This window comes from Ptychodera flava, unplaced genomic scaffold (genome assembly GCF_041260155.1).
Source record: "Ptychodera flava strain L36383 unplaced genomic scaffold, AS_Pfla_20210202 Scaffold_62__1_contigs__length_770838_pilon, whole genome shotgun sequence".
Taxonomy (NCBI): Eukaryota; Metazoa; Hemichordata; class Enteropneusta; family Ptychoderidae; genus Ptychodera; species Ptychodera flava.
Window position 1 is genome coordinate 710,115 of NW_027248384.1, and position 61,034 is coordinate 771,148.

Consider the following 61,034-nt stretch of genomic DNA (forward strand, 5'->3'; position numbering starts at 1 on the left):
AAAAGAGACTGGGAAGCCCCGGTATCTCTTAAAATTTTGACAGGGGTAGCGGAAGAGAAATCACTAGAAAGTGATATAAAACCATTATGAATAAATGGCTCGAAAATACCCATAATGCTATCTTGAGAAGAATTGACCTTGACCTCATTAATTGGGGATAAGAGGGGTTTAACCTCAGAAATGTGTTGCACACATTATTAGACTCTAATTGAGTTGATGAAGAAATAAAGCCGGTTGGCTTAGATCCACTTTGACCACTTTGACCTTCACGTTTTCTTTTCAATTTGAAACACTCTGACATTAAATGGCCGTCTTTCTTGCAATAATTACAAGAAAGTGTACCGAACTGTTTGTCAGAAGGAGATTGAGACTTGGGATCTGATGATGTGGGAGTGTTACTTGAACTCTGTGAACTGTTGTCATTTGATTTTCTACTGTCCTTTGAAAAATTCTTGGATGAAAAGGAGGAGTTAAATTTACCTGCATTGTTTCTGTAGGAAAAGGACTGGGATGGTTTGCTGAGAAATGAAGATTTGTGGGTCAATGAATAATCATCGGCCAAACGTGCAGCAACCTCTAATGTATCTGCCTTTTGTTCATTGATAAACGTCTTGATGTCACTCCGGATGCACCTTTTAAATTCCTCAATCAAAACGAGCTGTCGTAATTTGTCATAATTCTGACTGACCTTTTCAGAAGAACACCAACGATCAAACAGTTGTTCTTTTGTTCGAGCAAATTCAACATAAGTTTGATCTTTCACCTTCTCACAATCCCTAAATTTCTGACGGTAAGCTTCAGGCACCAATTCATAGCCCTTGAGAATTAATTCCTTTACAGAATCATAATTTGAAGCCTGCTCTACTGACAACTGAATGTAAATTTCTCTGGCTTTACCCACCAAAGCACTCTGCAAAAGCATAGACCAGGACTCCTTAGGCCAATTCAGACTCTGAGCAATTTTCTCAAAATGAAGGAAATATTATCAACATCCTTTTCTTGGAAAGGGGGAACTAGCCTGAAATGCTTAGTGATGTCAAACTTGTCTGAAGGGAAGAATTTTCCTGACTGTCCAAGCTCTAACGTTTCATTTCTAATCTTTCCTGCCTGTCTTTCTCTCTCTGTCTTTCTTCCATTTCTAATTGCATTTGTATTTTTTCTTTTTCTAATGCCTGTCTCTCTTTTTCCATTTGTAATTCTAGTTTCTTGATCTCCAAATTTGTCTGCAATTCTAATTCTAATTTTCTGAGTTCAGAGGTAGACTCGGGCTCATAATCTTTCAAGGTGGATTCCTCAAATTGGCCTAAATTAACTAAATGTTTTGCAATGCGGTACTGTATTTCCCTCTTGCGCATAGATCTTTTGACTTCTACTTTAAGGAAATTGGCCAGTGTTATGAGGTCATCTTTTCTGAGGGAATCAAATGTGTCCTGATCAAGGTCATCCATTTCTCTGGTTTAAATTCCGCCATGATTAATTTCGCTGAGTTCACAGAATACTGTAGTTTTTAAAAAAGGCAGGCAAAATGTTGTCAAACGGCTCAAAATATTCGTATCCCGGACAAGCCCCAATTTGTTACGTGCAGAGAAAAACGAACAAAAGGGTGAACTCAGCAGTTTCCGTTTAAACAAAATTTATTACGAAAACAAAACTAATTGCTAAGTTAGGGACAGAGTACAAGCTTTAAAAGTGTACAGACTACTTATCTCAGCTGGGACGGCAAAGCTCCAGTCTCAGAGTTGTAACAGTCAGTTGGATGAATGAACAGTCCTTGCAGGCTTGAAGATGCATAAAGTCCACAGTATAAATCCAGCGTTGGCAGTGAAGGTCTTGAAAAGTCTTGAGAATGACTACTGCTGGAGTTTAGTAACACACAAGAGACACGATCCCAAAAGTCTCACTGGAAGCTGTGCACGTCCCTTTTATAAAGGCATATAAGAACAATCTAGAACTTTTATTGACATGCTAATTACTGTTCTAAAATTATCTCCCTTACACAACTAATCAACTTTCCAGAACATTCCAAACATGACTAATTGAATTCAAGGTTGTGAGGTCATCAAGGGCAGTGACCTTGAGAATGTTCTAGACTAATTGAACTCAGGTCATGATGAGTGTGGGGGAAATGACCTACATAACAATATATATATATATATATATATATATATATATATATATATATATATATATATATATAAACTATTAAAATATAATGATTATAAAAAACCTTCGATTCTTTTAGTTTGCGTTTGGCATGAATCGTCACCATCGCATTTCTGGCGATTTCCAACAGGTTAGTATGTAAACAAGCTGATTCCATTACTAGGTATGTTGATATACACAACATCTATGATAAAAGAAGTATTGGTTCTTAAATTACAAATCACAAGTTGTTATTATGACTTTTTCAATGAGAACCCCATCCCAAATTAGGAAGCTTACATTTAAATACGATGTGATTTGATCAGGCAAGGTTTAAGTTGTATTAAACGGCCTCCAGCGTCCCCCGCATTCAACGAGCCTGGCCATATTTGGCTGGAGGCCAATGCGCATGTCGTTGTAATGTTGTATTATCACTTGTTGAGAAACATACCGAACGTTCACCATATTCACTGAGCAAATGACAACGAATGAATAAGAAATAATTAAATTTGGGCGAAGAGGGGAGACTGTACACCCCCAGGTATGAGGTATACCCTTGAGCTGTGTCATCAATCACGCCTAGCTGAGCGACCAAGTTGAACTAACCATGTCAATACACAAGAAGAAGACCCTCTATAAATAACAGAACGGCTTTGAGAGGCCCACCATGAGAGTATCTTTCACTGAAAGAATGCTTGTGTCTTTTTAAACTGGCTTGTTTATATTACGAACAGAGAAGTTTTTTGTTGTCCGATTGGGCGAGGTGAAATATTAGTATGGGCGACAGTGGAAATAAAAACCAGCCAAGGGCTATGGGACAGACACAATAAATACACATGCCATTGGATTTCAGTAGAGCAAGTCATACAGTTGTTGTCAAGTCCTATATTCAAGAGACAGCGTTTCGGGATCTAAATGAAGATTAACCAGAAATTTGACACTTCGGACAGGGAAAAGGGAAACGGTCCTGTGATTGCAAAATCGTAATCACTACTGGTCATAATTAAATACTAGGGTATAGGTCCACACGACACACTTTAGTCTCCTAAGATTTTTCCCTCCTTTTAGTTCCATAACCCAGCTTGAAGCCGACAAGAAGGCTGATTTAACCGTGTTATCTATCTTACGGGATATTTAGGTGGCGCTGTGAAGTTATAAAATTGACACGGTGGGATGAGTCCTACATTCGGGATTGTCGAACTTAAAAAGTCTGACACAGGACAAGGAAGTCGCACAATGGTTCGTTCCAGTCATCGCTTCCGATTTTCCTTAGTTTCGATAACCAAGCAATTCAAAGTAAACTGTGATTTGCTGAAAAGCCTCCTTTTTGAACTTTGACTGTTGATATCTTGGCTGGGTGACAGGGTGCCATGCGTTGTGGGTACGAATCCCATCGAGAATTCACTGAATGGACATTGAGGCAGTGCGCTTACTCCAATTAGAGCCTTCGTCTTTTTTAAAGTGCCAAATATCTAGAAGAATTACCACGCCTTGGAAATATGGGGAGGGGACCCTACCAATACGATAAAGACCAGCTAAAGGCCAGCTAGAACGGATATGACTTTGCACTGACAGTATTATGTCCTAATGCAATGTCTGCATTAATGGTATGCATACGCAACACATTAATAAGTCATTGGCTCAATTTGAAAACAATGAACTCTAATAATTCAACACACTGTCCAATAGGAATGATTATCTAATCTAAACAGCATATGCACACACTCGCTAACTTTATCAAGCACAAACATATACACACATTCAGTCACGACACCGTATAATTACTTTTCCCACTTTTAATTCTAAGTAAAAATTCATAAAAGCATATAAAATATATAAATATCAAAAAACGTGTATTTGGCAAGTAATATAAATTATCTGTACTTTTCCCCGGACGACTAACGTAAGAAAAACATAAGATTTTATCAAAAGAGTACAAAAGGCGATAAAAATCTCCATTTTTTTTCAAAAAAGCGTACAGCCTCGTTCTCGCTATTCGTAAAGTTAGAATAGCCATTTTTTTCTGTATTGGGTTTCGCCCAAATCGTTACAAATGTCCGATTGTATGATTTGAAAATATACTAAAAAATGGGAGAAAAATTTTCTGGAAATGTTCAAAGTAGTGTACTATCTTAAATCTTTTTTGTGAAACAAAAGATTGCACTTGTGTCGACGGACATAACTGAGTTGTTCTAAAGCTCGAGTATTACTAGTTGTGCACAACAATGAACCCTGACTCGGAATGCTTCTATACTGAAATAAGGAACTTGTCGCTTTCAGAAACGACCATAAAACATCTGAATTTTCTAAGAGGAGAAAAACAAATTTAACAAAATATACCTAATATTTATAAAGACACATGAGGTAAACAACTAAAACGATGTGAGGTTCACGGGATACCTGTGGTCATCATGATTGCAACGGTCAACGCCAGCATTGTAGAAAAATAGAAACTTTGGTCAAAGGTGTGGAATATCCGCAAGTACTCTGCAAAGTACATGAAAATCTCCCTTGGAGTTCCTTGTCTTTTATTTTCTAAACTGAAGGTGGCGTCAGGGGGCTCCAGCCATTAGCCTTTGACGCCGTCGCTGTGTGATGTGCTGCAAAGGCGTCGGCCACTGAGATATCCGAACTGGCGTTCTCGTAGACTGGAGAGTGTCCGGTATGATGCAGGCTGCCCGTGGATGCCGGGATGGTAGCGTACGGAGCACGGATTATTCCCGTGGGTATGGGGTTGCTGGCTGTGGTGACTGGCGTTAGGGCGTTGCTGACGGGCCACATGGCTGGGTACTGGGGCGCCGTGTGGGTCGTGTGTGACGTCACAGGTAGACCTGACCAGTTTTCGTGCGCCGACAGCATAGAGTCCGACGGATACCCGTTTGCTGAAATTGAAATAAAATACTTAATTTACAATTTACAGTAGGAAAATTGATCAAAGAACCTACCAACCTGAAAGAAGTGCTACTCATAGCTTTCCGATGTAAGCTTCACATGCGGGATAAAATCGATAGCGTTAATTGACATACAATGCCAAACGATAAAATCGGGTAACACTTTCTAAACCAGGGTAGTAATTACGAATTCCGATTGATCAAAGTTATACTTAGAAGTTAAACCTTTCTAAGATTATCGATTTCACAGTTAACTCGGAGTGAAGAGGAAATGCAGGGATTATTTTGCCGAAAGCATGGTTCTCATAAACTCTGTGACTTACTTCCGACTTTGCAAAGGAAATAACTTCAACAATTAAAATTCAGTGATAAGTTAAAAAAAGAACAAGAAAAGGCGCATGAAGAATGAAGAAACAAAGATGAAAACAATAGAGTTATTGGAGCTAAGTCTCGTAAAGCCTGCCAGCTTTTACTGCATACAACTGTCCGCTGTTTATTAGAAGACTCCAAGCCTATTACTTTTGAAAAGCTAGGGGTCGATATGTTTGAAACAACTTTTTAGACTCCCGAATCAGGGTTGGCAGTGATACATTCGTTATGGAATATCATGAGATCTCAAAATATAGACTTGTTTTGAGGGAGACGTGACGTACACGACGCCCTCTTGGCAAGAAAGAGCTGTCATAAACGGAGAGGAAATGTGCGATCCAGAATTCTTGACAATAATGGCGTCAAAAATGAATGCCATGGGTAAAAATATTTCATCAAACATTGTAAAGTGAACTTCAGAAAATACGAAGAGGATCCCTAGGTTTCAACACTTTGTTGCATTTTTAAGTGATTACCAAACTTCATGCAGTAATGAACATGAAATTCGTAGAAGGATTAATCATTAATGGGTGACCAATCTGGCAAAGTCGTAAAATGTTTCCCTTTGAAGGCGACATAAACCGTCATTGATATACATCAATGCGTCATCTAACACACAGAGGGTCATAAAAAGTTGCTCATAATCTTGCACTTGAACGTCACTAAAGAGCGTGGAACGGGAAAAGGGAAGTGTATCGGATTCCATAATCATGAATACAAGGGGTGGAGTTGAACGGCTGTGGAGTTGTGAAGGGAAAGGGGTCACCGGTGAGTGGGTGGATAGGGCCGACTGCTGGAAGTGACAACAACAACAACGGAAATGGCCGCAGGTTGGTCTTTTATAGCTTTCCCTTTTTTCTGGTTCTTAAAGTACTAAATTCACAAAATTACTGTATGCAATGGGAAAATGGTCTTCCTGCATATTTAAATCGGACATTCATGTAAGAACTCGCTTAAAATAAATATTAGCAAGTACAATGGGAGTAAAAGTACCCCTAGCGATTCTTTCGAATTTACGAGCAAAATACGAGCCAACATTATTCGAGGTCGAGGTGAAAATTTAGTAAAACACGTTTGGGGACAAAAATGTGACAAAAAAACTTACCGGATTGTGAGTGTTTCTGGTAAGGTGATGGATAAGGAGCGCTCCTGTGACTTCGCAAGCCGCTGTATCTCTCGCAACCTGGTGCGCTGTGCAGCCCAAGAGCGCTGAACTGTCTTGGGTCGGGTGCAGGGCAGAGAGGGCTGGCCCCTTGCAAAAACCATCCACCCACTGAGAGAAAGGTATCCAAATTAGAATTGCGAAACATTAGAAATATTTCATAGTAAGAGTTATAAATGCTACAATAGTCGTATGATACTTCTAATAGATGCTGTTTTAAAAGAGTATTCACAGTTTGCGATATGAATTGGGCCAGAGAGTCCATTGACTTGGCGACAAGCTATCACACTAAGTCACACACACCTGTAGTTGACTGTTCAAATTGATATAGGCAACTAGCGCATAGGCGACATAATACAACCGAAAGGTGACAAGCACCAACTGTTTTCCAGCAAAGAATTAACGGTTCCCAAATTTCCCACGGACCTCAAAAAGCTTGCAATGTTTTAACAAGATGATAACATGTTCATTTCTTATGTTAGTCAGCAATTGGCAGATATTTACATGAGATAAAAAGGTGCTCATTTAAACTTACATTGAGAACACTGTTGTTGTACATCGTGAGCATGGGCTTCAGATATGTAGTCACGGCCATCATACCTGCAAGATAATATATTATAAATTGTTAATAACAGTTAGAAATTGACATGAAACACACACGGGGTTTTAATGAGGTTTGGATATTTATTGGTTTACCTTTGAGCGGTGTTTGCCTGTGAGGGAATGTGTGGCTTTCTCTTCGGCAAAGGTACCGACCAGGCTGAAGGGGATTTCATTTTGAGCGGCATAATCGAGTGAAGGGGTCAATTACTTAATTCACTGTTTGGATAAGTAATTTGGCAGCCAATTTAGCGAGGTAGGTGAACACAAAAACCCGGCAATGCCCAGTGAAAGTGTAGCAAAGACGATCTCCAAACACAGCTGCGGCGATGAGTTTTTTGTGCCCTCCCTGACAACTGAGACACAAAAGACGAGTGATCGTCGGTCAAAGCGGGAATTTGGTCACTGCGTTGACTTGTTCAAAGACAACAATAATAGAGATTTTGATAGACACGGGCGACAATAACAAGAAAACAACAAAAACAGATTGACACTTTGAAGCCAAACTGATGTCACCTCGGCCATCTTCTCGATTACAATCGGGAAACTTCTGAGCAGTGCACTATCACTTAAGCCGAGAATGGACAAAGATCTGCCAAGTGGCCAGTTCACACTTACCGTTCTTTAGCATCCAAGAAAGCTTTGGCAAAAGGGTTATGTTTGATCTTCAGTGCAGTGATCTGAACGACAACGAAATAAAGGGAAAAGATTTTTCAATTACCAAAATGCATGAAAATTAGCCGCGTGGCCATAGCAACTGTAAGTAGGAGAAATCTTACTGGTCAAGGGTCGGCAACTTCAATGGATACTTGGCCATATTTCTGAAAACAGTCGCTTTGTTGGGACAATCCACTGTCCACAAATAGCAAATGGTTTTATGACAAGATACGCGATAGAGACCCCAGATAAGATCTAAAACTCGCGAAGACAAACTAATTGTGATGTGTACACTGTACTCAAACAGAGCGGCGCTAAACACACTCACCAAATGGCTTTAGGTCACAGTTACAACACTCACCTCTTCGTTCTGGTAGGCCGTGACGGCAATAAATCGTGTTTCTTTGAAAGTGTGCGTGCTGATCATGCGCTGTTTTTCGTTGCCGCCGACTTTGATAATGTGGACCCGTGGCTCGTATTTGTGCAGAGAGTGTAGCATGATCTGTTTATGACACAAAAAAGACAATATTGCGAAAATTAATCTGAGTATCGACCGCTATTCTAAGCAGATCGATGACAAGTCACCTACTGTCGTATACGCCTGAAGTACATGTCGGCTGCGGCAACGTACAGACGCGGCCTGCTGCGAACGTCGTCTGATCAAAGACACCCTCTCAAGAAGACTTGTGGTCGTGATAAGAGATCTCTTGAGTTGAGTGGATGTTCTTGATGAAAAAACAATTAACATTTCGAGGAGATTTACAAGTCATTGAACTCTATGGAGTAGATACTCTTTGTAGGAACACGGATTAACGCTTACTTGAGGGCAAATTTCCGTGAATGACCATTTTCCTTCTTGATTTAAAACAAGCGACGTTTAGGAGTTCCGTATTTAGTTAGAACATGCGATGATTACTTCAGTAAATCGGTTTAGAGCATACTACATTCTTAGAACCTTTAACATAAAGGCAAACTACTACTGCTATGGTACTAGCGTTGGCTATTAGGATAGGCCATAAGACCCTCAAAAAACTGTTTTTAGAGGGTCTATGAATAGGCATAAAATTTCTGTCGTAATTAGTGCTGGATACGCGAGTTACTTCATTTTAGGAAAAGGCGTCTAAAGGAAAGAATTTTCACTTTGAAGTTTTAAATGCAAAACAACGTTTTTGAAACTTACATGTCCACCACCGTTTAGCTTGTTCGTAAGCTTAACTTTCCCGAATGAGATGCCTGCTTCATCCAGTGGGCTCCAAAGTTCGGTGAGTCTGGGTGGATATAGACAGAGCTCGGCGCAGCGGCCTCTGGTTTGCCGCCGGGGACCCACTCTCCGTTGACGTACTTCCAACGGTGGTTGTCCGAAGCGACGAAGTCCAAGAGAACCGAGTACATTGCGTTGGGATCAAGTCCAGAGATCGATACACGCAGAACGGGAAACATACGCCTGTGTACGGAGAAAAAGGAGATACTTAGGCGGTGCAGGCGAGTTTAGTACCGTGTAATGAGGTACAACACACCAGTGTCACATCGCCGTGGGGCTGGCTGTAGCGGCAACGAACGGCACACATGGGAGATTATCTCGTAAAATTTGATGCCCTGCAAATTGGTGTCTTTTCATGATATACTTTCTTTCACACTCCTTTAACTTACATTTTCAGAAACCGTGTCACTTGGGCACGAGAAAGAAAGTTTTCTTATAATATTATACATTGTACAGAGTGTGACTAAAAGTAGTTACTGTAACCAGGGTCCCTCTATCATTACCGAGGGACCGGGCAGTTACAGACAATGTCTTTGAAACTTTTTCAGCTTCACACATGTACAGGCTACTGCAGAAAGTCTGCAGACATGATTTTGAATCTTAACACGTGGTTTAAAACGGGATAAGAACAACTGTCTGGGTCGAAATAATATAAGAATAATACACATTATCTGAGAGCTTGGTATCGGGAGTAAACTGAGTTAAAAAAGATTTCAGCGTGCATTTTGTTTTTTTAGCGTGTCGTGTATCTCCGACTACCCAAAGAATAAATGGACTATTACAGTAACAATATAAAAGAACTCTGAAGATGTACTTGAGGACTGTTTTGTAAAGTTGGCAGTTATCAGAGGGTTTTGGTGCGAGTATGACGTAAACATGTCTGCTCACAAAAATAACGGACAACACAGACCGTGTAATCATGGCCTGTAACCCGGAGGGATAGGTGTTTTCCTCGGGTATTCGTTATTGTACGGTAAATGGTTGACTGCCATCGGGGTATAAGTCAAATAAACTTTACCTTCCGTTCTTGGTGACTATCATTTCGTTGGTCAGTTCTCGAAGCGTTTCCACAGCTCGGCGTCCTCCAGGGAAATTTTCACGTTGCGCTCGTTGGGATCCCCTTTCTTGGAGCAGTCGTTCATCTCGGTCTGAACGGCGTTGAGCAAGTGATTGACGTTGAAAGTTGGCTGTTTCATGGCTATAGTACTCATGCTAGGTCTGGAGACAGAGAAGGAACAAGTCACGGTGTGTTGTTGAACTTGGCAATCACGCGATATATAGAGACGTAGGTGCTGACACGCTTGGTAGGTACAGTTCACAAGTCAGGGCTCTATGTGGATATGATGTACTGTGTTGAATGACCCAACCTTTTATGTATACCAACATATGAATAAATGTTTGTGTTGATACCCACTCGCATCAGGAACATAAAGTGAGCCGCCTAATGAATATGCAAATAACATAAAAGTACTCTCTGAGTTTCGCCGCTGATCCGATGATGTCAATATTCATGAGCGAATGCGGCGCTCCTATTGGCTGCACAGAACATTTATCGGTTTCAATTCCCAATTTAATTGCCCTAACGCCAGAGTCTTATCCGATCGGTTTTCACACCTTTTTTTCTTGACGTGGGAATTCCTTAGCAATATTTGTCATGTACATAGGATTGCACATGGGCCAAATGAACGGTAGGGCTGGGTAGTTTGACTAACTCGTGCAGAATATAGCTAGACAAGTTGTAAGAATTTGACAAGTTCTTCATGCATTGTATGCAGCAAGAAAGTTTTCAATTGTATTGCTTTGCAGTAGCGATTAACGGTTAGTGAATTTTTTGCTTTTGCAACAGCTGAAACATGCTCTTGTATCCATAGTTATCTCTCATAATTTGGCGCCTATAGTAAAACATGTAACTCGGGCTGGAACTGAATGATCCGCTCGATTGAACCAACCACGTATTCCTTAATTCAATATTTACGCAACCGCTCATTTGGGGCAAGGACATGGTGCCCATTGCCGATCCCTGTCACCTCAGTTAAAAATTGCCTGTTTTTTGTAGTTCATCAATTGCTTCTTTTTTATAATTTACCCAGTCGCTTTGGGTGGGCAAGTTTGTTGGGGGTTTGTGTGTACGTTCGAAAAAGGCACTGACGCGCAGTGAGAGACGGCGAATTCCACCCCTTTCATACCTCGCTCCCACCTATGTCTTTGAGAGCTGCCGAAATTACCACCATCTCTATGCGGTGGGGCGTGGCGATCTCCGATTGTCGCTTTTACGATGGCCCGTTCATAGCTTGCCTTTCTGGCCGCCGAATTCTGTTCATCGTAATTTGTTCGGGCTTTGGTTGGTCTTATACCTCTCATTCAGTTGAATGTCTTGGTTTGTTTTCACCAATGTTCTATGGACTGGTCTTATTGTGCTCCGCGACTTCTCCGGTGTTTGTTATGTTCACCTGTAGTCGTGACATCTGACCCAATCGACACTCAGAGGGTCTTGGCAATTGTACATCCCTCTACTCTAAAACCAGCAAGCGATTTACGGTGATTTTGAACGTGATTGCCTGAAGGTTGTCTTTTCTTACATTTTTACTCATATCACACATTAAACTTCGCCCAGTTGCTACAGGATTAAATTTGTTTTGGTGACAACATGTGTTACTTTAAAACCTCTGCGTCATGTTTTTCATCTTTTCGGTGTGTTTGATAAAATCTTCGCCATGGTGTTCCAACAAAACGAATTAAACAGAACCTAAAACATTTCTTATGCCATATCGCTACAATAAGTAAACAGAATGTTGATCTGCCGTTCCCTATAACGTTTAAAATATTGAAAAAACATTTGCAGTAGTCGGATACAAAACAACAAAAAAGCTGAGGTAATATTCACATATCGAAAAGGAAATCAGGAAAAAGTCAACGACGACAAAGTTGCGTGTCTTTAGTCAAATGTTACGGTCTTGATAAAGTTTTCTGTGACATGCAATGGGCGAATGAGTATCATATCGCGTTCAAAACAAACAAACAAACAAACACACAAAATAAAGGGGAAAAACGAAATACGCGATCTCTAGGTATCAGAAAATGTTCGTATAGTCATCTAGCTATCCCCTTTGGACGAAACTTACTGAACATAATCCTATGTATTGAGAAACATTCAAAAAAAGTGACACCATTTAAGGTTTACTAAGCTTTGCTTGGAGTTGGTGTTGCTTACAACAGCACAGCCTTCTCAGCGCAATGAGTGTTGTTCATGATAAGTACAGACTTTTAGTCAGTTTACTACATTTTCAAAATGCTACGTATACACTGTTTCCAGGAGTAATATTCCTTAAACATTTTATAATATCAAGGATAATTGCTAGAGTTATATGCGTCTGTATTTGTGAATAGCCAAACTTTTCGATGCTGAGTTTGATCTGAGCCGTGGTTGGAGTTCACCGAGCCTCAGGTTTCACACTGTAAGTCGCATGTGGTCGCAATCGGGTTTCCACACATACTGTCAAACACGTTTGTTTGTATTTCACATGTTATTGCTTACCTTAAATCGTTGACAAATTTTTACTTCGCTCGTTCATTTTTAGTTCCTTATTTATTCAAAAATATGAGTAAAAACAAACCGTAGCGGCGAATGAAACAGCAACCGTTTATTTGGAACTCGAGAAGTAATGACCATTAGCGAGTTATCTAAGGTGTGGATCGATTGACAGAATAGTTACGTTCTACAGAAAGAATAAGAGTGAATTTTCTTCAGAAATCCCTTTAAAAATTGCACAAGGAGACACTCAATTTATTCTGAAATCCTCATCATTTTGGAAAGTACGCTAATTGTGAGATAAAATAGCATTTAGGTTGTCTCTTCTTCCTCCGAGTTTTCTGAAAATTGAATGTCATCGACTACTATACCAACTTGTTTTGATACATAACGTCACTTTCAGCGTCAACATCAGAAAAGACGCGATTTCGTGAAAATTATACTATAGTTTGCCGTTCGCTTGATTTTCCTTGTACAAGATAGAGTTAGACCCATTGGCTTCTTAGGATATATCCGATGGAATTTGCAAAGGGAAATATCGTAGTTATGTTTCAGAAACAAGGTGGTAAAAAAATGTGCGAATTCATGGACCATTATAGAGAGACCCTAGAGTGTCAGATTTCGAAATTGTTGATTGAAAAATAGCGACCAACAAAAGGAGCAATTTTCACGTTTTTTAGTTCGTAAAGCCGATCATGAAAAAATCAATTGAGTTGGAATGTAGTCACTCTCTTTTCGGCTTGCACAGTCACAGTGCTATGGCCACTCCATACACTACGCGAAGGAGTTGTTACATTTTTCACCTTTGTAGAGCAGTTAGCGGGTATGTCGAAGCGGCACGACAGATTCGGGTATCTCCTTTTCTTTAAAGCCGTTAGCGGATACTTTTGACTTGTTCCCCGTATAAAAGAAATCAGTTCACTGCTTCTCGTGTTTTTTTGTCTCAACTTTGATCATAATCTTGATTTTTCGTGGGAAACCGTCAACGGCAACTATGAATGGGTAAAGCATCAAAAGTATGAATCGGTTCTAATCAAACCTCGCTGGCGCAAAATCCTGACAAAATAAAGTCCGTTATCTTAGATTTCAAATAGTAATACCTTGTTCACGTGTTGATTTTTTTACTTGCTTCCCTTTTTAACCTCCACTGATCGACAAAATACAGAACAAAAATAGTATCTTCATTTTTTTTTACTTTTGAACGTTTGGCAGTGTTTATGCCCCGTTCAAGTTCTTCCAATTTCTACAAACCGTGTCACATATTAACTTCCATCTGTAAATTTCTCTGATCGTCAGTTCTATTATTTAAAATTTCTTCCAATCCTAAATATTACTTTTGAATCGAGAAAATACTTAATTTTGATCATTTCTCAATGTGTGACCACCTTATGAATGAGGGTCAACATTGGAAAGTGTACCGGGTCAGGCGATCGCATAACACAACACCGTGACAATAAAAAAGGTCATCGCTCCAGTGAAGACGTACAAGCAAGGGTCAGCTTGAAAACACAACATTTGTTTGTGATGTCTACTCTAAATGCCAGCGGAATTGCTTTTTTCGAAAAATAGTCTTCGGTTAATCAATTCGAACACCGTTTGCCAGAAACAAGCTCAACACCATCAAAACACCAGAAGATTTCATTCGAACTCGTATGTATATGGAGTTGCGGGCAACAATTGCCGTCTGATCCTGAAAACGATAGCCTCACTCAAGCAAAGTGCTGACACTATGGTTGCGTTTGACACCATAATAGCAGTAAATAGCACCGTGGACGTTTGTTGCCACACGTACATGTACGTCGCCCAGCTTGTAACCGGCGTCAAAGAATCCAACAATCCCGGACAATCTCTGACCATAGATCGAAAACACGTCTTTAATTGCCTTGGGCGTTCAGGCAGGGGTGAGAATGCCTGAACGAGGCAATTTTCAGCTGTTTCAATTCAACCCGGAGTGTTAATTGAATTTATTCGTCATGTTGGAAACCATCGATGTCAAAACTTCACATTTTCACAAACGAATTCACTATAGGCTCTACTAAAGAAACTATTAGTCTCTTGTTTACTGAATAAAATATCTCTGACTGACAAACAAAAAGGTCAAAAAATCCAAGAAGTTCAATCTTTTGGTCCGCTGACAAACTTTGTTCAAAATTTACACGTAAAAAACGTACTCGAAAAAAGACCAAAAAATAATCTGTATTTGTAATAAAAGTAAATGCGATGGATATCTTATCTTGCGTGATCGTTGGTCGCCGTCTATTGCTGTACTGATTTAACACTGACTACTGTTGATGATAACTCAACATTGAACTGACTATTGCTTAGGGTGACCCTTTTATTTTTTTTTTTTGTGTCTCATCTCCAGAGGAATACTCGGGCAGGGCGGGCGGTCGCAATAAAAAAACAAGTACCAAAAAAAAACCTGTATTTGTTTCAGTTCAATGTTCTGTCCATTCAGTCTCTACAATTTTTAAGTACAAAAAACGTGTATTTGTTTCAGTTCAATGTTCTGTCCATTCAGTCACTTCAATTTCTTGTCTTTCAGTTCAGTGTTCTGTGCTCTCTGTCCTTCAGTCTGAGTCGCTGCAATCTCACAATTTGATGATGGTGGTGCTGTTGCTAGGATGATCGCCTCAGAGGCGGCGCAAATAAAAAGTTTTTTTTCATGTCGGAGCTGAAATTTACGGTCGGTCGGGAGATGAGAAACACAAAAATAAAAAATGTCGCCCTTAGAGCGCCATCAATTTTCAAGAGAAAGATAATTTGTAGCTACAATCTGTCTTTAATACCGTAACGTCTCAAAAATATATGATAGGCAATTCAAACAAACACGAGGTGAAATTCAAGTGCACAGAATGACATGTTACGTTCGGGAAGAACTATAATAACTTTTTCCAGTTGTGGAACTGCCCAGCGCGTTGCGCTGTTGAACGGCAAACGAAGAGAAAGAGAACAACTCAAATACCTCTTTGGATTTTCTTGTATTCTAGGGAATGTGTACTACTGCGCAAACTTGACCTAGATACGGCAGTATATTTGGACTACATATGGGTAATTCTTCTAGAATGCCAACTGTATAGTACAGTGAAGCCAAAAAACTTCAAAATGCTAAGTGTCTGATGAATAAGGTTCAGCGCTAATTAAAATATCGAAGTATTTTCAAAGTGGAAATCACATATCACTGTGGTCAGTTTGTGTATATTTTTTTACACGATAACAAAATAAAGTTATCGGTGTTATCTTTCTGGCATCTATCTCTCTTCAAGACAAGTTATCTTGATTTGATTGATTGATTGAATGACAAAGCTGTCAGTATCACAAACCCAACAGGCTTGGGAAAATTTGTAACAGAAAATGGCACAGTCAAAACACTTTTGGAGAGCTTTAAAATTATTTTTAGAGAAGGTCGTTTGTCTTGTATGGAAAGCACTTTGGGAAAGAGACATGATTTCAACTACAACTACAAAAGCGGGTAGCGTGACTGAAATTGACGGAACGTTCAAGTTTCACCAGTTACTTAAAAGCGCTAAGTTCACCTGCTGCCTTATAGTGCACTTTAAATTCCCCCTCCCCATTTCAGGCGAATATCCTTGAAAGCAAATCTTTGAAGAAGGGTTACTCCTAAATATCCACTTTTCTGGTGAACATAGGGAGTATTATATATTTTTCAAAGAGCAATCGAGGTAATAACTTGTGAGTTGTTCAGTGGCCTACTTTTTGGAGTGACTTACGTACAGATATACGGCGCCAACGGCAGACTGACATTTCAAATCGGATCACTGTATGATCCGACTTTTGACAATTATAGGATCGAAATTTAGTTGCACAAGTGAAACAACTATTGATATATATTGGTGTGAAACTCCTCAAAAATGGGGAAATTAGAACACAAAAAGTCGCCTTACTTTGTGGCCATTGTTCGGCGGCGGTGTTTCTCTGTCGCTTGCTGTAAAGAATAACTGGACGAATCCTTCCTCGATCTTTGTTTTCGACCAATTAACGCCGAGTCTTGAAAACTCATGATCAAATCCACAACTGGGTCTTGCGTCGCCGATTAAAGCCACGCATGTTGTTGTCCATACCGACGAGATCCCCAGAGGGCGGACTTCAGAATAAATGAGAGGCTTGGTTTTCTGTTCACTGTTAAATGTCAACAAGCGGAAATTTCCTATCATTATAATCAATCAGTTTACAAATTTCGCTGTAGGCAGATGGTTTTATGATTAATATAGGAAAAAACTCTTTATTTATCGGTAATTGTTCCGATTACTTCGAAGACAAAATTTGATACAAAACCTATGATGAGAACGGTGTGTAAAGAAGGTGAAAACAAGAAGTATGCGCGTGCGATTTGTTGGTGGCGCTCTTTCCTTTCTTCCACACATTTGATCAACAGGTGGTTCCCGTTGCTATAACAAAGACAGCAATCACGTAAAGCGGTCATCAACACTTTCTTCCAAAAAAAAAAATGAATGACTGCTATATTGTACATACTTCTTAAAATCATTTGCGGCGTTTGAAATAGGTTACACGGAAGGCATCTCAATAACGCAGAGGCTCATCGTTTCGTTGAAACTAAAACAAACACGACAGATACGCCTTAAAAACCTGACTGCCTTTGCGAGTTACAAAAAAATTATGACTGCCTAGTGTGTTATAAGCTTTGGGTCGTCAATTGTTTAGCATTACCAATCACGACATGAAATTATCTTTCATTTCATTATTTCGACTATTCACGACACTTCAGCAAGAAAGCGACAGTCAGTGGAAAATATCGACGGGGAAAGGCAGAGGGCCAGGTAAATCTTGTTTGAGTAGCAAGAACAGTATGGATTTCAACTGCGTTGTAGATACATCCAAAGATAAGATATCCTCAGCTAGGTTGTGTAATGATAGTAGTGTACAGGAGATTAAAGCTATGATGAATCAGTTCAATCTGACTGATGTTTGGAGAAGATTACACCCACATCTTCTCCAATACACGTGGCACAGACTTTGCAAAGACAAAAAGAACTATCAGACAAAAGTCAGACTGGACCGGTGGCTTTCACGAGTGACTACGCAGTGGTACTTTTGGCCATAGCCTATCGATCGATCTCACTCGGGTCAAGGGTCATCAAAACACATCTGTAGCGATAACCCTTGACCTGAGCGCGATCGATACGCCTTGCATAGTACTGCTGCGTAATCACTGCTAACACATGTCTTTTAGTAGACACAATCGCATGTAAAACATCAGTTGAACATCGTAGAGTATACAATGTATTGTTTCAGCATATGGGAGTTTGGCTTTTTTATTTTAATCAGTTGATGACAAGAAGCAGTCACGAGTGACTTGTTTACTGAGGTTAAAAAGTGTGAAATTTTATCTTGTGTTATTTCAGATCATCAACCAGTTGTAGTTGATATGGAATCTTTAGAAGGTGTAAAACGTGGGAAAGGGACATGAAATTTCAATAACAGTCACCAGTCATGTACTCATTTCAAAAACCAAGTAGAAAACCTCTGGAAATTTTGGCAAAGTCAAAAGCCTCTTTTTGATGACATTTCAGTTTGGTGGGACAAAGGCAAGGATAAACTTCGGGAATTGGCATTAAGTATAGTTTACAGAAAAACAGAAGTAATAAGAAAAATCGTAATCTGTTGGAAAAAAGACTGCACAATATGATGACATCAGATCAATCTGCAAGTGATATTGAAGAGGTTAAAAACCAGTTAAAATCATACGAATTAAATCAAATACAAGGACAGCAAATTCGATCAAGGGCCCAATGGGTTGAACAAGGAGAGAAGTCTTCAAAATATTTCCTCAATCTAGAAAAACAGAGAGGTAAAGAAAAACTATTCAAGGAGGTTAGAGACAAGAGTGGCAAAATAGTCACTGATATTGATTCTATATTAGACATACAAGCAGAATTTTATGAAGATCTTTACAAACAAGAAAATGTTGACACCCAACTACAGAGGGAATTAATAGATAAAACCAACATTGTTTTAAGTAATCAAGATAAACAGAGTTGTGAAGGTCAAATTACACAGGAAGAAGCTCTTAACGCTTTAAAGTCAATGGCCAACAATAAGTCACCAGGTTCTGATGGCCTTTCAGTGGAATTCTATAAATGCTTCTGGCATATTTTAGGGTCTGACCTAATTGAAACATTTAACGCTTGCTTTAATTCAGGGGAATTAACGAACAGCCAGAAACTTGGTTTAGTTTCTTTGCTCTATAAAAAGGGAGATAAGGCAGACTTAAACAATTTGAGACCAATAAGTCTCCTCAATGTAGACTATAAGATTCTTGCAAAAGTAATTGCTAATAGGGTGCGGAAGGTAATTGGCAAAATATGCAGCCCAGATCAATGTGGATACATCCCCGGGCGGGAGATAGGTGATAATATTGTCTTTACTAGAGATATTATTGAATACGCTAATTTTACTGATAAACCTCTTATTGTCATAAGTCTTGACCAAACAAAAGCTTTTGACAGGTTAAACAGAGACTTCCTTTTTCAAGTCCTTGACAAATTCAACTTTGGCACTGACTTTATCAAGTGGATAAAAATTCTTTATAATAATACTACATGCAAAATTAAGTGTAATGGCTTTCTTTCTCGCAGTATTCAACTTCAGAAGGGTGTGAGACAAGGGTGCCCCTTATCACCGTTACTGTATATCATGGCAGCAGAAGTGCTAGCCGAAAATATTCGTAAAGATGACAGCATATCAGGATTCATACTACCAGACAAACAAGAGGAAAAAATTAAGAGTTTTGCAGATGATACGACTCTTTACTTGAGAAATTTGAAAAGCATTACTCAGTCATTGAAAATGTTCAACAAATATGAAAAAGCAACAGGTGCAAAGCTGAAAAAAAGAAATCCAAAGGTTTATGGGCTGGGAGTTTTAAAAACCGCACTGATTCAGTGGAAGGGATCGATTTTTCAAACAAGGTTTTACAGATCTTGGGAGTTGGGTTTGGAAACAGTAACACATCTAGAGAAAACTGGAAAACAGTGATGGAAAAATTTACGAATTGCCTTAAGATCTGGAATACTAGAAATCTGTCATTTAAAGGCAGAGCAATAGTAGCTAATATGCTGGCTGCATCAAAATTATGGTACCTGGCATCATTTGATCACGTACCTAAGGAAATTATTAATGAAGCAAATAGTTAATTATGGAAATTTATTTGGAGAGGTAAACGAGAAGTTATAAAAAGGGGTATTTTCATTCAAAGATATGATGACTGTGGCAAAAAAGTTGTCGACATTGAAGAAAAAATTAATACACTCCAATTAAAGTGGCTTATGAAACTATTTGAGAAAAATCCAGATAAGGGGACCCCTAAATGGGCCAGCTTATCAAAATATTTCTAGCGAGTTATGACAATAAACTTAATAGTGATTATCACTACCTCCATCTCAATTTCAAAGTCAACAACAAACGAACCCCAATGGTGTATGGGGATATGTTAAATACCTGGAAGTCACTTAGACTTACAAGAGTGAATCTGCCAACATCAAAACAGAATCTTCTTAGAGAAGTTCTGTGGTATAACGACAATATTAAGAATGAAGGAAGTGTCCTCTTTTATGACAAATGGTCAAAGAGTGGAATTTAAGGCTTAGGGACATCTGGAATGATGACAGAAATGACTGGCTTCAACAATGGGAAATAATTGCAAAAATTAGAGGAGGTACAAATAGACATGTGCAAGAGGAAATCAAACAGAGTATGAAACACTCCTCAATGCTATTCCAGATTCCTGGAAACAAATCATTTTTTCAAACATCCAAAATGAAGAAAACTATGATATCTTAGACTTAGAGAATTATGGTCTGACAAAAAGTGAGGTCAAAACCAAGTCACTTTATTGGAAATTAGTTGATAAGAAATGGCATGCAGTCAGAGGTCAGATTGGTCAAAAATGGGCCGAGAATCTAAGTCTTGCTGACAGTTACAAAGCTACTCTATTCAGCCGTCTTAATTCAACAGAAATTGTCAGCAATTCAGTAAATGATTTAAATTGGAAGATTTTCCATCGAGGCCTAGTCACAGGAAGCTTGGCCAAAATTTCAATTTAAGTAATGGGAAATGCCATATTTGTGGCCAAGAAGAAACACTGGAACACATCTTATTTGAGTGTAAATATGTTAAAGAAATCTGGCAGAAATGTATTTCTTTCTTTGTCAGAAACCACAACTTTGATAATAATATCAATATCAAAAGATTAGCAATTGCAGGAATCGAAAATGATAATAATGCAACATCTGACATTATTTACTGTATTACTTCCTTTGTAAAATATACAGTTTGGAATATTCGAAATTCGGTTACTCTTGATGGGATTAAAGTTTCCCTTCAATCCTATGTCATGCAATTGAAATGTCATCTCTCCTCATGGATGAATACATTGTATTTCATTTATAAGATGATGAACAAAACTGAGGATTTTATCACAAAGTTTTCAAGCCTTGTAGACTGGAAGGAGAAGAATGCATCCTGAATGCATTCATATGATGATCTTTGTAATCAAACAGCTAATTATTTGTTTTTTCACAAAAGACGCATTGTAATTTTAACGCATTCACAGTTATGTAGATTTGTTTTATTTGTGACTATGTTGAAATAAATTTATCTTTTTCAAAAAAAAAAACAAAAACAAAAAAAACAGTATGGAATCACCGATCGCGACGTTTTCAGATTTAAATCGTTTTTCTTTTTCAGTTTGCTTTATCAATAACGGCTGCAACGTGACGATCTTATCTTTTACGATACTTGTCTAATCGACCTTTGACAATGAACTCGTCGAATGTGACACAAAATTTTTTTTCGTCTCATTTTGAACTCTGCACGACGGTGTACAAGTGTGATCAGTTTTCGATCATTGATACAGCGCCATCTAGTGACGAAACCTGCCGCCGTGCAAATCCGCTGTGTTAGTTTGATTCTTCCAACATCCAATATTGACAAAGATGAAGTAAAATTCGATTAATATTTTCATTGGATCTGAAGACACTTATGCTTTTGACGCACACGACGCAAATAATCAATCGACCTGAAACCGCGAAATGTCCATAGATCACACTTAAAAATATTATTAAGGCTAGACAAAAATCACCAAATTTCAAATTGGATTATGACATCAGAACTAGATTAGCTTGCAAAGTTGCCAACCTTGGTACTTAAACACGAGGCAGAAGTGGATACGTACCACCCCCAACAGATTATGCCATTTTTAACACGGCGCTAGTTTCAGAAGTGTACACAAGTACTTTTACGGATTAGAAGCATCAAAGTAACATGATGGACTCAAAAGAAACTGTGAATTGTATAAACTAGCGAGATCCAGAGAGGAAAGAAGCAATATATCTTAAATCGAAAAACTGCTGGAAGGAAGGTTTTTCATTGTTTTTCTGTGTGTTACCTACTCACGAAAGAAATACAATGTTCAATGTTGGAAAGTGAATCGGTTAGTTGGCGCGATCGAATAAAATAATTCTCATTTTGCTAAAAACACAAAATGTTATAATCGATCTTGCTATAAATGCATGTACATTGGAATCGACGAGAGATTGTTCCACATATAAAGATGGATATGAAATATTTACTGGTCGACCTTTCTCAGCATTAAAGGGACCAGTGACTTGGCGGGAGATGTGAAGACAAAGGACCGCATTGTGAACAAACAGTTTGTCATTTGCATTTCTTGTTGATGAGCCCATGGGGTCATGGTGTGAACTATTACAGTGTTCTCGTTAGTCAAAGACCCACGTGACCGTCGAAAGTGACGCGCAACAAAAATAAGGAGAGCTGAAACAAAAGGGACGCCACACTTTGAAGTTATTGTTAATTCGGGGTATTGCTGTATTACTGTAGGTTTACAGTGACCTACCCTAATATAGACCTTTGTTTCAGACCAATTAGCACTAAAACGTCAAAAAATCCGTGAATGGTTTTAAAAATCGCTCTGAAAAGTGATTGCTGGATTTTCCCGTCGAGGTCTCCCGCCATGGTAGATGTTCCAAAATCACATCGACTGGCAGCATACAAATGTATTACAACTGTCATCCTGTTCCAGATTTTAAACTTTTCACACATTTTGAAGGCTTTTTTGTGTCACTGCGACATTATGTGGTTTAGGGTTGGTATATGCCATAAATATGCATTATCGGAAATCACTGGAATTATGTGACTGCGGTCACAACTTGAAGCGTTCCCATATTCGATTTCTTCGGAGCATCGTGGAGTTGTAACAAAGCTCTCTATCACAAGAATGTAAAAATGGTCATTGCAATGGCCATTCACTTTTTAAACAGCCGCCTACTGTTATGAAACTATTTAATGTACAATGGCATTATGTCGAATATTTGTAAGATGGCCACTGTTTCTCGAACTAGCTCTTCATTCATACTTTGTAACGAGAGAGAGGCATTGAAGACAGTGGCTGGCTCAGGTTAAAGTTCACATGTAGAATTCGTAAAAAAATTTAAAAATATAAATGACCTATGCAACAACAGAATACATTTACTTTACATAAATAGTGCAGGGAGACGGTCTCTGGTAATAGCTTGGTCGATCAACGGCGAGGTGGTTCTTTCATCGATTTTCGCGGTAGAACGCGTGACTCGGCGTGACTTTGGATGATCTGCAACAGGTGTTGCCCAATGTTTTAAAATCAAAAAAATACATGGGGGTTGTTATGGTTGTGTAAATATCAAATATTCACTCATCCTTAAAGTTACAGCGAAGAATTAAAATTATTAATTCTTAGAATACAAACCTTTCTACAAAAGTCCTGACATTAATTCTCACAAGCAACGTTTTTAAAGGTTCTCTTGAGCAAAGTATCAGCACAAATTTAAAGCCGTAGTTTCTAAAAAAGTAAGTCTCTAGATCTCCGGCGAAAAGACGGTAAGGTCGCAGCTCTTTAGTTATGTTTCATGTGCGAAAACAAACCAGTTGGACCCTTTAAAAGATACAGAGGTACCTTTTGACAGTAAACTGTTGCTCCTTTCTTCAGGCCCTGAAGATTTAAGGCAATCATATCCTTTTCACATGCGCGCTCACTAACTGTTTCGCTCTTGGAAACTTTTCGCTACAGTAAAACAAAGCTATCAGAAAGATGTAAAACTGTTTTTCAAAAGCTATCCTCCACAAAGTTTGCTTTCGATAACTTTGTTTAGAAATACCAAACGACAAAGGAATAGTTTCCACGTATTTCAGTAATAAGTCAGGTGATATGTGATAAATGATCAGTGGAATGCAGTGTACACCTTTGAGGGCGCACTAAGTGCAGGAATCTCTTCAAAGGAGCTGTTACATTTTTAACAATTGTACAGCACTTAACAGGTATGTCGAATCTTTTACTTTACCAGATATATGTAGTTGGCAGGTACTTCTGAACTATCTGGCCTCACGCGGAGTGCAGCTTCTTTTGTTTTTGTTTAATTACGACCTTGAACTTTCGTGTGAAGCCGAAAACGTCAGCGATGAAAGAGAGAAGTGTGAATGACTCCAGGCCGAAAATCGGACATAGCTTTTGCAGATCTTTTTAAAACCATAGAACCTCGAGACGCGAGGGTCTATGTTAAACAATGTATTTAAATTCTCTGACGATTGAGCGTTTTTCCCATGTGACTAAGCTCAGACTCTATGAAGACCCAGAGGCACGTTTCATTTTCTTGTTTCCGTTTTACATTGAAAGTAAACTAATGGTTAATAGGTGCATTTGCAATAAATCATCAGAGGGAAATGACGCTGCTTGGCCCTTACTTACTCAATACGAAATCGCTGTCATGATTCCCTGTAGTTCTGCTTTTTGATGCGCACGCTCCAACAGCCTTGAAAAATGGAATCCCGAGGGCAGGACGCATACACTCGAGCAAAAAAATGAATGATTAATCACGTTATCATACATACGTACTGTGAGTTCTAAAATGCTTCTTGAACCGACGAAAGTAAAGACACTCTTTGTGGAGATGCGAAACGCATAGCCGATGCAATTTTTTGATCCCTGCAGAGAGCGATAGCATGAACTTAAGCAAGAAAACTTATCGAACATGTAAACTTAGGTCTATCTGTCGTACTGAGTTTTACGATTTCTCACTATCATGGATTTAATCAAACTACCATGACTTTAGTCCTATTGAGTCACGTTTTTGTCAACCCCCTCCCCCACTAAAACCATCGACATTTACGATCGGAAAACCCAACGGAAGGCAGATTCTACCTTTTTGGACAAGGGGTGGGGTTTGGTCTTTCCAAAGACCTTCGACTAACACGCACGGGATGTGAAGGTACACTCAACGCTTTACCCTGGACGCACGGACAACCTTTGGTCTCATACAATCGATATCGAATCCTTGCAGGTCTGACAGCACGATTATTTTGTTGTGGTATTGTTATTGACAGTTTATAAATTTAGCTGTATGCGCCTTGAAAGTGAAAGACAAAACTTTTCCTCAAACTCTCCTAAATGAAACTTTCAACCATTCTCTTACCAAATCGACAATAAAAATAGGGGGTCACCGTGCAAAAATGGAAACTAGCGAAATAAATCGCCAAATATTTTGCAATATTTGAAATTTAAAATGGCTGCCATACCTATGTTGACTCTATGGGGAAATTAAATATTGGGTTTTCGAAAACTAAGACGGTGGACATTTTTCTTTCTCCAAGAGCTTTAATATGAGCTCCACAAGTGGTAGATCAGAAAAGGAATATAAAAATTTGATACATTAGTTCGAATATCTGTCCCAAGGCTCGTTGACCTTAAGATAAATTAGGGCTATTTTATCAATTCATTCATAGGCATACACGAGCGGGATAAGAGGATTCTTCGGCTCCCAGAAGTCATGTTAGGGCAAATCTCTTCTTATTTTCTCGCCACCAGAATTATCATTTCTCTGTCGCAATTTGCTTCTATCTTTCTTAATCTGTTTCAATAGGTTGTGTGAAGGGGACGTTAAAATCATTCATCTGCAGTTTTTTTAATTGTGGTTAAAAATATGTTTTTGAAAAATATTTTAATATAACGCTGCCACCGTACGTACGGAGATGTGACCTGCAAAGTAACGAACAAAGTCACCGTTAAAGCTGCGTTAAGTTTGTGATGAAGTAAATTTCACATCGGACCGTATCAAGGAATATTAAGTGTGTGTTTACCACTTTTCTATGCACCTGAAAACCATAAATGGAGTGTAAAGTGTACACATGAGTGTATATATGAAACAATATATGTTTGCGAAACATACAAACACAAATGCTGTTCAGTGTAATCCTCAACCAGATTCGATCAACAAAACACGCAGAATTTTCATGAATTTCTCAGATTTTAATAATTAAGCGGGGAAAGCCTTCGCACCATCTGTTTCATTGCCTTATCTCTGTGCGAGTGAGTCAAATCAGTCAAAAACGAGGTGTTAAATTTGTGAAGATACGAAGCTATTTTAAAAGATGGCGAAAATGTCCAGTTTCCTTACAAAGTCAAAGCTGTATAAGAATACTTTTGAACTGCCCTCTACGTTGACGCATGAGTGCAACTTCCTTTGTTTTTTTATTTTTGCATTTTGTTTTTTGTTGTTGTTTTACGTTTGATCTTTGATCACGATCTAGAATTACCTTAGGTTGGCAACAATGGCATCTCTGAAATTATGAGGAGAGTGAAAGTCTGTTTATCTGAAATGAAACACCGCTGCAAGAGAGTCCACCAGGACTAAATACAGCCACCGACGACTAAAATAGCCCCTTGAGTGTCTGAAAATGAAATCAGAGTAATGTAAATATTATTTCAGGAATATTATATAATTACATCATTGAAAATACTTTCCATCGTAAAAACAGCTTATTTGAGCAGTTTACTTTATAACAGTAAGTTGCTACTTTATTTATCAGAAAGCATTTTGTATCATAAATTAAGTTAAAATTATGGTTTTTCTTTTAAATAATTTGAGTACAACTAGACTAACTATTACCGAAATATGTCATTTACCTTTACAGTTGAAGTAAAGATGGAGATGACAGTCGAAAGTATTATGAAGCGAAGGAAACTTCATCCATTCATGCGCACAACGGCTACATTCTTAGTGGAACCAATTAGCATATCGTAACCTCTGAACTATGACCACCAGCGTCACTGTGGCGAAAGAGTAAGTGTATCGCAACGCAAGCTGTATTGTACGCGGAAAACATGAAATCTGTGATCTTTCAATAACCGAATCTGTATTTACAAACGACATTTGTTTGACATGATGTATGCTGATTATTTGCTGGTGCCAGTTACACTTCACTGTGTTCTGTTTGGACTACAATATGTTTCAGGAGTTCAATTTCTTGAAGAGCCAGCAGATGTCACGAAGACGTACACATACGGAAGTACCGGGACTGGCGATTCATTTTTCCTAGACTGCCAAGTGGATTCAGTGGAGTCAGATCAGAAGGTATCGTGGTTCAAAAACGGAGAAATCATCAGTGATGGCTATGATTTTAGAGACAATGTCAAAGTTCGTTTGGTCGACGTAACTAATGATAGATACAGAATCATTTCATACAATACTCCTTTACGTTTCACTTTACAAGTGAGGTCAGTGTCGCCAAGTACCGCTGAATTTGACAGTGGTAGCTATCAATGTGCAGTGACATGGTCGCACAATGACGCCGCAGTGCCTGATGGAAGATCAAGGACAGCCGAAGTTAACATTTACGTCATTCCAACATCAAACTACCCAGTTTGCAGAGTGAGTAATCCAAACGGACAAGATGTCATCACAGCCGAAAGAACAACAGCAACAACAACAATTGTCTTGCCTAGTGTAACACACACTTTGACTTGTCTTTCTGGTCAATCTACCCCGGCAGTTGGTTTACTATGGTCTCGTGACGACCAAAGCGGATTCCTACCGAGGGAATACTTCGGTGTCGATGCCAACGGTTTGCCATATATTGCTGTTGATTGGATACCGTCAAGCAATGACGGTTCGACATTGACATTTACTTGCACTCTTCAACATCCGGGTTTGTCATCTGATAGAGCATGTTCAATAAGCTTCAATGTCCAGTACGCACCAAATGTGACAATCGATCCAACTGATGACATGGTAACGGAGGAGAATGACGAGATAGTGCTGCACTGCAACCAAGATGCAAATCCACAAGTTACAGAGCCTGTTTGGTATTATGACGATGACGTAGTGAACAGTGGTGGTAGATTTAGTCTGGAAGGATTATCTCTACGAATTTTGGATTTCAGTCCAAGCGACAATGGTGTTCACACGATAACATGTGAGTTAACTAATGTCATCGGTACAGGTAGTGACAGTGTAACGTTGACAGTAGATATCCAGTACGCACCAATAGTGACAATCGACCCAACTGATGTCATGGTAACAGAGGAGAATGACGAGATAGTGCTGCACTGCAACCAAGATGCAAATCCACAAGTTACAGCGCCTATTTGGTATTATGACGATGACGTAGTGAACAGTGGTGGTAGATTTAAACTGGAAGGAATGTCTTTCCGTATTTCGGAATTCATTCAAAGCGACAATGGTGATCACAAAATAACATGTGAGTTTACTAATGCCATCGGTACAGGGAGTGACTTTGTAATATTGACAGTAAATATTCACTACTCATCAACAAAGCGGCCATATTCTCAGAGGCCGGAAACGGAATTGTTTTCAAAAATGATCCCGACAGAAACCGACAATACTCATGCAACTACTATGTGTCGACAATATTGTGCGAGTGAAAGGGATGCTGTTATTTGTCCGCAGACTGCAACAAACAACATTTGGCTCTCTGTTGCACTCCTCTGTGTTGGTTTGATTTGTGGAGTTTTCAGTACCACTGTCGTATTTTTTTGTATAAACAAGCGTGGTCTTTTAGAACGGACATGCGGCAATAACTCAAATCTCGCAGGCAGCGTGAAATCCCGTGATAACATAGAACTGAATACTGAAGATAATCCCGGTATTGAAAGTGACATGAACAATGACGATGAGCAAAATTATCAAGTTATAAAGGAGTACGACGCCACGACCGTCAAAGCCAGAGAGGAGAGTAAAGTTACAGATACAGGTAACTACACCAACATCCCTTCAAGACAGTTTACAGGTGAAGATGAGCATTATCAAAGCCTTGGCAAACAAAGTGATAATGTGTACACAGGGCTCACCAAAGACAACAAAATTTGAAGTGAGGTATTATGGACTTAGAAAAATGCAGTACAAAAAGATCCTATGCGTAGATACATAGTATAGCTATAAATTACGACATTCAAAACAAAATCACATAAATGAATATTAACTGCTCATTGATATTATTCATATAAACTGATTTTCGAGACACAAATTATTAATCACCTTAATTGATGTTGTTATTGTTTGATAAACAGTTGAGAGAAGGTGACTGTAGACAATAGTATTTTGTTCACCTTTGAAAAATGCTTTGTTGCATCAAGAAATTTTCCAAGCACCTGTCCAGTTATCCAGTAATATTTTACCTATATCTTTCTGATTATACTTTGACTTTGAAAGAAAATCGTTCAGTTCTATGAACTGAAACATTTGTCATTATTTTCCGCACGTAAAATGAAGTTTCGTGATCGACTCCCAAAATGACATCGAAATGCGGTGTATTTAACCAACCAACACAGACTGTGAAAGTGCAATCATCAACGTTAATGTGATGGCAAGGCTGCCATGATTCTATTTCCTTGGAGAACGCGTACGTGATTTCTAGTACTACAATTATATACTCCTTATTTAAAAAGATACTGCTGTAGTTCCTTGTAAAGGTTTGGGGAAAGAAATTTTGAAGCATGGCTACAGTTTTATCTGCACAGTATATGAATAACTGGGATGACCTTTCCATAACAGGGTCAGCTGTTCACGATCATCACCTGCGATTTGTTTGCATTTTGCAGAAATTGTGTTGATTTAAATTCAAGTGAGTCTTTTGAGGCTGGTATATCTTTATTACTTATTTCAGCTAGGTTAGATCTTATGTATTCAGACGAATATAGCGATGATATGATATGATATGATATGAGGCTATCTTGATAATGTTTCATGCTTTTGTAATCTGGCATGTATGCAGAATACAACAATTTGGAATAAGATTAAAAATATGCATAAATGTATGAGCCCGTTTTGTCATAAATATTAAAATAATTGTAGAAACATATGATATATAATGTGAATTATGTTGCTTTGTCATCTGTTCCACAACTGCTTTACTCGTAAACAAATCGACACTATAAATGCTCACTACAGAAATGGCGGCCCTGACCCTTTTGACCTTTTGCCTACCATTCAGTACTGTCCTTTGTGAATTATAACATACATAGCGCTGCCAATGTATTAGACCAGATAGTATCTAGTCCGTGCCTAAGTTCAGTTGGTGCACAGTAAACAATATTTTACGATGAAATTTTGGAATTGCAAAAGTCTGTGATGAAGATAATTATATTACACTTTGTGTAAACTTAAATTTGGCAGTGTAAAATTACTTTGATTGTCGTCTGTTCCACAAAAGTCATACACAAAGAGACGACTGTCTTTGAAACAGAAATGGCATCCTTGACCATTCTTGACCTTTTCCCACAATAACTTTTATCTTTTGTCATTTTAATACAAGCATGATCCATGCTACCCAATACGAAGCTATTGATTTCGCATGTGGATAAAATGCAAAAAATGAAAAGCCGTTCGATAAAACGTAGGCTAGATGGCAATATGGCCGAAATCCGTAGATTTCAAGGCAGTGTAATATAAAATGAGATAAAAACAATTCTTTATAGTCAATTTAGCAATTTTAAAGACTCGACTACGGTGCCTATGGATTAATTAACGAAGACTAGTGCAATCAGCCACTGTTTGGAATCTTACTACTGTTACACGGTCTGTACTATACTGGTGAAAATTCCTCTTCTTTCATAGATTCTATACACTATCTGTTATACCAAAGCTGAACAATTCTCAAGTAAAATACAAATTGTAAATGAACAGGTATCTGTTGCCGTTCTGGCTTATTTGACATCGGCGATGAAGAGAGTACTTGATGTACCGTCACATACTACTTTCCGATGTACGTGTCCGGATAAGACACTTGCAACTTTTCAGGCTTGTGTCGCCAACGGTTCATCAAGATATTATTTTAATATAAACACACGACATAATCGACTTTTACACGATATAAAGGCAAACGTCCTGATCACTTAATACCATTTAAAGAAACAAAAAACGAAGTCAGGTACCCGTAAAGTACCCAATTCTCACAAGACAGAGCTATCAAGTTGGCGTTAAATGTTTCCTACACAGTACTGAGATTTATCTTATCATCCTTTTGTGCGGCTCTTTCATCGATTTTTCAGGGTAGGACGTGACTCGGGGCACGGTCCCTCCACAAGAGGGACTACATCAGTGTCTAGGAAAGTTTAATATGTTTTTGATGATCTACAGCTGGTGTTGCCCAATATTTTACAATCAGAAAATACGTGTTTGCTGTTTTGCTTATGTAAACATCAAATGTGTAACCATCCTTAAAGTTACAGCGAAGAATTAAAATATTAGTTCTTGAATTCAAACTATTGCACAAAGGCCCTGACATTAATTCTCAAAGCAACGCTTTTAAAGGTCCTCTTGAGCCACGTTGACCGTGCTTGAGCAAAGAATAAACACCAATTTAAAAAGTAGTGTTCTAATTAATAGTAAGTCTATGCTATCTCCAGCGAAAAGACGGCAAGGTGGCGGCTCGCTAGCTATGCTTCATGTGCGAAAACAAACCAGTTGGACCCTTTGAAAGATACAGATGATATTATTTGATAGTAAACTGTTGGCACTTTCTTCAGGCCTTGAAGATTCAAGGCAATCATATCCTTCTAACATGCGCGCTCTCTAACTGTTTCGCTCTTAGAAACTACTCGTTACAGAAATACAAAGCTGTCAGAAAGCTGTAAGACTGTTTTTCAAAAGCTTATGTAAGACATCATCGTTATCCTCAACACAGTTTACTTTCGATAACGTTGATTAGAAATACCAAACGACAAAGGAATGTTTTCAACGCATTTCAGTAATAAGTCATGTGATATAGTGTGATAAATGATAAGTGGAATGCAGCGTACACACCTTTGAGGGCGCACAAAGTGCAGGAATCTCTTCAAAGGAGCTGTTACATTTTTGACAATTGTACAGCACTTAACAGGTATGTCGAATCTCTTACTTTACCCGATATATGTAGTTAGCAGGTACCTCTGAAGTATCTGGCCTCAGGTGGAGTGCAGCTTCTTTTGTTTTTGTTTAATTACTACCTTGAACTTTCGTTTGAAGCCGACAACGTCAGCGATGATAGAGAGAAGTGTGAATGGCTCTGGGCCGAAAATCGGACATAGCGTTTGCAGATCGATCTTTTTAAAATCATAGTCGCGAGGGTCTATGTTATACAACGTATTTAAATTATCTGACGATTGAACAGTTTTCCCATGCCACTAAGCTCGAACTCTATGAAGACCGTAAAGCACGTTTCATTTCCTTTTTTTACGTTTTACATTGAAAGTCCTAGTGGTGGCTACAAATAATTTCCTTAAGAGGAGTATTTGTGGTGAATCACAAGAGGAAAACGACGCTGACGCATGCACCCGAGCAAGAAATCCCCATAATGAATGATTAACCATGTTATCATACATATACTGTGAGTTCTAAAATGTTTCTTGAACCGACGAAAGTAAAGATATCTTTGTGGAGATGCGAAACGCATAGTCAATGCAGTCTTGATCCCTGGAGAGAACGAATAAGCAATAAAACTTAATCGAACATGTAAACTAAAGTCCATTTTTTCGTACTAAGTCTTACTGTTTTTCCCTATCATGGATTTAATCAAACTACTATAAATGAAATCCTTTTGAGTCCTTACGTACCCCCACCCCTCAACAAAAATCACGCACAAATCCCACAAAAATCGATATTTACGCTCAGCAGACCCAACGGAAGACAAAGAAAGAGTCTAACATCTTGGACATTGGGCAGAGTTTGGACATTTGACAAAGTAGAGTGAGTTTTGGTCTTTCAAGGGACCTTCGATTACCTTTTCGTTGCCAATTCTATGCACTGAATGTAAGGGTACATTTAACGCTTATGCATAGACGCACGGACGAGCTTGGTCTCATGCTATCGATATCGAAGCCCTAAGGGTCCAACAGCTAAACTATCTTGTTGTGTCATCGTTGTTGACAGTTTGTGTAACTACTGTTTAAGGTAAATTAGGGTCATTTCATCATTCATTCATAGGCATACTCTCGCGGGATTAGATGATTCTTCGGCTCCACAGAAGTCATGTCAGGACAAATCTCTTCTTACTGCCGCAAATTTCTTGTATCTTTCTTAATATGTTTTCAACAGCTTGTGTAGAAGGGGACACGAGCGAGGACAGACACGAACCTCCATTCTGTCAATTTTTAAAAAAATATTATATTTTAAAATATATTGAAATAACTCTGCCACTGTGACCGTATGGAGATTGATCTGCAAAGTAACGAACAAGGTCACCACTAATACTGCGTAAACTCTGTGATGAGGTAAATGTCGCATTGGATCGTATCGAAGAACTTAAAGTGTGTGTTTTCCACTATTATATGCCCCTGAAAAGCATAAATAGAGTGTTAAATGTACATATGAGTGTACATATACAAAAAAATATATGTTAGCAAGACATGCAAACATAAAGGCTGTTCCTAGTGATCAGCAACCAGATTTGATTAACGAACACGCAAAATGTTCATGAATTTTGGTGTCCATAATGGATATCGTCCAATGGGATCGACTTCGTTTACGCCCAATTCAGCTGTAACACTGTCAACCCAGTGGAGAATTAAACCATCCGCGCCACCTGTTTCACTGCCTCGCCATTGTGTTAGTGAGTAAAGACTCCCAAAATGAGGTGTTTAGTTTGTGAGCTTTTTAAAAAGTGACCAGAATGTGTTATTTTCTAAGAAGTCGTATACGGGTACTTTTGAACTGCCCTCTACGTTGACGTATGAGTACCGCTTCCTTTGTTTTTTGGCGCTTTATTTGATCATGATCTAGAATTACCTTGCGTTACCAACAATTGTATCTTTGAAATGATGAAGGGTGAAAGTGTTATCTGACATGAAACACCGCTGGAAGAGAGTCCAAGGGGAACGAATACAACTGTCTTACACGAACAATAGACCCCAGAGGGTTTATGGATAAACCGTAAGTACCGTGACGCCCTTTTAAGTACACTTTAGTTTCCTTCTTTATCAGGTATCTAGTTAAGATCCTAAATACCAAAATTTCTTTATTCCACTTTGAATGAATGTTTTAAAAAAACATATTGACTTCATATGCTTAGTGAAAATATAATGTTTTTCCCGTCCATTGTTTTCCTATTTGTTGCGCATGACTTTATCGACTAATCTCCCGAAGTGAAAATCTAAGCAATGACTCAAGAAGAAAATTATTCCTTTCACCGACTAATGTTAATGTTTGTGCAGAAACGAAGATTGTAAGGTTAGAGAAGTACACTGTCGGAGTTACCACGATTATTTACTGTAAACTGCTGGAAAAATTTTGATAAAACAGCAATTAACATCAACTCAACCCAAAGTACCCGGACTTTGATGTATTGTTAGTTTGTCTAACACGTTCTCATTTTTGTCTAAATGAGTTTCGTAATTTGGTTTGGATAAACAAACAGTCACAAAAGTACCACGCTAAAATATTAATTTTATTCAATTGCCAATTATCGCCTCGGGCAGTAAAGACAGTCGTAGATTTTGTACAATGCATCGAATGCAAGATTTTATAGAATTACACCAAGCAAATCTCATTAGCTGTGCTAAGACTATAGAAATAACGGACGACGCGCCGTTAATTTGGCTTTCCTCTCGCCCGCGCCCACGGTCCACTTTAAATAATTTTGAGTAGAACTTGACCCCTAAATATGTCTCACTTTCCTTTAAACGTGAAGTAAAAATGAAGTTGAGAGTAGAAAGATGTTTTGAAGTGGAGGAAACTTCATTCATTCATCCATTCATGCGCACGAGGGGCTAGATTACTAGTGAAACCAATTGGCATACGGTGACCCCTGAACTATGTCTACCAGCGCCACCGTGGTGAAAGAGTAAGTGTATCGCAACGCAAACTTTATTGCACCCGGAAACATCAAATCTGTGTCCTTTCACGAATTGAATCTGTATCTACAAACATTTGTTTGATATGATGTATGCTGGTTATTTGCTGGTGCCAATTACACTTCACAGTGTTCTGTGTGGACTACAGTATGTTTCAGGAATTCAGTTTGTCGAAGAGCCCGCAGATGTCACGAAGACGTTAACATACGGAATTGCCGGCACTGACTATCCATTTCCCCTAAACTGTCAAGTAAGTTCACTGGAGTCTGGTCAGAAGGTATCGTGGTTCAAAAACGGAGAAATCATCAGTGATGGCTATGATTTTAGAGACAATGTCAAAGTTCGCTTGGTCGACGTAACTAATGATAGATACAGAATCATTTCGTATAATACTCCTTTAAAATTTACATTACAAGTGAGGTCAGTTACTGCAAATACCGCTGAATTTGACAGTGGTTCCTATCAATGTGCAGTGACATGGTGGCAGAATGACGCCGCAGTGCCTGATGGAAGATCAAGGACAGCCGAAGTTAACATTTACGTCATTCCATCATCAAACTACCCAGTTTGCAGAGTGAGTAATCCAAACGGACAAGATGTCATCACAGCCGAAAGAACAACGGTAACAACAACAATTGTCTTGCCTAGTGTAACACACACTTTGACTTGTCTTTCTAGTCAATCTACCCCGGTAGTTGGATTATTTTGGTCTCGTAACGACCAAAGTGGATCCCTACCGAGGGAAAACCACGGTAACAATGACAACGGTTTGCCATATATTGCTGTTGACTGGATTCCATCCCGCAACGACGGTTCGACATTGACATTTACCTGCACTCTTCAACATCCGGGTTTGTCATCCGACAGAACATGTTCAATCAACTTCAATATCCAGTACGCACCAATAGTGACAATCGATCCAACTGATGTCATGGTAACAGAGGAGAATGACGAGATAGTGCTGCACTGCAACCAAGATGCAAATCCACAAGTTACAGAGCCTGTTTGGTATTATGACGATGACGTAGTGAACAGTGGTGGTAGATTTAGACTGGAAGGTATGTCTCTACGTATTTTGTATTTCAGCCTATGCGACAATGGTGATCACACGATAACATGTGAGTTAACTAATGTTATCGGAACAGGTTGTGACAATGTAACGTTGACAGTGGATGTACAATATTCATCAACAAAGCAGCCATATTCTCAGAGGCCTAAAACGGAACTGTTTTCAAAAATGAGCACGACAGCAACAGACAATACTGATGTCACAACAATGTGTTTACAATATTGTGTGAGTGAAAGGGCGGCTGCAAAAAACAATATCGGGCTCTCTATAGGACTCCTCTTTGTTGGTCTAATACTGGGAATTTTCAGTACTGCCGTTGTATGGTTTTTCATGAACAAGCGTGGACTAATGGAACGGAGATACGGCAATAACTCAAATGTCGCAGATAACGTGAAATCTAGTGATGACATCGAGCTGAATACTAAAGATAATCTTGGCATTGAAAGTGATATAAACAATGACGATGAGCAAAATTATCAAGTTATCAAGGAGTATGACGCCACGACAGATAAAGCCAGAGAGGAGAGTAAAGTTAAAGATACAGCTAACTACGCTAACATCCCTTCAAGGCAATTTGAAGGTGAAGATGAGCATTATCAAAGCCTTGGGAAACATAGTGATGATGTGTACACAGGACTGACCACGGGCAATAAAATTTGAAGTTAGATATCATGCTTGGCTTCGAAGAGGCAGCACAAAAAGGTCTGATGTGTATGATGCACTATACAGCTGAAAATTACAGCATTCAAAACAAAATCACATAATGAATATTTAAATATTGCGTTTCAGATCTTCTCTTTTAAAACCCCAATTATAAATCACCTAAATCCACGTCGTCATTATTTGAGAAAACAGTTCAGAGTTGGTAGCTGTAGACAATAGTATTTTGTTAATCTGATATTTGAAGACTGCTTTGTTGCATTACTACTATTTTCGAGGACCTGTCTAATTACTTATTAATATTTGACTTACCTCAAATGACTTATATAATTGTTCTCGCTGAACATTTGTCAGTATTTTTTCTACTTGAACTGCAGTTTTTTTTCAATTTCGTAAATCATGTCGACATGCCTTGTGTTCAACCAACTAACACATACTGTGTAAGACTACTTTCCAACGTTATTGTGTGGGCAATGCTGCTTTTTTACGTCCCTTGAAAGAGTATACTTGTTTTCTGGAACAACATTAATGAATTTACTGTTCTTAAAAGTTTGGGGAATCAATATTGAAACTTGGTTATGTTTTCTTCCACGTCAGTATATGAACAACTTTGATGACCTTTCCACAAAGGCGTCAGCTATACAGCTTTTTGCAAAGAGAAATTATGCTGATTTCAATTCAAGTTATAATGTATTTACTATTTTAGAAAGTTCAACTCTACTTCCTTCCCTCTTACAAATTTAAGGGTACATAGCAACCACATTGTATTGTGGTATCTGGAAATATTTGCAATATATTCATGGTTCAATTTATTACTGTACCTGTGATAGCATTATTAATATGCATGATGTAGGTAATTAGCATATTTCATATTCACTTTACATGTAGTTACATTTTTAATCACTGTGGCAGTTAGAATACAGGATGGCAAGAAACAGGCTCAATCGCTGTGGCAGTTAGAATACAGGATGGCAAGAAACAGGCTCAATCGCTGTGGCAGTTAGAATACAGGATGGCAAGAACAGGCTCAATCGCTGTGGCTGTTAGAATACAGGATGGCAAGAAACAGGCTCAATCGCTGTGGCTGTTAGAATACAGGATGGCAAGAAACAGGCTCAATCGCTGTGGCAGTTAGAATACAGGATGGCAAGAAACAGGCTCAATCGCTGTGGCTGTTAGAATACAGGATGGCAAGAAAAAGGCTCAATCGCTGTGGCAGTTAGAATACAGGATGGCAAGAAACAGGCTCAATCGCTGTGGCAGTTAGAATACAGGATGGCAAGAAACAGGCATAATCGTTGAGGCAGTTAGAAAACAGGATGGCAAGAAACAGGCACACAAAAGTTTTTTGTTCCATGTTGCAAAAACGTCGCCTCACGACTCACCGTATTAAGTACTTGCATAACCTATAGAGCGACATAACTTCTTCTAGTAGGTTCTGTATTTTGTGTGGTAAAAGTACCGGGGAGACCACAGTGCCAATAAATTTACAGCAAAATCGAGGACGGTAAATATGGACAGGGTGGGTCACCAATTTTTACTTATTTCGTCGAGTTTCACCTTAGTTTACTTTCTCCAACACACAAGGCGTTGGCAAACATAAAATTCTGTGACAAGATTGAAAACTCTCAATACTACTTTTTCCTGACTCACTACGTGTCAAATTCAAGTCCAGAGTGTCAACTATATACTTTGGGTCAAAGATGATCGCTATGTCACAAAACGTATCTTTAGGACAAATTAATTTAAGGAATGTATTATCAAAATGGGTTTATAGACTTACAATACTAACAATAGGGGAAAGTACTTGATATTTTTGTAATTCAAAATTTGTTTTCATGTTAAAAATCTTTGATACGAGTTCCATGTAACTATATATATATATATATATATATATATATATTATATATATATATATATATATATATATATATATATATATATATATATATATATATATATATATATTTATCGAAGTATACAGATGTCCTCGTGGGAAATTACAGTACTCAATGCTAAAGCAGAGCTAGTAATCCTTTCATTCTATCTGAGGATTGCAAGATGCATGAAACTTTTGTAATAGATTTCATTACTTTGTACTTGAAGTAATCTGTTTATATATATATATATTATATATATATATATATATATATATATATATATATATATGTAAGTCAATGATATCAGATTGCCTTTTTCTTGTCGATTATTAGATCTCATGGAAACATGAAACATCCTAAGGCCCAGTCATGGGAGAGGATTGAACTGCACCTGGCCCTTATAATATCTACTTGCACCAGGAATGTCATTAATTATTGAAGAGGTTATGGTTTTATCGCTTATGTACATGCATCCTGTTAATGTCCAGTTTTCTGTACGGGCGGCACACTGTATTTCCCATCATTGATATTTAGTTTTATATCCAGGAAATGAAATGTAACACTTCTTATTTCCTTTGTTATCCCCTCTTTCTTGATAAAAGTACGATTCTTGAGGGCAACAAATCCTAAATCTCTGTTACAGGCCTTTGTCCAATCAAATCTGTTCCTTACTTTTAGCCGAGGACGCTGAGAATGTATCATTATCAACGCTTTCACAGCAAACCAAGAAGTAGTGTGAGTGTGATGCAAAATGATTTATTTTTCCATGATAAATTTTAAGAATTATGTGATGTAAAATTAGCATATTAAATGAGATTAACAAAATCAATAAAATATATCAGCGAAACACGGTTAATGAGTCGATGTGAAAATCTTTAATTTCTCGCATGGAGCCTCCATCTGTTTTACAAGTATATTTTTCTGAATTGAAATTTTAAAAAAAACCATTCCAATGCCGACAGTAAAATGCTAATATCAAGCAAACCGGAGAAGGCAGATTTATAATGAACGGGCAGTTCTGGCGTTAGACCATCTCCAGATTACGATGTATTGCTGTAGGTTAGTCATTGTTTTAATATTTACATTCATGGGCATGAGGGGAAATGTGTTTCGTGATAGATAACCATGATTACGGACAGTGCTATTCACAATCTTATTCCGATGTTCTATTGATATCCGTTGAAAGTCGGTCGCTATTTAATGCCTAGTTTTGATTTATTTTGGCTCATGATTACAGTAGTGGGAAAAGATAGAGAAGTTAGCGATATAATTCAATAAAGTTCCCCGGTAAGCGTAAAATATCGTGTTTCCATTATTTAGGCTAAGGAAAATAGGTGGATCTATCGTAACCTTTTAATTTATATTTTGTTGTTGAGTACGACCTGTCAACAAACAGTTGACTTTGGCAAATCACGCATGATATTCGTAAATGCTAAGAAACCACCAATCTGATTAAAATCTAGTTGCAGTGATGTGCTCGGTATTTCGCCCTTGCCGTTGTGGTCGTCTACTTCCGCGTAGCCTCGCCTCGGAAAGTAAACGACGCGGAAAGTAAACGACCACAACGGTAAGGGCGAAATTACCGAGCACGTCACTACAGCCCGATTTTAATCATTTAATGAAGAAACCACATGTTAACTGAATATGCTCACGTGGTTTACAAGAAGTTGATTACATAGTAGTATGCTTCAAAGAATAATCACATATCTGTCAAATAATTACATGTAGCAGATTTTATCAACTTTTGCACAGTACTCTCGTAGTTAAATCATTAATTAAACTTCATTTAACATGCCAATGAGCTATTTATTAACTTGTCACAGCTCAATGCTTCATGGAAAACTTCGATATCTAGCAGATCAACATATGTAGCACGTTTCATCAAATTTAATGCTCTTACTTCAGAGTTAAAACACTAATTACAGAGTTCATTGAATATGAAAATGAGCCCTTCATTAACTTCACATTACTAAATGCTTCACAAAACAGTCACGTATCTGCCTGATCAGTATCTGCAGCAGATTTCATCAAATTTTGTGCAGTCATTTTAGAGTTGTATGACTAATTACAATTCTTCAGTTAATATGCAAAAGAGCTAGTTATTAACTTGATAATGCTCAAAGCTAAACGCGACAAGTCGATATTTATCAGATCAATATTTGTAGCAGGTTTCATCAAATTTGGTGCCATAATTTCAGAGTTATATCACTAATTACAAAGTTCATTGAATATGCAAATGAACCCTTAATTAACTTCACACTACTAAATGTTTCACAACACAGTCAGATATCTGTCGGATCAGTATCTGCAGCAGATTTCATCAAATTTGGTGCAGTTATTTCGGAGTTATATAACTAATTACAAATCTTCAGTTAATATGCAAATGATCTATTATTAACTTGACGCTGCTCAGTGCTTCAGGCGACAAGAAGATATTTATCTGATTGATATACGTAGCAGGTTTCACCAAATTTGGTACCATAATTTCAGAGTTATATCACTAATTACAAAGTTCATTAAATATGCAAATGAACCTTTAATTAACTTCACACTACTCAATGCAGCACAAAACAGTCAGATATCTGTTGGATCGGTATCTGCAGCAGATTTCATCCAATTTTGTGCAGTTATTTCAGAGTTATAAAACTGATTACAAAACTTTATTAAATATGCAAATGAGCTATATATTAACTTGACACTGCCCAAAGCTTCTCAGTAAGATCAATATCTGTAGCAGGTTTCATCAAATTTGGTGCCATAATTTCGAAGTTAAATCACTAATAACAAATTTCATTAAATATGCAAATTAGCAGATAATTGACATGACACTCACAATATCATCATAATATTCGGAGACTGTTATCTGTGATAAGTGTCATAAAATTTCATGCAGTATTTCTTGATATATACCGACACTTATATAACTGTCTCAAAAGGAAACCATACATAAAAAAAAGATATTTCATAATTTCATTAAATATGCAAGCCACACTAAGCAAAATCTAATCAGTACTTACCATTAACATATCTAACCTGTCTACCAGGACAGACTTGAATCCGTTCAACCGTTTCTTAGTTATTGTGTAACAGGCAGACAGACAGACAGTCACACACTCACACACACGGACATGCAGGCAGACAGACATCGCTACGACTTAGACAACGTGTGCGAACGCGTGAGCTAAAAAGTTTAGTGTCTGAGGGTTTTACATAAGTAGGTTTGGTTACCAGTAACACATATTTTATTTGGCCAAATCTAGGCGAATAATATTATTAATCATGACATTCACGGTAAATGAAAATTCTCTCTTCTGACAAGTAAGACTGACCTAATTTCAAATAAAAAAAATCAGGAGAGAGGGTGAGAGAGAGAGGAGTCGAGTGAGAGTGAGAGAGACAGAGAGAGGACAGAAAGAGAGAGACAGAACAGACAGTCAGACAGACAGACAGACAGACAGACAGACAGGCAGGCACCAATGCTGTAACAAGAGTTAGTCTTGCGACCTCTCACTTTCTCACTCACCATCTCACTCACTAGAAATAGCTAAGGCTATGAGGGAAGTCATGACGACTATCGAAATTGGGCATTTAGCATTGGACTTTGTGTCGAACTGTTGTCCATGAATCGTGTGGCGGGGGTTTTAGTAGCGCAAATGTTTGTTTCCTCGGGCACAGGTAGGGTAGAAGAGGTCTGAAGCATTGTCACAACTCAATCTTGGCAACATCGTGAAATCCCTTGACGACATTGTGATGGAGAGCTAATGAAAATATCAACTTGGACAGTCGCGATCGTTGAATTCAAAGAAGATTATACTGTAACAAATGTCCCGTCAACTGCAGGGTCAGAAGAACTTGATCAACACCTTCGGTTGAACAATGCATGTGAAAGGCTGACTATCAACAACACCATTTGAAGTGCGATACCATGTTGTGCCTAGGGTTGACATTAAGATTGCACTAGCTTTCCTTATTGGTTTTGTAAATTTCATAGACATAATTGTATCCATGGTCAAAAAATTGCGTCAGTCCAGCTACCAGAGTCGAGCAGTGGTTTAAATGGTGATGGGTTATTCTACACTACTTATGATTGGATACCGTCAAGAAATGACCAATCATCTTCAACAATTACCTGTGGTCTTCAACATCCGGGATTGCTATATAGAACCTGTTCGTTCAGTTTCAATATCCAGAACGCACCAGATGTAACAATCGACCCAACTTCTGTCGTGATAACAAAGGAGAATGTCGATAAAATGCTGCAATGCAACCAAGATGACAAATCAACAAGCCACAGAGACTGTTTTGGTATTATGACGATTATGTAGTGAAGAGTAGTGGTAGATTTAACCTGGAAGGAATGTATCTAAAAATGTCGGGATTAAGTCCAATGGACAATAGTGATCATACAATAACATGTGAAACTCACATAATCGATATCATCGGTACAGCCAGAGACAGTGCAACTTTGACAGTGGATATTCCGCTTAAATCTTCAAACCAGCCACATTCCGAAAGATCTCTGACGGGCCTGTATTCAAAATCACTTGAAACAACAATAACTGACAACATAATCACTTGAAACAACAATAACTGACAACATAATATCTCAAACAACAACAACCGACAACATAATAACTATGTGTCCTCAAAAGTATTTTTGTGAAGAGGCGGCCGTCGTTTGTTCGAATACGGCAACTACAAGCATCTCTTTTGCTATCGGACTCCTCTTTGCTGGTCTAACTGTAGGTGTTTTGAGTACCACTATTATATGCTTTTTCCTTTACAAGAGTGGTCGAATTGAACAGATATATGTCAATAAGTCAAATCTCGTAGCCGGCGCGAGATCCCGTGATGATATTGAAATGGATACCAAAGATAACGTTGGCATACAAAGAGATTCGAACATTGACGATGAAGTAAATTATGAAGATATAAATGATGATTACGCCTTGAGTGTTAACACCCGAGACGAGGGTGACGTTACAGAGGCTACGGTTATTATCCACCCAAATGTCCCCCTAAGACAGTTTGCAGGCAAAAGTGAACATTATCAAAGCCTTGGAAAACGCAGTGATAGTGTGTATACTGAACTCACCACCACCAACAACAACAAAAGCAACACAATTTGAAGTAAGATATAGTGTCTGGGTAATGGGCGTAACTGTCCGACATACAATATTCAACTCAAAATAGAAAATAATTCAGTGTTGCTTCCATTGTCATTCGGCCAAAAATTAAGTGTAGAAACAGATCGATCACGTTGTTAGATACGGTGCATAACATTGTAGACATTTTGTTAGCCCATGGATGTTTTTGAGAACTTGTTGCTTCATTTGTTTTCCTTGGATGAGTACCTTTTGAATAGAGCTCAGATTAAATATACTGTAATGTAATTTGCACTCTTTTAACAAACGAATAATGTACATTTTATAAATTATCTCCCATGTTAATCCCAGGCGACCACTAAAATGTCTCGTAGAAAAGCTTAGTGTTGAGCAGTTGATAAGCACTTTGACTTCATTTGGTGAAAGGTCATGGAAAAAATATTCAGTCTGGTATTCCTACCTATTTTAGACTTCCTCATTTAAACTTTTTTCCCATTTTCAAAACTTTAGTGATTTTGCCGAAGTTTCCCTTTTTATTATTCGTCGCATCCATTTAAAATGAACAATAAATGTTCCGAGCAGGTCTATCCTATCTCAAAAGGGTATGTAATTGAAACACATATAAGTTTTTGGCGTGAACTATTCGAGACGACACGTATGTTGTTTAACTTCAACTTGTGATATACTGTGAGTTAATTTGCCAACACTATAGAAATAACGGGTGACGCGCTGACCATTAACGTTTATTTATGGGCAAGGGCGAGAGGAAAGCCAGAAATTAACGGGCGAGGCTTGCTGACCCCGTTAATTCCGCTTTCCTCGAGCCCGCGCCAATAAATAAACGTTAATGGTCAGAGCGGAGTCTGTTATTTCCATTATATTATCAACGAACCCAAGAAAACCGTCAAAATTTGCGAAAATTTCCCAAGCGAACGACAACTGGGCCCCAGAACTGAGCAATACGCGACGCACTGTCACGCGCGCTGTAAAAAATTGGCAAATCCGGAGATGTTTTCAGAAAAGAAGTATCTCAACTTGGCCCACAAGTGCTCCATTTTATTTTGTGATTGATTATGATTTACGTTTCAGCTGTAAAGTTACGATACTTTGAGTTGTTAATCTTATTATTCATATCATGGGCATGTAAACAGACCATTACTATGTACTTGTGGTTCAGCTCGACCAATCAATATGCGACCGGTAGGGCATGGTAATATAATTTTTGATAATATCACGTAGAATACATTCTCGTGTAATGAAATATAATTTAATTGTAGTGTATTAAGTGTGTAACGGTGATATTCACTCTTTTGACACATATATATATATATTCACCATGTTTCAACCTATTTCGATTCAGCTAGATAGTAAACTTTCTTTTGAATTCAATAGTAAATACAGCTAAATTAAGATCAGCTTGATAGATAAAGTTTAATTTGTCTGTGATTAATTTAGCACACCCACCATAAACAAACAAAACATTTTCGCTCGGTTGCATAACATGGATACGTTTCTATCTTATTATTTTATTTACGGTTCTCTGCCAATACCAGCAGAATTATAAGATATAAGACGCTGTATTTGCTATGTGAAATAATGCATTTCGAAAATACAGATAAAAATATATAAAAAGATGAATAAATAGACAGATAAGTAAATAGAGTTAAATCGAGTTATGTAACGCCCTTTGCATATGGGTCGGAGGCCTTGGAATGCAAATAAATGTGCATAATTTGTTTACTTGTGTACCAATCCCAAATCCCAATCCCATAGTCACTCTAATTTGTGTGTCAAACTTGCGAAACATAACTTCAGACTGGAGAAGTGTTTTCCACAATACAAAATGTATTACAGAAGTTTATAAGCCGACTGAGCAGTAAGTTCTAAAAGATAAGAACAGAAAATAAAAGCAGCGAAAGTATGAAGTGAAGGTTTCAACAAAACACTATCGGAGGAGACAGAGTGATCACTAAACTTGATTGTGCGTTAATGATTGACAAATGAGAATTCCTATGAGGACTGCAGAGGATAATAAGACTGAAACTTCCCATCTAGATAAAAGACGAACAAATGACAGTTAAAAGAGAATGTTACTTTGAGAAAATGGTATGGAACTGGTAATTTTTCTTATCGAGGTCAGTCATATGTGAGTTTGCTACTTCTTCTTTCCAACATTGAAGTTGTTTCACTTCATCTTTTTCCCTTTTATTATGCTTTCGTTGCTTTTTTTTGCTGTTCTTATCTTCCAGTAATTTTGTCACCGGTCGGCTTTTGCAGTTTACCACTCAGAATATTTTTTTTCTTGTTTTATTTGATGTTAGTTCTATGTAGTTTCTCTGCTTTTAATTGCGAATCCTTTTCCCTATCATATTTACCCGTGTATAATACTTTCACTTCGTCCCTTATTGTTTATAAGTTTTTTACAATGACTAAGGCAATCATTGAATCGCCAAGACTTTGGTAAAAACGAAACATAGACGTTTTTAATGTTAAATTTAAGACAAAAAATGTACTAGAATGGTGGGTCAACAACAAACAGGTATATAGAATGCGCCTTGGTTGACTCATGTCCTAAGTATTTCTAGTAAAGTATTTTATGACAAGCGAGTCAAAGGTGACATCTTTGTAACATCGCCATACGGCTATGTGGATTCAAAATGCTTGTATAAGTATATGTAAGGTTAATTCGTATATGACAAAGGCTACGTTAGATGTGGAATGTGTATCTTTGGCCAATATACGTCATTTCAACTCGGCTGCTCGTATGGAGTCATTTTAAACGCTTTTGATAGAATGAAGTTTCATTGTCTTACTTGTAAAAATTAAAAAAATTATTATTCTCTAGAGACTTATCACAGATCTTTCTGAACGACTTGGAATGTGTTGTAAGTTCAGGTACTTCGTGATATGCTTTCTCTTTATGTCTTATTATATGCATGTGTAATACGACTTTTGATTTATAATCTTTACATAGTGGATTATTCCTGTGATATCATAAGAATCCAGGACTAGAATAATGTTCACAATTCTCTTTTTTTCATATATTTCACAAAAAAACAGTTTCTCATAGGCCTTCGGATCGCTTTCGGATAGAAAGAAAAGAAAATCGTCCAAAATCACGTTACTGTATTTAATTTTTTCATAAAGATAAAGAGTAATAAACGGAAATTCCTTGGGTGAATCTAAAGAACATTCGGTCTAGTGTTTCACTGTAAAAATAAAATTATCTTAGGGAACCCTTTTAAAGGTTTTTAACCAAGTTGACTGTCTCGCACTGTGATAATTTGTAAGTACTTCAGTGTAGGCACAGTCTTGTTCAGTCTCGCAACGCCTTTTTCTGTTTGTGTATGTTTTGCAAGGCAAGTTAAAGAGAAACAAGCAGTCAAAAATGTGTTTTTTGTATTTGTAGATGATTTCTCAGCAGTTCTGATGCAATGAGGTGTGATTGGCTGACAGTAGTGTGTAAACTTAAATAACGCACTGCTTGTAAATTGTACGGATCGCATGTTGAACAGAAACTGTTGTTTATTTCACTCGCTTGAAATACCACATATTATTAAAATCACCATAGAAGACTTGTTCCACAAATATGCAAATAATGGTCATTTGACCTTATGAAATATTCAAAATGGCCGCCAACATATACAATTTTGTATCTTTTCCACATAGTTATTATTTCCATAGGGGATCCTCATTTATTCATCATTTTCCATTCATTACCAAACCATTGGTTTCTGTCAAATTAGCATAATCTGACATAAACTTTAAAATATTTTGAACATACACTGATTGTTTTGTTCTGACTTATGACGCGTAATGTAAACAAAGGTCCTTTTTGTGGCATGTACTTAAACAGTGTGTTTTTTCCACTATTCCATTCCCCTGAAAACCATAAATGGAGTGTAAAGTGTACACATGAGTGTATATATGAAACAATATATGTTTGCGAGACACACAAACACAAATGCTGTTCCTAGTGATCCTCAACAAGATTTGATCAACAAACACGCAAAACTTTCACGAATTTCTCAGATTCTAATAATTCAGTGAGGAAAAGCCTTCGCACCATTTGTTTCATTACCTTACCTCTGCGCAAGTGAGTCAAGTCAGTCAACGCGAGGTGTTTAGTTTGTGAAGATATGAAGCCATTTTAACAGACGACAAGAATGTGTTATTTTCTGAGAAGTGGTATACGGATATATTTGAACTGCCCTCTACGTTGACGTATGAGTACCGATTCCTTTGATGTTTTGTTGCTTTTGTGTTTTTCTTCTTGTTTTTGTTGTTGTTGTTGTTTTAGTTGATCTGTTATCTTTAATCACGATCTAGAATTTGGTTACATGCAATGCCATTTCTGAAATGATGGAGTGAAAGCCTGTTCACCTGAAATGAAAAACCGCTGGAAAAGTGTCCAAGAGGAACAAATACAACTGTAGTAGACTAACAATAGACCCTCGAAGGTTTATGTACTAACCGCGATGCCATGGTTTCCTTCTTTATTTGGTATCAAGTTAAGATTCGTAAGTATGAATATTTATTCTACTTTGAATATTTTTTTAAATCATTAACTTCACATGCTTAGCGAAATCTTTTTTTCTCCCGTCAGTAGTTTTCCTATTTGTTGCCCATCATTTTATCGACTAATCTGTCCAAGTAAAAATCCAAACGTAAGCATTATATCATGAAGAAAATGATTCCTTTCACCGACAAATGATAATATTTGTGCAGTGACGGAGAATGTACGGGTAGAGAAGTACGATTGTGATTCGGAGGTACCGCGATTATGCAGAGTAAATTGCTGGTAAATTTAGGTTTAAGTAGAAAATTTGCGTCAAATCAACCCGTAGTACCTGGACCTTGATGTATTTATTTTTTATTTATTTATTTTATTAATAATGACTTCCACAGCCGAGGCCATTATGAAGACTGTTAGTAAAAATACAGATACAGAGTTAAAATATGAAGACAAGACGAACAAACTTTAACAAATACTGAGAAAACAATGTTTTAAAACGTTTTTAAAACCATTTAAATTTACAGAAAAAGGATCAATGTCATTGTATTCGTTTAAAAGCAAATTAAATTGTCTCGGAATTCTACTAAAAAGAGAGTCACGAACACAATTAACTCTACCAAATGGCACATGAAACAAAGTAGTACGCCGAGTTGAAAACCTTGGTACATGAAGACGAAAAAGGAAGCTAAAGCATTAACATTAAACATTGCATTTATGCATTTATATAAAAATATATGATCAAAATAGTCCTCCTTGATTTTAATGACTGTAAATTGTAAATATTGCACAACGAGTCAATGTCATCACTGTAAAAACCAGTAATTCTTTTATGAAGAAATGTTAAAAATTTATGCTGTACTCTTTCAATTCTATCAGACTGGTGTTTACTTATACTGTTCCAAATAACAGAAGCATATTCAAGCTTAGACCTTACCAAGGTAAAGTACAATAATTTTAAAACGTGCTCACTGTTAATACAATGGCTATTCCTCATAATAAAACCGAGAGCTTTTCTAGCACCTTGAATGATGTTATTTACATGGTCACAAATATATAATCTTTGGTCAATAATAACACCGAGATCTCTCATACTACTGACTCTACTCAATGCATGAGTGTCGAGTTTGTAAGGGAAGATATGAACATTTCTTTCAATGAAACAGTAAGAACTTTACATTTAGTAGATTAAGATTCAATAACCAAGTGTCGGACCAGCTGACAATTCTATCGATATCAGATTGCAGCATTAAAGAGTCATTATCCGAATCAATGATACGATAAATCTTCATGTCATCGGCAAAAAGTAACGAATCTGACACAAGATTATCAGAGATGTCATTAATGAAAAGAATAAATAAAAGTGGACCAAGGTGAGAACCCTGAGGAACGCCCGAAAGGACGGGAGTCCACTCAGAAAAAGCATTTTTTATAATCACTCTGTGTAGCCTGTTATCAAGATATGAATTAAACCATTTCAGATAAGTGCCCTGGACACCAAAAGAAGTCAACTTATGAAGTAATAGTTTATGATTTATACTATCGAATGCTTTAGCAAAATCGGTATATATGATATCACATTGTGATTTGCTGTTAACTGCTGAGAGGAGATCTTTCATAAGAATAGATAAATTAGTGATACAAGATCTACCTGAAACAAATAGAACCATGCTGATTAGTAGATATGGAATTGGAAACATGATGTGAGAGTTGTCTGTGAACTATCTTTTCAAAGATTTTAGACAGACTTGGTAAAATGGAAATCGGCCGGTAATGTTCAACTTTTGAACGACTTCCTGATTTGAAAATAGGGATAATGTTTGCACGTTTCCAGATATCAGGAAAAATCCCCTCTTTAATAGACCTATTGAATAAGATGGTAATTGGTATAGCAAGTTCATTTGCACATTCCCTCAAAAACATATTGGGAATGCCATCACTTCCTATAGCTTTGCTGGTGCTAATTCAAAGCAACTCTTTTCTGACACTATTGACATCAATATCAATAGAAAATTGGTCTTCAATTATAGTAGCAACGTCGGGAATATCAGCAGCAATATTGTTATTGAAAACTGAATTGAAAAATTTACAAAACAAATTGGCCTTTTCAAAATGTATCGATAGCTTGTCAAATACGTCTCATTTTTTATCTCAATGTGTTTCGTAATCTCGTTCGGATAAACAAAAAGTCACAAAAGTACCACGCTAAAATATTGCTATAATTACATACTGAATCAATTATCGCCCAAGGCAGTAAAGACAGTGGTAGATTTGTACAACACATCGAATGCAAGATTTTATAAGATTATGCCGAGAAAATATCATTAGATGCCAATATTTAAATCTTTCTTTTTACTGACTTGTTCACATTGATCACCATATATTCACTGCAAACAACTCTGCGGAACGAAATGTTAGTCTAATCCGGGAAAATGTTACACTAAGGGACACTATCACATTATGAACGGTTAACAGTCAGATGTATGCATGGCCTTACATCGAAATGAAACCGGTAAGAGTTATGAAAATGTAGAACAGGAATAAAAGACATCGTTTAAAGTACCCTCCGTCGCAAAAGCAGCTTATTTGAGCAGTTTTCCTATCTTAAATTACAGAAGGTTTCAAAATTTAATTTCAGAATTTCAAAGCATTTGCATCACAAATTAAGTTAACATCACGTCCCCCTTTAAATAATTTGAGTAGAACTCGACCCCAAATATGTCTCACTTTCCTTTAAACGTGAAGTAAAAATGAAGTTGAGAGTAGAAAAATGTTTTTCAGTGGAGGAAACTTCACTCATTCATGCGCACGACGGACTAGATTACTAGTGAAACCAGTTGGCATACGGTGACCCCTGAACTATGTCTACCAGCGCCACCGTGGTGAAAGAGTAAGTGAATCGCAATGCAAACTTTATTGCACCCGGAAACATCAAGTCTGTGTCCTTTCACGAATTGAATCTGTATCTACAAACATTTGTTTGATATGATGTATGCTGATTATTTGCTGGTACCAATTACACTTCACTGTGTTTTGTTCGGACTAATATACGTTTCAGGAGTTCAGTTTGTTGAAGAGCCAGCAGGTGTCACGAAGAGGTACACATACGGAAGTACCGGGACTGACGATTTTTTGTCCTAGACTGCCAAGTGGATTCACTGGAGTCCAATCAAATGGTATCATGGTTAAAAATCTTGAAATCATCAGTGATGGCTACACTTTTAGAGACAATGTCAAAGGTTGGTTGGTCGACGTAACTAATGATAGATACAGAATCTTTCATACAATACTCCTTTACGATTCAGTTTACAAGTGAGGTCAGTCTCGCCAAGTACGCTGAATTTGACAGTGGTAGCTATCAATGTGCAGTGACATGGTCGCAGAATGACGCCACAGTGCCTGGTGGAAGATCAAGGACAGCTGCAGTTAAGATTTACGTCGTTCCAACATCAAAACTACCCAGTTTGTAGAGTGAGTAATCCAAACGGACAAGATGTCATGACAACCGAACCAACAAGAACGGCAACACAACAATTGTCTTGTCTGGTGTAGCACACACTTTGACTTGCCTGTCTAGTCAATCTACCCCGGTAATTGCATTATTTTGGTCCGTAACGACCAAAGTGGATTCCTACCGAGGGAAACCAACGGTTACGACAACGGTTTGGTATATATCACTTATGACTGGATTCCATCCCGCAACGACGGTTTGACATTGACATTTACCTGCACCCTTAAACATCCGGGTTTGTTATCTGATAGAACCTGTTCACTCAACTTCAATATCCAGTACGCACCAATAGTGACAATCGATCCAACTGATGTCATGGTAACAGAGGAGAATGACGAGATAGTGCTGCACTGCAACCAAGATGCAAATCCACAAGTTACAGAGCCTGTTTGGTATTATGACGATGACGTAGTGAACAGTGGTGGTAGATTTAGTATGGAAGGAATGTCTCTACGTATTTCTACATTTAGTTCACGTGACAATGGTGATCACACGATAACATGTGAGTTAACTAATGTCATCGGCACAGGTAGTGACAGTGTAACATTGACGGTAAATATTCCATATCCATCGACTAAGCAACCGTATTCTCAGAGGCCTGAAACGGAACTGTTTTCAAAAATGATCACGACAGCAACCGACGACGATACTCATGTCACAACTATGTGTCAACAATACTGTGCGAGTGAAAAGGCAGCTGGAACAAACAACGTAGGCCTCTCTATTGGACTCTTCTTTGTTGGACTAATACTGGGAGCTGTCAGTACAACCGCCGTGTGCTTTTTAATGAACAAGCGTGGTCTAATGGAATGGAGATATGACAATAAGTCAAATCTCGCATACAGCGTGAAATCACGTGGTGATATCGAGTTAAATACTGAGGACAATCTTGGCATTGAAAAAGATATGAACAATGACGATGAACAAAATTATCAAGTTATAAAGGAGTATGACGCCACGACCGTTAAAGCCAGAGAGGAGATAAAGTTACAGATACAGGTAACTACACCAACATCCCTTCAAGACATTTTGCAGGTGAAGATGAGCATTATCAAAACCTTGGGAAACAAAATGATGATGTTTACACAGGGCTTACTACGGACTATAAAATTTGAAATTAGATGTCATGCTTGACTTCGAAAGGAAGTACAAAAAGGTCCGATCGTATACACAAGAAAGCTGAAAATTAAGGCATTCAAAAAAATCACACAAATGAATATTTTAAATATCGAGTTTCAAATAATTTTCTTTTCAAAAACAAGTTTTTAATCAGCAGAAAACTGTTCACAGTAGGTAGCTGTAGACAATAAGCTTAGTATTTTGTTCATCTGATTTGAATGATGCTTACATGCATTACTGCTGTTTTCAAGGCCCAGTCTAATTATTCATTAATATTTGACTTACCTTAAATTTACTTTCGTATTTAATAATCCTCTGGCTGGAGCATTTGTCAGTATTTTTTCTGCTTGAACTGCAGTTTTTTCAACGCTCTTAATCATGTCGAAATACCTTGTGCTCAAACAATCTACACAGAACGCAATTGGAAATAATTTAGGAGAGGTAGATCTTTTTTTTCCAAAGTTCTCAAAGTGTTAGGTGCCCTATACCTGAATCGAAATATTATAAATTTGTCATAAAAACAAGCGTGTAACTTAAAAAGAAAAGCAGATGAGCTTACACTTGCTAATGAAACCGACATCACTTCACCATCCGATTATCCCAAAATAGTTCCAATCGTGTTACAAACTGTTAAAGTGTAATTTCCAACGTTATTTTATGGGCAATGCTGCATTTTAATATCCTCTCTCTGAGAAAGTGTACTTGTTTTCTTTGACCACAATTAATGATAGTACAGTTTTAAAAGGTACTGCTGTAGTTCCTTTTTAGAGATTTTGAAATTTATATTGAAACATCATGGCTCCGTTTCCATCCAAAGAGTATGTGAGTAACCGGGATGACCTTTCCACAACAGGGTCAGCTATTCATGATCATAACCGGCTTTTTGAAAACAGAAATTATGTTGATTTAAATTCAAGTGATTAAAGTAGACGACGAGTTTACAAGTCTTAGAAGTAAACAATTTAGAATTCCTACGTTTCCCCCACTTCAGTGTTGGGTTGTACTTGGGGTCGGATTACCGATGATTAGACTGTGCTATTTTTACTATTCATTTTCACCTCGGTTAGACTTTGTGTATTCAAGCAAATGTAGCAGTGATATTCTATATATATTTCATGCTTTTGTTATCTGGCTTGTATGCAGAGAAAATAGAACAAGATTAGAAATGTGCATTTAAATAACAAAGAATGATAGGACATAAAATGTGAACTATGTGGTCTGTTCCATAACACTCGTAAACAAAACGACTATAATGTTCAATACAGAAATGGCGTCCCTGAACTTTTGACCTTTTTCAACATTCAGTACTGTCCTTTGTGAATTGAATCAAGTATCTCACTTGCTTGGTCTTACAATCGAGCCCTTGATAACGCCTACAAATGTGTCAGAGAGAAACTGAAACAAATAATGCCACAATTAAAAATCTCGGTTGTCTTAATAAACACGGTCTACAAGGTGGCCTATTCCTGTAAGGTGTTTGTTATTTAATGGCGATGTCATTTTTAGGTCTACTTATATTGCTTTGTGTTGTTAACGCCTACACCTCGAACCACACGGTACACAACACCTAACCCTGCGCGTAGGACTTTTTTTGGAAGAATATATATCTGCCCCATTCATTCTGACACGCTTATAGAAGGTAAACAGTCTTTTGAATTTAAACTTACGAAGCACTATCATTGTATTAGACCTAGTAGAATCTAGTCTGTGCAAAGTTCAATTTATGTACAGGATTAAATTTTGAATACGTAAAAGTTCTTGATGCAGATAATTATTTTAAATTTTGTGTAGACTTTAATTTGACGATGTAAACTTACAACGTTACTTTGTCGTCTGTCCCATTAAAATTGTAGAAAACATACGACTGTCTGCGATACAGAAATGGCTTATTGACCTATTTTGACCTTTTATTTTAGCTCCGCTGTCAGCGACGCGGAGCTTATCAAATAGGTTGATTTTCCGTCGTCGTCCGTCGTCCGTCAACAATTGCCTTCTCCTCTGAAACCGCAAGTCCAATTGCTTTGAAATTTTATATGCAGTTCACTTGGGGTGACCTCACTTAAGTTTGTTCAAATCGTGGTGAAATTTGCATATTTGTATTTTTAAGGCAATTTTTGTCGTTTTTTGGTTAAAAAAATCTTTAAAAATCTCCTTCTTCAAAACTACCAGTCAGATAGCTTTGATATTTGGTACATAGGTCCCTAGGGATGATCTATTTCAGATTTGTTCAAATTGTGCAGAAATATGCAAATTTGCATTTTAAGGCAATGTTTGCCATTTTTGGTCAAAAAATGTGTATTTCCAAAACTACTCATTTTTCTGTGTAAAGCAATTATCATTCTTGCTTGGTCTTACATTTGAGCCCCTGATAACGTCTGTAATGAAACTTTGAATCAGACATAAACTAAAAATAATGCCGCAATAAAAAAATCTTCGGTTTTTAATAACCACGGCTTTCTGCTCATGGGCCTACAAGGTGTTGTGAGTCGACAATTAATATGCTAAGCAAGTAAACTATGCACACTTCTTTCGTTTGACTCACAACCTAAAGATCTTTGAGTAGCGTAAACTACTTATGGCAAGCGAGTCAGAGATGACGTCTTTGTCACAGTAAAGTCGCCATACGGCAATGAATTGTAAACGTATTTGTAATGCGTATATCTGAGGACGGCTAAGTTTGATGCGGAATGTGTTGCTAGAGTCAATATACGGACTCTCGAATTTTTACATGTTTCGAAGCTCTGCTCCTTTTGTAGGGTCATTTTAAACCCTGAAGTTCAAATAACGTTTTCAATCTACCAATCTACCTTCAATATGTGTGATACACGTTACAGTACTGCATGTGACATGAATTTCATTTCCTAATTGTGCAATACTTATCAAAGGATCAATGTTTCTACACCTATCTTTCCCCCAATTGATTGTTCGACCCTATTTTTTACTTTCAGCTTGATATGTGCATAGCCAACTCCACCACTGATATCACTTCATCTTATCGAATTTTCAGACGCCTGCTCGGAATGTCATGCTTAAACCTGTAGGTATTTTAAGGTAGAATGCGCCTCGGGGACAGATATTCGGACTCTAAAACTTTTACCATTCTTTTCTGATATACCATTTTAAAGCTCTTGATGTAAGAAAACTTTTTACCGGTTTAGTTTTTTGAAATTCGAAAATTTTATTTTTACTCCACAGAGTTAACACAGGGGATGCGGCCATTTTGAATCTTAATTTTTGGTAAATCTTGGGTTATTTGTTTCTCTAGTACCAAAATTCGCACGGTCATCCCCAATTTTTATTCTTGATTTTGAAAGAGAATGGTTGAAAGATTCCTCAAAGAAAGTTTGAGCAAAATTTTAAGTCCTACACTTACGAGGCGCATACCACCTTAATGGTTTCATGTCGTTAGTCGTCTTTGTGTTGCTAACTGTTTTATTGAACTTTATGCATTTATATTTTTCATTTATATTTTATGAAGACTGTATATGGGACTTGTTCTCGTTGGTATTCCTTGAAAAAAATAAAAGGAGTTGCACTGAGACATCCACAACATAATTTTAAGAGGAACTGACAGTAAATAATATATTTCTCACATTCCTGGCCACTGGGAGTGTGGGATCGACGGCGTGGGAAAAATCAATCCCACACTCTCAGAAACTGTCCCACACTCTGCAGTATATAATACACAAGCTCTGATAGGGTTATAAATAGCCTTTCGTTCCACGCGCAAAATATTATCCAATGGCACGATGAGTAACACACGGACCGGAACTAAAAAGTAAGCAGGTCAGAGTACAGTGGCAGACGACACATTCTCGCGAGCCAGAGCAATAATTTCCGCTCCGCTGACCTACGCAAAAATCAAGCTCTGGCAGATTACGCCGAGAAAGTGCGGAAGTATGAATGGGGTTAATTAATTATTCATGAGAACATATCATCAGAATTAGCCAATCACGAATCCGTTTTACAAAGTCATGTCGGGTCGTAAGCTCCTCATCGTCTGTGTGTACACAATTGAGCTTTCAGGGCCTGAGATCCTCTGGTTCCGTTGCATCTCTTCCGATATATGTGGCATTAAATCCGACAGCTTTCAAAATTTTGAGAGTTTTTTCTGTCATGATCGAGAGCAACGGCGACACCATGTGAATACTATGGCTTCGGTATGTACACAGACTACGGCCAGCAACGAACCCGACCCGGTCCCACTGCAAGGCCACTCAGTGTGACTATTTTCGGACGATCTCAGTTCGGGCATTTAAAGACATGCTGTTCGTTGTACTCACTTCGCTCCGTATTGATAGCGTTTTACAAGTCATGATACCGCATATTAAGTCAGGTGACGCTGCTGTCCCGTTTTGAATAGTTAGATTTTTCGGCAGAAGCTATTTCGGGCGCTATAAAACTTTGCGAAGTTAACACACCGTACGATACAACAAGGTGTCGAAAGCAACACACAGAGACAGCCCATGTCCGATGTAAGCACCATACACGTCGAAATATAGTTGCGTCGTCCATGGATTGAACGTAACTAATTTATCACAATTTTTTTACAAACAGTTTTCTAAACACATCGAAATTGAAAATCGAGGGTTTGAAGTTTCAAAATATCAATATTTAGCCCCTATAATCACATTCCAAATACGACGTCCGATTACTGCGATATCAGTCCGATTACTACGCACTCACTATGGAGTCGACAATTTGGCAACTTTGACCCCCTAAATACCACTTCCGTCCTGTTAACAGTTTTAGGATAAGCACAATAAAGTTTCGAAGGGTATGGTAATAAGATTTCGTACTGCTTGTTATTTGTGAAACGGCTTTGGGCGAAATTCACTATACCCTGTCCGAAAATTGTCACCAGGTCACACTGAGCGAGTGTACGCATAAGCTTATACGTGTTCGCACCCAGCTAAACTGCAAACCCATGGAACAAACTACACCTCTCTTGGTTTGATTCCGTTGTTAGCGTAACTTTTGTGATGAATTAATGAAACATAATCGGACTTGAACAACTACGCAATTTTCCGAGATCTGTGATTTCGGCAGTGTTGAGACGATCGGGAGCCTAGCGTACATTTGTGATTTGTATCGCGGAGCACCAGCTCGAATGAAAGGGCCCAATATGTACCATTCATACGTTTCTAGCTCCATGTATACCCACAGCACGATAAAAGAAAGCTTTCAGTGTGAACCTAAATGAAGAGATCGATACATAAACGTTTATACCGTGACTTATAGTAAAGGAAATTTATGATCAATAGTTTTGAACAACGGGTTTTACACAGCGGTGCTGTTCTATGCTTGGTCGGCAACTGCACACAGCGAGGCGTGGGGCCGCCGGCTGGTCAAGTTATGCCTGATAACAGCCGAATAGTGGCTCTGTAACGGGCAATCTGATTGGCTCGTCGGTTTTTCCTCGACTGGCAATCTGATTGGCTCGTCGGTTTTTCCTCGACTATCATAGAGCCTTGCAGCAATGCGTGAACGCTAAACGTGGCCAGTGATACCACGGCCTTTTCGGCGTTGGGTGATAAGACTCGCCGAAGAGGGCGTGGTGTACGACGATGCAGACGACAGAGTTGTCATGATTTTGGATAACGTAGTACGTTGTTTGTGACCCCGGGATGGTGACAGACTCAAAAAACCGGACGAATTTTCCAAATAATTGGTGAACATAGGCTACTTGGAACATATGGCTAATTTTTTTTTCTGTTGGACATCTCGTCCGTAGCAGAAGTTGAAGTATCGGCAGCGGAACTCGCCACAGAGTTCGCGTGTAAGTGACACGGAATACTGTAGATGGCCACGAAGTAGGATAGTCGCCTATACAGTGAAACATTCAATGTTTCCAGTATGAATTTAACGCATTTTGTGGTCATGTGAGAAAAAGAATCTCACACACCAAGGACCTGGGATCAGATTTCTCACACGAGTTGAGGATATTTTGTCTCACACGAGCCGCTGCGTTCTTTCGTCACTTTCGTTCAGCCAATCAAGAAAAAGAATCTGAACGAAAGGAACGAAACTCTGTCGTCGTTTTCGTTCAGCCAATCAGAACAAGGATTGCATACGAAAAGAATGAACATTACAGCGTCCAGCCAATCATAAGGCCTGTATCGTTCCTTTCGCTTCGTTTCGTCCATGTATTTAGCAAGTTCGCTATTTTGACGAAAAACGGGAGAAGTTACACGTTTTGACTTCAATAATGGCGACATTTTCCGGAAAGTGCCGAGCTCGCCCCGTTTTGGCGTAAGTAGCTGTCACTTATAGAACGCGCGATGGCGACTTAGTGCACTGGCTATGTTGATAGTGATAATTTCATCAGTGAAACCAGTGCAACTGAGAATGTCATTATCACAGAAGATATGACAACCTGTTCAGAATAAACAGGCCTGCAGATTTTAACAATCGGGACCTCAACCTAAACGAGAACAGGAGCGGAACTCTTGTTGACCGTCTATGACGAGCCAAATACACTAGCGCCGCACCGTACACACAACCGCAAGCTAAAATATGAACGAAGTCTGGAGTTGCAATCCCACCTCATTATTACTTCATAACATGAATTGCCTTGTTAAAAATCTGAACACAAAAATTGAATGACACCATGACATTTGTAGATAAACGTACTAGAGATCAAGTTGAAAATTGTCCACCGTTTAACACGTTTACACATCTTTCCGATCCACAACTGGAAGTAGAACCAGCAGAGGTCACGTCATTAGCATAAAAACCAAAGTAGTTTCTCTTCCGCAAAATTTTCATATATGAGATGTAGTACTTGTATTTTTTATTTACAATCACTTTAGTGAAGCAGCTGAATCGGCGTTCAGTCCTGGTGGATGTAAACACGGCCATACTTCTCCATGCCCCAGATCCCCTCGACATGCTTTAGGCAACCTGTCGCAGTCTTGCTGCTATTCTCGCTCTTGTCCACAGTTGATGATGATACACATAAATGCTTCCTGGTGACAATGGTCGTACTGGTACGGCATTTCGATCACGGAATCGATGGAGTAGCTCCAGGAACCTAAATTCTATCTTACCGTACATCTGGCTTTCGAACCATGTGTATTCGACGCGAAGTCACAAGGCCACGGCATGCAAGGCACTCGAAAATGTGCACCGCAGAAAACGCTTGTCGAGATGCCTCTTTCCGACCTTTTATTGTAAGTTTGCAAATTCTAATGCAGCATCCTAAAATGTATGTTAAACTGGCAATGGCTGCGGTTCCTTCAGCCACAAAAAGCATAACTTCTCACCATGTTGAAGACACAGCGCTGACAGCGGTAAGCATTCGCTGTGGCGGTGAATGGTGAACACGCTTACTCACTCTTAAGTTCAATTAGTTACGTCATTTCCGGTGGCAATGCCCGCGAATTCCGAAACGACCCAAATTGCAGCCAACTTCAACATCGCGCAACATATCACATTTTTATAATATTTAATCGCGTCGTTTCTTTTGAATGATGCATTTATTTGATAAAGTAGGAATGGCAAAAATCATATAGCTTGGCTCATTTTAAGCAAAATAAACTTTGACTTTATGCGGGACTTACACTTTAACATCTGCATCATGATTGAATGGGAATAAAAACTAAAGCTCACTCGATTCTCATAACATCTTAAATTCCATACAGACGCAAATTTATATGCATTTTTCAATCAGCAACGGTTACAAGCGTTGGATTTCTTTTTAAAACATAAAAACTCATGAAAGTGGAAGGAGGTGAGACGATTGACATAACGGATGAGTGTGCAGTGTGATGTCTTCTTTGACTCTACAATCAATAGCATTGATTGAAGTACTATGTAAGTCTAATGCTATCACAAAGGTAAGCATTGTTAGCCTTACTATTTTAATACACCTAATGGAGAGGGAAGGGAATACAAAGTGATAAGTAACAAGGAGTCACTGTGAAATACAGCGAGGCTGCATGTTGTTTTCATGTAGATTTATCACATTATACGAACGCTCCATATACTTCTCAGTTACTTGTCCGTTATGGTGACTGCCACATATAGGCTTGAGATATTAGATACTGATCAATATTGTAGTCATATCAACTCTTGACATCTCATGACACAAAGGCATCGACTGTACTAAAGTGGAAAGCAATCAAATAATGTAAATATTTAATACCAAATATTGAAGGCAAGAGAATTCTTGTATTGGGAGTCAGTATAGGTTGTTTGATGCTCTTGATCATTCCATTAGAAATACGCATGCGCCTCCTGAACATTTATAATGTATCTTTGCGGAAGAATACACCAACTTGAATGTTCTAGTAATTCCTTTGCCTAGACCGTATTTCTTCGCTTTGGGCACCTTGCCTCCATGTGGACGAAGGCTAAAAGTGGAGACTGGGGTCCAGGCATGTAGTCAATTCTCGGATCTCAATGAGTTTAC

General features: G+C 38.1%; 3 protein-coding genes across 3 annotated transcripts; 2 read left to right on the forward strand and 1 right to left on the reverse strand.

Moving 5' to 3' along the window:
- Positions 1 to 3,923: 3,923 nt before the first annotated feature.
- Positions 3,924 to 16,681, reverse strand: LOC139128641 (T-box transcription factor T homolog 1-like). The gene is given in 10 exon segments (XM_070694381.1): positions 3,924 to 5,024; positions 6,508 to 6,675; positions 7,100 to 7,164; positions 7,783 to 7,844; positions 8,183 to 8,323; positions 9,002 to 9,054; positions 9,057 to 9,265; positions 10,101 to 10,140; positions 10,143 to 10,300; positions 16,517 to 16,681. Coding segments are annotated over 10 exon segments (1,359 nt in total). The 5' UTR covers positions 16,633 to 16,681; the 3' UTR covers positions 3,924 to 4,677.
- Positions 16,682 to 26,863: 10,182 nt separating this feature from the next.
- LOC139128636 (kin of IRRE-like protein 1) lies at positions 26,864 to 28,807 on the forward strand. The gene is made up of 2 exons (XM_070694376.1): positions 26,864 to 28,178; positions 28,533 to 28,807. The coding sequence occupies exons 1-2, from the start codon at positions 26,864 to 26,866 to the stop codon at positions 28,805 to 28,807; spliced, it is 1,590 nt and encodes a 529-aa protein (XP_070550477.1).
- A 6,045-nt stretch (positions 28,808 to 34,852) lies between these two features.
- Positions 34,853 to 36,493, forward strand: LOC139128637 (nectin-3-like). Its single transcript, XM_070694377.1, has one exon. It carries the CDS (start codon positions 34,853 to 34,855, stop codon positions 36,491 to 36,493), a length of 1,641 nt encoding a protein of 546 aa, XP_070550478.1.
- Positions 36,494 to 61,034: the final 24,541 nt, after the last annotated feature.

Coding starts and splice junctions, on each gene's coding strand:
- LOC139128636 (XM_070694376.1), top strand. CDS start 26,864: ATGTATGCTGATTATTTGCTGGTGCCAGTTACACTTCACTGTGTTCTG. Junction 28,179..28,532: donor TGGTGATCACAAAATAACAT/GTGAGTTTACTA, acceptor CAAATCTCGCAG/GCAGCGTGAAATCCCGTGAT.
- LOC139128637 (XM_070694377.1), top strand. CDS start 34,853: ATGTATGCTGGTTATTTGCTGGTGCCAATTACACTTCACAGTGTTCTG.